The sequence below is a fragment of the Antechinus flavipes genome, chromosome 3 (assembly GCF_016432865.1).
Source record: "Antechinus flavipes isolate AdamAnt ecotype Samford, QLD, Australia chromosome 3, AdamAnt_v2, whole genome shotgun sequence".
NCBI classification, from domain to species: Eukaryota; Metazoa; Chordata; class Mammalia; order Dasyuromorphia; family Dasyuridae; genus Antechinus; species Antechinus flavipes.
In genome coordinates, this window is record NC_067400.1 from 582,828,059 (window position 1) to 582,899,302 (window position 71,244).

Below are 71,244 nucleotides of genomic sequence, written 5' to 3' on the forward strand. Positions count from 1 at the left end.
CCCAGCCTGCTGGGCAAGGGTATTTATAGCTAACATAAAGAAAACCTGAAATACCCATCTGTTTGCTTAGCAGCACCGTTACAGTGTGAGCACTCCCAGAGCTGCCACAGACAGACCCTCTCTTCCGCCTCTCCTCCCAGTTTAGTTTTGCATCATCTTGACTTCCAAAATAAACCTTTCCTGACTGAACCGGCTCATTTTTATCACTTCTGAGATCATCTCTCCTGCACAACCTTCCCTCTTCCCCCTAAAATTCACCCCAAACCCGAGGTACCAAAACCCACAGCCTGGCAAACTTTCTCTCCATTTAAAGGCAGCCGTTCCACGTCCCCGTGTTCTCCAAAACTGGCTTGACTAAGCTCCTCGCTGGTTGTCACCCGCATGGTTCTCTGAGACAAGACTCTTCTGCCGAGAGCCCTGAACCTGCCCAGGATGAGATCCATTTATTTGGGTTAAAAGCACGAAGAATCAACCAACCAATCAACCAAGTGCCTCTTATGTGCCAGGCGGGGGCCTAGGTCCCGGGAGAAGAGATACCTGCTCGGGTGCATTTACTGCCCGCCGCCTCCGGCATAATCCATGCTTAGAGCTAAAAGCAAAGTTAGCACAGAAATTTTAGAACTGTGCAACAGAGGTCAGAGGTAATCTGGTTCGTACCTGAAAAAAAAAATTTCTGCAGTCCCCCAAAGAGTCGTTCTCTCCTTGCTTGGAGGCCTCCAAAGAGTGGGTGCCCGCTGCCTCCTCCAGCTTCCACTTTGGGTGGTTTGTAACCTCAGCCCTTCAAGGCCAAGCAGATTAAGCCCCTGCCAACCCAAAAGACAGTCATTCCAATACTTGAAGACCCCGAGTCTTTTCTTCTCCCCAGTTCATTCACTCAGTGCCATAAAGTCACAATCTCAAGGCACTTCATCCTGGCTGCTTTTGCTCTCCATGTACCCAGTTTGTTGATGCTCTCCCTAAATCATGGTTGCCATGATATTCTAGATGTCTTCACCCCCTTATTACAGTCTCCTGCTATATCCCAACGCAACCAGCTTGTTCAACCTCCTTGTTTTAAAAAAGAGTAAATTAAAATTCAAAATTCTTCATGCTTCAGACTCTATTCACTATAACCAACCCAGCTTGCCTGGTCTGGTTGATTCCTCCTTAAATATCACTTAATTCAATAATTCAAGACACTTATTAAGTATCTAATGTGTGCACCATATATGACACTTATTAAGTACCTAATGTATGCTCCAAAAATGACACTTATTAAGTACCTAATGTGGGGTACACATTAGGTGTTTAATAAGTGTCTTAAACTGTGTACTATGTGCTGCATTCTGGGAGCTGGTGTTACAAAGATGAAAATATATCGTTTTCCCCAGGACTCCTAGTCATGTGACATGGGGGCAAGTCACTTTGTCACTGTGGGTAGTTTCCTCATAGGAGGTTGGACTCCAAGTCTTTTCCGGAGCTAACCTGGCAGTCTTCCTGCGGGACTGTCCTACAGACCATCTACACACATGATCTTCCTAGAATTCAGACATGAGCACGACGCTTCCCTATTCAGAAACTTCCAGCGGCTCCCACATCCTTCATGGTAATTGCTCAGACTGGCAGTCAAGGCCTCCACATTTAGCCCTCACCTACCCTTCCGATCTGATCTCCCGCTGCCCCCAACACGAATTCCTTCCAACCAAGTTAGTCTGCTCACGGTTCCCATCTTATAGCCAGAAGGGATTCAGATGTTTCCTCCCTGGGTGGGTTGGGTTACAATGGGAAGTGTTAGGAGGTCCTGGAGGCCCAGTCTGTGCAGATCTCCAAGCAAAGACTGAACGACTGTTTGTTCAATTTACTCATTTTCTTCCATATAAAATGAGAGATTCACCTGAATCATCTCTCTAAGGTTCCTTCCAATTGCATAATTGGAGCTATCCCTTTTCTGCTCTAAATACAACTCTGAAATTCTATACTTTAAAGGTCTTTCCCAGCTCTGACATCCTGGGTTCTAAGGGCCCTCCCAGCTCTGACATCCTGGGTTCTAAGGTTCCTTCCAGCTCTGATATTCCCTGTTCTAAGGACTCTCCCAGCTCCGACATCCTGGGTTCTAAGGGCCCTCCCAGCTCTGACATCCTGGGTTCTAAGGGCCCTCCCAGCTCTGAAATCTTGTATCCTAAGATCCTTCCCAGTTCTGACATTCTCTGTTTCTAAAGTCCTTTCTAGTTCAGCATTTTATGTTCTAAGGTCCTTTAAATTTCTGGCATTTATCATTCTATGTTCTTAGGTTCCTTCCAGCTCTCGAATTCTGGATTCAAAGGCCCTTTCCAGCTCTGACCTTCTATGTTTTAAGATTCCTCCTAGCTCTAACATTCTGTGTTCTAGGACCCCTTCTGGTTCTGCTTCCTATATTCTAAGGTCCTTCCCATTGCTGACATTCTTCATTCTAAGAGCCCTTTTCGTTCCAACATTCTGAACCCTAAAATGCTTTCCAGACTTAAAGTTCTATGATTTTGTGATGTCCATAAATGCATTTTCTAATTAATATTTTTCACTGAATCAGACTGAATGATCCTTGCTCACAATAGATGCGCCCCCCCTGATTTTCAGCTTTTTAGGGCTATTTCTCAGAAGTGATAACAAAGGTGTTACCATTGTAGGCTGCTGACTGCTGCGGAAACCTAGCCCTAAGCAGACCCTCCTTGGGGTAGGCTAACAGTGACACACCATCATCCCCCACACAGCCAGTCTTCCTCCACACCCTCTGAGCTAATTTCTGCTCTGGCGGCAGGAAGGGGCCTACCCAGCCTGGGTGCTAATCAGCCATACCAGAGACTGTCCAGAGGAGCCGAAGGGCAAATCCAGGGATAACACGGGACAAGTGCATATGTTGCTGGGAAATACCATTGTAATTGCCTTGGCCTTGACACCAAGCCTCATGGGTAAACTTGGGGCAGTTCAACAAGTCTCTGAAAGAGTATTAACTACAAGCTGAGCTCTAGTTGAGGGGGAAACAGACATACTCCCTGCCTTCCAAACACATATAGTCTAGTTGGGGAATAGGAAAGACACATATTAAATACCTAAGTGGAAATATTAATAGCTCACATTTATCTATAAATACATTTAAATAAAATAAATATATATATAAATAAGTTTTAAGATTTGCAAAGTGATTTTCATGAATTATCTAATTGAAGATCAAATGAGATAATATGTAAAAGGCTTCAAAATTATAAAGTGCTATATATAAATGCTAAATTTATTGTTATTATTAAACCTAACCCCCTGTGAGGGAGATGCAATTATCCCTATTTTATAGATGAGAAAACAAGTTGAATGCAGATAAATGACGTGACCTGTCTGAGGACACTTAACTGTAATAAAGTGTCTGAGACTAGATTTAAGTCTAAGTTCTGATTCCAAGTTGAGTTCTCTAACCACTAACTACCTTTTCTCCCCAAAGTAAGTACAAGGATAATAACAATCCATTGGAATACGTTGACTTCTTCAGTTAAATTCAGAAGGGACCTTGCAAACTGTCATGTCCAACTCATTTGTTTTAGAGATAGGAAAACAGACTGAGAGAGTGAATGTGATTTGCTCAAGGCCACAAACAGCTAGAAACTAGGAAGATTTGAATTAAAATCTTTCTGGCTTTCCATAAAGCTTTGTCCATGATACTACCTCTCAATAGCTTCTTGATTGAGGTAGTGATAATTATCCCATCTTTATATGTATATATATATATATATATATATATATATATATACACATATGTGGAAAATGAGGTTTACACAGAAGTAACTCAAAAAAGAAGGGAACAAGCATTTATTAAGCACCTAATGTGTGCCAAACACTTTACTTCATTTAATCCTCCCAATAGCACTGTGAGGTATATGCTTGTATTTTACTGTGATTTATTATTTTATTATTATCCCCATTTTTTTTTTTTTACAATTGAGAAACTAAAGCAGACAGCGGTTGGATTTGAATAGATGTCTTCCTGACTCAGGCCCAGCATTCATTCCATTGCACCTTCTGGGATCTCAGCTGAAAAAAAATGTTTCCCATTCCTTGACCTAAGCTGTTGACTATCTCCAACTCTTAGTCTTTGAAGAGCTCTTCAAGTTCATCCAGACTAATGGTTCCCATTTTGGGGTTCTTAGATCCTTTGAGGATTCAAAATGATGGTCCATGAGGGTAGCACTAAAAAGTCTTTAATGGGGCCTTAAGCAGTAAATAAAAGTGTAGTACATTAAATTACCCTGGGAGTTCATAATGTCTTTTGTTGTTGAAAGAGGTTTGAGAAAAACCAGTTGCAAACCACTGATCCACCCTTTCATATTCCATATTAAGAAACGGAAACCCAGAGACTTCAAGGGGATTGCCCAACACCACACAGCAAATTTACAGCAGAACAAGGATTAGAACAGGGTCTCCTGGACTTTTTTTCAGTGCTCTGAAAGCATGGGAAGTATGTGATTAGGTCACCAGAGGAATGATTCGGAGAAAGGAGAGATATAGGCCAGAACAATCAGGGAAGATCTTATTGGAAGGCCAAAGAACAATTGTCATCCCATTATGGTATTTATTAACTTCTTGAACCCAACTCTGCACTGGAAGCAGCACCGTGGGTCCTTCTCAAAAAGCTTCTCTTCTTCCCATCCTTATGGGATCCTTACTCACTACTTTATGAAGGAATAAGATTTCCATTTGACAGAAAGAGAAATAAGAAGCACTCAGAAGAAGGGAGTCTGGCCAAGGTCACATAATGAGGTGGAACCTCATTCCCCCCACCACCATCATGACTCCCATTTCTCTCATAAGCCAGATCTCCCCGGGGAATCCTTATGCCTCCTGTGCTATGCAATCCTGGGCTCTGCAGAGGCCTTTCCTAGAGCCAAGAGACTCCTTAGAATACAAAAGGTCAGAGCCAGAAGGGGCCTCAGAGCTGAGAATACTTAGAACAAACAATATCAGACCTAAAAGGGGCCATTTAGAAACCTTAGAGCTTATCAATCGTTAATCGATACACATTTATTAAGCATCCCTGCCAAGTCAGGCACTGCTAACCAGCCCCTGATTTACAGAAGAGGAAACCAAGGGGGAGAACTCTGATCTCCTGACTCCCCCCTGAGGTCCCTTTGAGCCTGTCCCCGGGGTCCCTCAGCTGTTGAATCACAGGATCAAAGAAGGAGAGCTGGAAATCTTTGAAACCATTCCTAACTTGTGGTCCGTGAACTTCTTGGGGAATACATTGGAGGGGGTCCCATGAGTTTGATTTTTTAAAAATATTTGGATAACTGTGTTTTCAGGATTAATGATTTCCTTTGTAATCTCTGGATTTTATCATACGGATTTAAAAACCTTTTTCTGAGAAAGGATCCATAAGCTTCAGCTGGGAATTCCAAAGGGGTCCACGACACCCACAAAAAAAGCGTTAGAAATCGTGATATGGTCCAACTCCCTCATTTCACAAAGTGCCTCGGAGAGGCAAATTCTCTGCCCGGGGTCCCAGAGGGAAGAAGGGACTAGGATGGGATTTGAACCGGGGCTCTTTGAGTTGAAACTATCTATCCCCCTTTCCATTACCGCGTGAGAAAACGGGGAAAGTAGGGCTGCAAACTCTAGAAAAAAGCTGAGAGCTGAGACCCGCGGTGCCCCGTTGGAGGCAAGCGCCCCGTGTCCGGAACACCCAGGAGCGAAGGCAGCCCGCCCCCGGCTCTCCCTGGCGGGGCAGGGACCCGCTCCCGGCTCTCAGGGCCGCGAGCCGTGGGCCGGAGGAGCTAGGTCACAGCCCCCTGGGGCCTCGGGCTGGATCCTCGCTGTCCCGGGCCGGCCCGAGGAGAGGAAGGGGAAGCAGCCGCGAAGGGCGCCGCGGACCGTCCGGGTCTAGCTCCGGCTCCGAGGCCCGGGCCGTGCTGACCCCCGGGCCCAGAGGGAGGCCGGGCGCAGAGGGAGCAGGGAGCGTGCCCAGCCCCGGGTCGGGCCGGCCCGCCCCCCGGGGGGGGGGGGTGTCCCGGGCCGCTGGGCCCGCCCAGGTAACCCCATCCTCGGCCCGCCCCCGGCCCGCCCCCCCGCCCGCCTCCCCGCTCCCTCCTGCGCCGCATCTCGGGACTCTGGGGCTGCGCTGACAGTCGGCTCGGCGCGGAGCCGGGCAGCGGGCGCAGCAGCCGCCGGGCAGCCTGCAGCGCAGCGCAGCGGAGCAGAGACCGGGGAGCTCCCTGCCGGCCCCCGCCCGCCTGCTCCCCGGCCCCGGCCCGGCCGGCCCGGCCCCGCCCCGCCCGCCGCGCCGCCCCTTGCCCTGCCCTGCCCTGCCCTCCCTTCCCCGCCCGGCGCGGGCCCCGGCCCGGCCCCGGCTCTGGCTCCCGGACTCGGACTCGGAGCCCGCGGGCTGCCCACCTGCAGCCCCGACGGGAGGGTCCCAGCGCGGCAGCTGCCCGGGCCGGGGGCCGGCGGCACGATGAGTCCGCGCTCCTGCCTGCGCTCCCTGCGCCTCCTGGTCTTCGCCGTCTTCTCGGCCGCCGCCAGCAACTGGCTGTAAGTGGGGCTGGGGGAGAGGAGAGCCGCGGAGCAGGCTCGGGAGGGCAGAGCTGGGCAGGGCAGGGGCGGGCGAGGCAGGGGCCGGCGGGCGCGGGGTGGTGCCAGGAGGCTAAGGGTCCGGGGGGCCAGGGACCCGGGCTGCCCGCACTGCGCCGAGCAGGTGTTCTTCGGACTCCCTCCCGTCTGCTTCCCCCAACCCCCGCCTCGGAATAAGAACCCCAGCCATCACCCCAGCCCCTCGGGGCCGCCGTCGGCCTGGGCAGCCCCGAGCCAGTGAGGAGCCGGAGCCGGGGGAGCGCGAGGAGCGGGAATAGGAGATGGCAGCTGAGGCTGCGAGAAGGGGTTCCTGTCCCGGGCAGATGGGCGCAACTCCCCGGGCTGCCCCCGCCTCCTCCTGCCTCCCTCGCCCCGGGTCCCCTGTCCTTCCCCTCTCTCCGGCTGGGGCTCGGCCAGCTCGGCTCTGACAGGTCTGTTGTGAAAGTCAATTACTGAGAAAGGCTCGGGGATTTAATAGCAGGTTAATCCCGGGAAGAGTCCCCGGGAGCAGCCTCCGCTCGGGTAGAGGTGCCGCCGCCGCCGGCAGCCCGCGGGAGAGCTGGCGTGTAGGGACCTGTTTGTGCCCGGAGGGGCCGGAGGCGGGGGGCGCGGTGAGAGGGGCCGGGCCGGGGCCGGTGTGGTTTCCTAATGGCGGGTGCGATGTTGCTGACCCGGGTTAGGTCCTGAATCCCTTTCCCCAAAGAACACTGCCTGGGCTGAATGGGAGAAGGACCTCTCCACCCAATACCGTACCCCCACCCCCACCCCCGTCCGGGCTCCCAAGCTTCTAGCCGGGGCCCCCGCGGGAACTTAGCTCTCCCTACCCTTGCTCACTGTGTGGGGGTACTGTGATCTCCGGAGGGCCACCAAAGCCCGGGATGCGAGGGGGGTATTGGAGCTGGTCTGGGGGAGAGAGGCCAGTGCGAGGAAAGGAGGGGGGGAGTCCTTCCTCCTTTGCCTCCACCCTGGCATCTGCCCCCCCTCCCGTTTCCCCCCGATACAGCAGCACCTGCGAGCATAATCCAGTCCTGTTTTATTTCGCTGCCCAGGGAGTCTAGACCCCAATATTGATCCGAGGACTAAAGGGGGGATATAACCAACAGTGTAGCCTGGGGTTTCCATGGAGACCGAGGAGAGAGGAAAAAAATTTTCTCTCTGCATGAAGACTGGAGAACAAACGTCTCCCATGAGTTTGCCTTAAGTGTCCACTGGCTGTTGCTATGAGGTCATTGTGGCCTGCCGGGCCTGCTGGGAAGGAGCTGTGTTCAGTTGGGGTCAGAGGCACCGGGGAGTTTGGGGACTGAGGTGATGTGGAACTTTCCCAGCTGCTCAGGAGAACCACTTGGGGCAGAGCCTGGGGGAGGCTGCAAGTGGCTGGTAGACAGTTTTGTTTTTCTTGGATTCCTAATTTGATTAACACTTCAGGAGCTGCCCTGTGGTGCTTACACAAACCCAGGCCAGCGCCATACATCCCCCTCCCCAGCTGGGTGGGAACTGGATAGCAGACCTCTGAAACTGGAGGAGGAGACCCCAGGCTTGAGCCTCGGGCGAGGACTGGGAGGGACAACGGCTTCAGAGCCAGTCACCTTGTAAGCAAAGTTTGGCCTTCACATGGAGAGAGGTAGGGTCCTGTCCCAGGGGTCAGTGGCCTAAACCCAGTGAATCAGGGCTGTTTGTTTGTCTTGGGCATCTCGTCAAGGAGCCAAGTGCTACATGCAGCCTAGCCAGCTGGGCTGGGGGCTCTCCTATCACCGGGATAGTGGAGAATGCATGGAAGCAAATATTAGCTGCCATTTCTACCCGACTTTGGAGTTCCGGAGGCACTTTCCCCACCACAATCAGATGAAATGATCTCCAAGGTCCTTTCCAGTTTTCAAACCTGTAATCCCTCTGTCCTTGGTGGCAAGATACTTATAAATCTTCCTGTTTTACAGAAGGGAAAACTGAGGCTTAGAGGAAGGAAAGTGATTTTGTCCCAGGTGACATAGTCAAGTGACAGAGGCAGGAAGCACCCCTAAGTTTACCTGATGGCCAGCCAGAGTTCTTCCCACCGCCCCAATCTGTCTGGGAAGCGTGATCCTTTAGGGATACTGAGAGGACTACATAAACCCACATTTGCCCCACTCCCAAGAAGGAGAAGCCCCTTTCTGTTTCCCAGCCAGGGCACAACTGCTTAGTAGGTTCTGCAGACCGTGGGGAACCTCCGTGGTCCATTTTTTATATTCTGGGAGCAGGGAAAGAAAGGCCCTAGAGGCAGAAGTCAGCCAAGCTGTTCTCCGAGGCAACAGATCCTGGGGATAGCCTCTCCAGCACCTCTTTAACCAAAGGCCGAAGGAAAGTTTCTGAGGCTACCCTGCCCTGAGCATTGGCATCCCGGCTCCTGGCCCGGTTCCAAGATGAGGTCAATCAGCAGGCATTCCACATGTTTCAGAGAATCCAGGGGGACTGGACTCTCCAAGTTGGAAAGGACCTCAAAGAGCATCTACTCCAGTTCCAAGCAGATAAATGGTCATTAAGCTGAATGACTGATCATCTCCTGATGTGTCCAGAACTAGGTGAAAGGCACCCAGCACAAGGCCCCCACAGGGGGAAATAGAAAGGAAAAAGTCGCCATAATAATTCCCATTTTTATAACCACCCAAGTTTACAAAACACTTCTATAAACAGAATGTCCCAAAAATCTTAATGCAGTTTAAGGTCTTAGAGCTTTTGACTGCACTGAGACGTTGGGGACACCCTGGATATTTCACTTCCAAAAGGTTGTTGAAGTTAGTCCTCTTTTTAGTGACCATTAAAGCCATTTGCCCAGCATGGTAGAGTAAAAAAAAGCACAAAGGTGGGATACAGGAGAGCCTGGATTCAAATCCCCCTCTCTGATCCTGACTGCCTGACCTTTATCAAGTCATTTTACCTCCTCTGGCCTTAATCAAAAAGCATTTGTTTAAGAACTTGCTACGTGTCAGGTGCTGGGGATACAAAAAGAAAGCAACCCCCACTCCTCAAGAGCTGTAGTTAATGTTTAAATCAAGGGGCTTGTGCTGGCTGGGCTCTGAGGTCCTTTCCATCTAGACTTCTGATTCCCAAATATAATCCTGGGATCCGTGATCCCAAGTCTATGAAGGGCTCCTAACTCCTAGCCCCCTAATTTATCCGCTCCATTATCTTGCCCCTGGTCTCCTGCATTAGCCAGCCCCTCTGCTGGAGAAGTTTGCCATCACAAGAAGTATGTTTTTTAGGGGCAGCTAGTGACCCAGTGGAGAGAGCGCTGGCTCCGGAGTGATCCGAGTTCAAAACCAGACTCAGACATTGTTTGACCCTGAACAAGTTGTTTAACCTCAATTGTTTAAAGAAAAAATTTAAAAAGAAAAAGAAGTTTTTCACCTAGTTGTCCAGCTAGACTGAGCTATGAAATAACTAGTGAATAATTAAGGTGATACCGTGCATTGGAAAGTATATTGGATTTGTCATCAAGGACCTGAGTTCAAACTGAGGTTCTGTTATTTAATGGTTGTGTCATTCAGCATTTATTCAGCACCTACTAGATGCCCCGCATTGTGTTAAGTGCTGGGGATACAAAGAAAGGCAAAGTCAGCTCCTGCCCTCAAGGAGCTCACAGAACTCTGGGGCAGACAACATGAAAACAAGTATGTATAAACAAGATAAATTGGAGATAAGCTCAAAGGAGACACTAGCATTAAGGGCATTTCTTTGGTTGAGAGTTGAAAGAATCTGGGAGGCAGGATTGTATTAGGAGAGAATTCTGGGTATGGGGGACAGCCAGTGAGAATCCCCTCGAGAAGACAGGGCTCATCCCGATGTGTGCAGACTGTGGATAAACAGGCAGGGGGTGGCTACACTTTCTACTCATGGTGACCTGCTTTGGCTAGCCAGTGGCGAGGGGACCGCGCCGACTGCTGAGGGAACGACGTTTTCCTGGATCGGTCACTCGCTAACTATTGGACAGCTGACAAATAATTTACTATGGCTAATGACCATGCGCCTGGGTGCTCTGAGGGTCGGTTAATGAACTTTGAAAAAATTAAAACACTCTAGAACTGGGGAAGAAGGGAAATGAGAGGAAAGTAATTATTGTTTGCCTGAGGAATAGAGTAGAAAGGAGGAAGGCACAGGGGAGTGAGGAAGACGCGAGTTCAAATTTAGCCTGATACTTACTGGAAAAATGACCCTGGGCAAGTTTGCCTCCGTTTCCTCAGTTATAAAATGGGCATAATCAGAGCATCCCTACCTATCTTCCAAGCTTGTTGTGAGAATCGAATGCACTATTTGCACAGCTCTAAACAGAGTGCCAGCCACGCGGTAGATTCCCTTCCCTTCCCTTCCCACTAATAGATCCTCAGGATGGGCTAAGTTAAAGCACTCCTCCTGGCCTTGAAGGGCACCTACTCAAAGCACTGGAGCAGTTTTCAAATCGACACTTTATCCTTCCTAAAGAGGTAGCAGAAAGAGCTCTAGAATTGGATTCCTAGAAGCTTAGAGTCCAAAGGATCTTGATGTAGAGCTGGAAGAGTACTAGTCCAACCCCCTCCTTTTACAGATGAGGCTTATGAAGGTACTCCAAATCCCCTGACCACCCAGTTTTTTTTTTTCCCACCATTGTCTTGAGTCTCAAGCCTGCCACCCCGTTAGGGTTAAGGTTAGCTGTGTGGCTTTGGACAAATGAATTCACATCTCTGAGTTTCACTTTTAGGCTTAAAATGAGCTGGAAAAGGAAACGGTAAACCATTCCAGCATCTCTGCCAAGAAAGCCTCAAAGGGCGGGAGGACAAAGAGTCAGACACCACTGAACAACAGTAAAATGTGGTGGGGGAGCGGGGCAATGGCAGCAGCCTCCTCACACTGTTGTCGCGAAGCTCACTGCACCTAGAGCCAGAGGTACCAGGAATGGATGTGGCTTCTCGCCGTCCCAGCAGGTCGATGCTGGCTCTCCGAAAGAGACTGAGCAGCTCCACCCAGCAGCGATTCCCTTAGAATCGTTTCTTTTTTGTCTTTGTGCCCCATAGTGGGGCTTTTGAGTGAAGCAATGAATGGAGAACCTGTGCTCGTGGATTAGTAAGCATGAGCTAGACTGGGGGGTCAAAAGCCCTGGGTTCCCCCATATTGCATCGGCTACTTGGAGTCTGAATAATCCTGGGCAAGTCATTGAAGGTAGCAGAGGCAGATCTGGGCTTGATGACAAGAAAGCCTAGGAGTGGAAGGACCACCTGGGGGGAGGGGATTATCTCCCTGGAGATAATCAAGCAGAAGGGGAAAGATCACTTGTTGGAGATCTTGTGGTGGGGATGGTTTGGGTCTGGATTGGACCCAAGGGATGGTTGGTTCCAAGTCCGAGGTTCTGGGGGACAGCAGGCTTCGTCTAGGTACAGTCTTATATGCAGGCTGGAAAGAGACCTGGACCAGAGGGAAGGAGGCAGGGAAGGGAATGGGGGTCTCCTGGCTTCCTCCCTGCACCGGTTTTGTAAACTGTGATCTGGGCAGGATGATGGAATGGACACTAAGGATTTGGGAAGAAACTGACTCACTTGTGTCTGTGTTCCTAGAATCCATATAATTACGATAATTTCATTTTTATAGCACTTTGCAAAGTACTTTTCCCACATCTGCTTCTCAAGATGGCTTTCTATGATAGGTCCCTATTTATCCCTATTTTCCTGGTAAGGGAATGGAGGCTCAGTTGCCAAAAGTCGCATCGTTAATAAAAGGCGAGTCTTCCTGCTCATCAGACCCAGCGTGGCGTACGCCACGACACACGGCCTCCTGCCCAAAAAGCTATGGCTAGAGGGGGCTTTAGGGGCGTCCGGTCCCCCCCATCCCCATGAGATGGGAAGCACCCTGGCTCCCGGAGCCGGGCAGGACTGGAGAGAAGGCCATGGGGGGAACCGATGGCACAGCTGGGACTCCAGGTCTGCTGGGAGCTCCTTCCTCACACACCTCACAGACAGACACGCCACCTTCCTCCACTTGGAGAGAACGGGGAGACACCTCCCGGGCCCCCAAAGACACCCCTGGGTGATGGCCCAGCACTGCCAGGAGGGCCGTGTGTGCCCGGGCCTGTCTCAGGGCCCACGGTGTTCGATGCCCAGCCCTCTGGGAAGGGGCGGCTACCCCGTTCTGACTGATTCCCCAGGTGTGTGTGTGTCCCGAGACCAAGTTCAAGTATGTCTGCTCCCTGGGGCATGTCAGGAGGGCCCAAGCCCCAGCTGGGTGTGATTCCCCAAACATGGGTGTGGAGCTGCGGGGCGGGTCTGGCGGGCGAGCGTCGTCTGGGCGCGGGTGTGCGCCCCTCTCACGGGGGTGTGCCCCCCGCGCCCGCCCCTGGAAGGGATTCCCCCCCACACCTCTGCAGGTTCTCTGCGCCAGACTGCGTGCTCACTCGATCCCAGAACTCAATGAGAACCCGAGAAACTGGCTAGTCAATGCCCCTTATGTTGTAGATGTGGAAAATGGGACCAGGATTTGAACCTACATCCTCTGTCTTCAGATCCACCATGTTTTCTATTGTGCTACAAAGCCTTGAATTAAAGCTTCATGCACACACTATTTCATTTTAATCTCTCTGAGCAGAATAGTATTCAGTAAAAAGTGGATGAAGAAGTGAATGAATGAATGAAATTTGGTTCTAGAAACAGGGGGCTTCAAGTCTGTGTTGTTGCATTTCATAAATCATAACCTTTAGAGCTAGAACGGGAGGTCATCCCCAACACTTTCCTTCTACAGACAGAGAAAACAATGCCCAAAGGGATGAAGGGATTGAACCTTGCTATTCCAAACCCCTTAGCTTGGCACCCATTCACAATCTGGCACCTGCTGCTTTTCAGAACTTATTTTCCATTGCTCGCCTTCATGCACTCCAGGGTCTAGTCAAGCTGGGCTGCTCATTGTTCCCTGAACTCAAGATTCCATTTACCATCTCCATGCTCTTGCCTTGGCTGCGCTCCCATGCTTGGAACGTACTTCCTCAGCACCTCCTTTTCTCAGAAACCCTGGTTCTTTTAGTCCATTCATGGTTATTAGTCCTCTCTCCTTCCTCTACCTAATACTCACTTAAGGGAGTACTTACCTGTGCACTCTCTCTCTCTCTCTCCTTCCTCTCTCTCTCTCTCTCTGTCTCTGTCTCTGTCTCTCTCTTTCTCCTTCCTCTCTCTCTCTGTCTCTGTCTCTCTCTCTCTCTCTCTCTCTCTCTCTCTGTCTCTCTCTCTGTTTCTCTATCTCTCTCTCTTTGTGTCTCTGTCTCTGTCTGTCTCTGTCTCTGTCTGTCTGTCTGTCTCTCTGTGTGTGTCTCTCTCTGTGTGTGTCTCTCTCTGTGTGTGTTTCTCTCTCTCTCTGTCTCTCTCTGTCTCTGTCTCTGTCTCTGTCTCTCTCTGTGTGTGTCTCTCTCTCTCTCTGTCTCTGTCTCTGTCTCTCTCTCTCTGTCTCTGTCTCTGTCTCTCTGTCTCTGTCTCTGTCTCTGTCTCTCTCTGTCTCTCTCTCTCTGTCTCTCTCTCACACACACACACAGTCACAGAGAATATAAACTCTAGGGAGGAAGGAGCTCTGCTGCAGGCCGTGTGCGCCCACTGGCACTGACTCTCCCACAGCACAGAGCATGCAGTGTGGGCTGGGTTGCACCGAGCCGCTGTCAGGCTGCTGCAAGCTCGGCCCCTCTGAGCTCTGTCCATCACCTCCTATCTGCTTGAGGGCCTGTGTCCGGTCCTCGTCCCTTCTCAGAGGCTCGGGCTCCGCTCCTGCAGCCTGGGGGCCAGGTCAGGGTCATCACGGGTGCTGACGTGGGTCTAGAAGGCTCCCCCACGTGTGGATGGTGAAGCTTCAGGGCCCAGACGGTACCTTCCCTCTCCTCCCATTGGAGACCTGGGGTCAGAGCATCCCAGAGGTTGGCCCAGGCCCCCCGGGGCCCGGCCGCCATGAGCTCCTTTCTGATTTTTCTCTGGAGCTCCTGGATTAGCGCTGAGTGGCTCAGCCAGCGTCTGACAAGAAGGGGCTCCCCAAACCTGTCCGAGCTCGCCCAATTCCTGGCCCTCGGCTCTATTTGGAAAGCAGCGCACTCACACCAAAGCCTCCTCCCAGACTCCCGGCTCTTCCCAGACAAGGCCCTGAAGCGACCACAGAGCCATTTGTGCTCGGGGGAGAGTGTGGGGGATGTGAGAAGCGGCCAGTGCCCCCCACCCCTCCCTACGGTTAGCTTTAAAAGGAGCAGCAGTGGCAGGTACTGTGGATTAGGACAGGAAAGAGTGCCTGGGAGTCTGAGCATAGCTGCCGACCTCTGACAAATCAGCCCCTTATTCAGACCTTGCTCCCCACCTTTGTCATAGCAGTGAGACTCCTACTAGCTCTGACCTCCTGGGTTCTAAGGGCCCTCCCAGCTCTGACCTCCTGGGTTCTAAGGGCCCTCCCAGCTCTGACCTCCTGGGTTCTAAGGGCCCTCCCAGCTCAGACATTCTGAGCTCTCACATCCTAAGGTCCTTTCCACATCTGCATCTTATGACCCTCCATTTCAGATTCTGAAACCAAAAGATTGTTTGTGAAATCCACTCCCTCAACAAACCCCAACGCTTTCAACCCAGCTGGGAAGTGACCCTGCGACCCAGCTGGGTCAGTCTCCAGATTTCCCCATGGGGACTGCCAGGTTTTATCTCCCCGTCCCAAAGCTCCTCCTCTGTGACTTTGCCAACAGCACCAGGAGCCGCCCCCCATCAGCCGCCTTCCCTGAACCTCTCCCCTCCCCACCTTCCTTCCAGGCACACTTTACACCAAAAAAAGAATTTCCGAGCCAGCAGAGAGCTCCAGGTCTGGGAGAACCGTGCTGAGCAGGGGCCAGGAGAAAGGGGAAAGGAGGGAGGTCGGCCTGTGCCCAGAAGGGAAAGGACGGGTTCTGAGAAAAGCGTTACATCAGCAGAGAGCGCAGTGCCGGGAAAGGGAGGGGAGGTCTGATTCCTGGGGGTCTCCCGGGGCTGGGGCTGCTGCTGCTCTGAGGTGATCCCTTAGGTGGTCCAGGGATGCCAGGAAGAGCCCTGTACTTGGGGTCGGAGAGAGCAGGGTGTGAATCCTGGCTCTGGCCCTTTCTGAGCCTTAGAACCTTAGAAGGGCCACTAGGCGGCGCCATTGTGGATAGAGTACAGGCCCGAAGTCCAAAAGACTCAACTTCCTGCGTTCAAATCCAGCCCCAGACACTTAGCAGATGTGTGACTCTGGACAAGTCGCTTTATCTTATTTGTCTCAGTTTCCTCATCTGTAAAATGAGCTGGAGAAGGAAATGGCAAACTAGGCTAGTACCTTTGCCAAGGAAAACCCCAATGGGCTCATGAAGTGTCAAACACCACTGAACAACTGAAAAATGGGGCTGGGGAAGGAATTCCCTTGATTTGTTTTGCTCCTTTCTGATCTCCTTTAAAGCTTTACCTGGAGAAGATCTGAGTTCAAATCTGGCCTCAGACACTCCCTACCTGGGTGACTCTGGGCAAGTCACTTAATTCCAATTGCCTCAGCAAAAAAAAAAACCTTACCCAGAGCAGTAGAGACATGTTATTCCTAGCACAGACATATTGCCTCAAATGTACTTAGCAAATTGCCTAGCACATAACAGGCACTTAATAATGTTTGTTTCCCCTATTACCTTCTCAAGCATCCCCTGCTTCCCTATAACAATATAGTTCCCATTTCTAAAGCACTTTAAGATTCAGGAAACACTTTACAACTGCATGATGCATGTAGTATAAATACATGTTACAGTATATCATGTGACCTAAAACACAAAATTTAATTTTTCTTAAATAGATTAAAAACAAAAAGGAGATACTTTTCAGATCAACAGTTAGGGGAAAATTCTAAACTAAGCAAGAGACAGAAATGAACATTCAAAATAAAACAGACAATTTCAACCATATAAAATGTCAATGTTTTTGCAAAAACAAAATCAATACATCTAGAGTAAGAAAAATTATCAAGAAGATGAAAATCATTGTATCATATAACTCAGAGAATTGCCTTCATCGTATGTATATAAATCAAGAGCCATCCCCAGTGGATATGTGACAAAAGACAAATTTTTCCAAGGAAGTGTCAAAAATCAACAATCATACAGAAAAATTTTCTAAATCACAATTAAAAAAAGAAATGCTCTGAGGTTCCACTTTCCCCCATCGATTGGCATAAAAATAAAGACTGAAACAGTCAACATGGGAGGGGCTGACAAGGATCCTAATGTAGGGTTCATTAAGTTCTGAGTTGTTCCAATCATTCTATAAAACATTTTAGAATTCTAAGGGCAATAGAAAGGCCACTGAATTGTTCATTATCCTTTGACTTAGTGTTCCTACTACAGAACATATACCCCCCAAGAGGTCAATTATTACATTCATTTATCATCATTCCCCCCTCCTTTTTTAACCAAATAGGAAACTGAGACTCAGAACAAGTGAAACAGCTTGCCCATTGTTGGGCACTTAGGAAGTCTAGTATCTGAGTCAGGACTCAGACTTGAGGTGTCATTTTTTATACTATATTTCTGCCTCTCTGTGATTTGAGGGTGTGAGGATGCTGAAATATCAGGAACTAGGATTCTGGATGGGAAGAGACTGAATTATCAGGAGCTAGGATTCTGGGATGCAGTCATTTGTTCTGGGAACAGAGAAGGTATTACTAAGGGAAGGAAGGCAACAGGATGGATTGTGTGGCAGGACTGGGGGATGGGGAATTGGGGGAGAAAACCTTTGCAAAGCTCTATCTGGGAGACATTTTCTTTTGGCCAAGTGGAGACAGCTCATCCTTTGAAATCAGCTGCCCTGGAGCCCTCTGAATACCAATCTGATTGTTCACTTTTCCTACAGCTGAACTAAAAGATCGAGTCCTTGGTCCCCGATGCTTAGGAATTTGTTGGGAAATCCTGGCGGGGGGGTCGGGAGGGGTAGGAATCCAGCCAGGACTAGATAGGAATCTCCTTTAAAGTGGGGTCGGTTGTTGGGTAAACTATGCACCCAGTCCCCTGCTCCTGAGATAACCATCACAAAAACACCTGGTCCCCACTTCTTCCCTCCAGGCCTGGGCCCCAGTGGTGCAGGTAGCCCAACAGCATGGGCCGAGCAGCACCAGCTAGCTCTGCACCCAAGGAAGGGATGCTGCTGGTGCTGGGGATCCCCCGTCAGCCTCGGGTACCGCTGCTGCCAGCTCCCCTGGGAGCAAAAATCCAGAGAAATGCCCTTTCGCTAATATTTGGGGGGAGGAGAGGGGCAGAAAGAGCCCCGGAACTTAGTTGGGAAGCTAGGGCCCACCGGAAATAGCTAGCATTTAAATGCCTTAAGATTTGCAAAACCCTTTGCATGTTATCTTGTTTGATCAGCGGGAAAGTGGAGTGGTTGTTGGGGCAACATACCTCCCCATTCCCGGGACACCTCCTGGCTCCAAATGCCTGACTTCCTCTCTCTGAGGGTCAAGCTCCCTGCTCTTCATGTTAGACCCTGCCCACCTCATCCCAGGAGGCAGGGGCGGTCCTGTTTAACAGATGAGAAAACTGAGGCTATCGAAGTTTAAGTGAGCTATGTGATGAAGGGTCTCAGGCAGAATCTGGATACAGGTCCAGTGCCCCGCCCACTGGATCACCTACTTACTGCAACAGAAAGTAGGGAAGCTAAAACCTCCGAGAGAGGGCTGGGGAGTCGGGCCATCAGAATAGGAAATCCGAAGGCTGGAAGTTGTGCGAGTTTAGGCCATCGAAGCAAAAAGACAAAGATTTCCAGAAATAAGACAGGAGAAGGAGCTGAGAACTCGGACTCCAGAACAGGAAGCTGGAGGCAGGAGCCATGAGGCAGAAAAAGGTGGAATGGACTCAGAGATAAGACAGGAAGGAGCCGGGCCATGGGGGCAGCAAGAAGCCGTTGGTTTTCAGAGACACAGTCAGAAGACTCGGTTTCCTATCTCTGATCTGACCCTTACTGCAGTGTCACCCTTCCTTGAACGCCATTTTCTCCCTCTGTGAAATGGGAATTATAACATTTATTCGCCCGCCCCTTCCGGAGGTGTTGTGCTCAAATACAGGAAGAGATGATAGGAAGTGGAGGATAAGACCCTCAGAGAGAGGGAGCTAGACTTAGTCAGGAAAACCTGCCTCAGATACCCCTAAGCATTTTTTTTTTACCTCATCGGGTCTGCTTCTTCATCTACAAAATGAGATGGTTGAACTATCCGATCACGGAGGTCCCTTCTAGCCCTGAATCTCTGATCCTGGGGAGAACTGGGTCTTCGGAGATGAGAAGGGGGAGGAGATGGGGTCCTCAGCCTTCCGGACGGGGGCCGTGTGGCCAGCCACTCAGAGAAAGGAAGCTGGCACCTTGGGACAACCAGGACGGGGCCGGACTCTCAAATAGGAAGCGGGGTGGAGGCAGAGCTTTCCGAGCCAGGATGTGGAGGGAAGTGGGTTTCCCAGAGATGGGGATGGTATGTTACCCCAACAACCACTCAACTTTCCCATGAATCAGGCCCTGGAGACTCGAATGCCCTCCTGGTGACTAAGGCGGCCACAGCTAGGTCAGCACTTGGCTCCGTCCAGCCAAATTAGCCCAACTGGGCATTCCATCCCTTTCCCACCCACCCCATTCGTAGGCCTGGCAATCAGCAAGGAAGTCCCCGGGGGATAGGGTGAGAACGAAGCAATTCCTACCTTCAGACACAGTGCCAAACCCTTCTGTTTCTCCTGGCCCAAAGCGGTGCCCAGCCCTGTCGACTTTCCTGTAAAGTCCTAGCTCTCACTGCAGACTCCCGAGACCAGGGGCTGCCCTGCTGGTTCTCACCTGGAACAAAAAAATCCATAAATGGCTCGAGTTCCTCCAAGGCCCTGAACACTCTCAGCTCTTCTCTAAGAAACACTTAAGAACCTTTGGCACAAAAAGATGGGTTTTTATGAAACAGCATGTAAGGAGACAAGACCTGAACTGGGAGGCAAGAGGCTTGGGGTCAGGTGACAGCTCTGACAAGACTAAAGGCCAAATTTGGATGGCCATGAGCACGGAAATAGTCACCAAAACTGGGCCTGGTGATAACCCTACAAAGGAACAATCCCAGATGGAGGAGGAGAGCCAAGAGAGAGCCTTGTTATTAAATACAAAAGGAAGAGATTATGCAGCAAGATGGCAGCTGGAGTGGGGGAGGAAGGGCAGGATCGTCAAACAGGGTCAGATGCTTCAGAGAGATTAAAGAGGATGACAACTGACCAAAAACCGTAAGATTTAGCAGGGAAGACTTTATGGATGGCTTTAGAAGGATCGGTTTCAACAGATCAACAGGGGGGTCCATAATGGCAAAGGGACTGAGAGTTAGGCAGAAGGTAAGATAGAAAGGAAAGGCGTACAGAGGACATTTTCTTGGGAGTTTGTCTGTGAAAAGGAAAGGTTCAAATAGATAGCTTGAAAGAATGCTAAAGGCAAGGGATGAGGAAACATGGACAGTGGGGAAGAAGAGAATGAATAAAGAGGGATTGAATATGAAAAGAAGAAAGGGGATGATCCAGAGGGGAAGAGAGAGAAAAAAAAAGATGGACTGCCAGTCTGAGATATATTGAAAAGCAGTGGACATCCAGAAGGAAAGTAAGAATCCCCTTCTACTCTGCCCTGGACTAACCCTGTCTAGACTATTTTGTTTAGTTATAAACTTATTTCAGGCAAGACCAAGAAAGATTGGGTGGTATCCAAGAGAATGACCCAAAAGAGAACATGAAGAATATATCATATGCGGATCAGTTGAAAGAACTGGAGATTTTTAACTTGAAGGAGATTTCGAGGAACATGACTGCTATCTTCCAGTAATAGAGGGACTGTCATGTGGAATAATAATAGCTGCCATATATATAGCACTTTACATGTACTACCTCATTTGGTCCTCACAACAACCCTGTGAGGTAAGGACTATTATTAACCCTATTTTAGAGATGAGGAAACTGAGGCTGAGAGGCTATAAATGGCAAAGCTGGCTCCAATTTGCTTTATTAGGCTCAGAGATTTTGGAGTTGAAATGGATCTTTAAGGCCAGCTAATATAACTCCCCTCTTTGCTGATGAAGAAACTGAGACCACCCACCACTTTTCTCCTTGGAGGGGAGTTGTGGGAAAATAAATTCTAATTTGAAATGAGAAAATTTATGTTAGGACCATCCCCCAAATGAAAGGGATAGTCCTAACTGTTAAATTTGTTTTTCATTTCAATTTCATTTCAATTCCCCCAAATGAAAGGGTCTGCCTTCAGGGGTGATGGGCTCTCTCTCACTCAAGGTCTTCCAAGCAAGTCTTTGTGTTGGACCACTTGTCCAGAATTTTGAGGAGATTTGATATGACATTGATCTTCCAAAAAACCCTGAGAGGTAAATGCTATTATGATCCCCACTTTACAGATGGGGAAACTGAGGCAGCATGCACTGACTTGCCACAGTCACAGGGCTAAACCGTGTCTGAGGCTGGAATTGAACTCAGGAAAATAAGTCTTCCTGCTTCTAGTCCCAGCACTCTATCCACTGTGCTACCTATCTGCCATCACTTTGCATGGTAATATATCATATCATGTCATAGTATAGTGTGTTATGATGTCAGATGTAAGGCTCATTTGATTCTCACGGCCCTGAAAGGTAAATGCTATTTATGATCCTGATTTTACAGATGAGGAAACTGAGGCAGACCCGGTTAAGTGTAATTATAAAACTATAGAGTAAAGGATTTTATGTACATTTCCTCATTTGATCTTCATAGCAACCCAGTGGGTCAGTGCTGTTGGCCCTATTTTACAGTTGAGATATCTGAGAGATAATCCCCTGGCCAGGAAGAAAACCCAAATTTTCCCATCCATAACTGAATGACCATCAGTCCTGCCCCCGCCCAGACACCTAGTCCCAGGCGCTCATCCAGCTAGCTTCCCTCACCTGAGCCTGTTAATCGCTGAGGAGGAGACAGAACACGGGATGGGGAGCCGACAGACTCAGTGCCCTGAGGTCACCGTGACCCTGGCTACGCCCTTCCATCTTCTCTCAGGTGTGGAGAACAAGGAGTGCCCACCTTTCCCCTTTAACCTTTCTAGAGAGGGGCCTGAGAGCCCCCCAGAGGGGAGGGGGACCGACAAGTCCCATATTTTAGACGCAGAATGAGACTTCCCAGTTTGGGACAGGACAGTGTGGGACTTAGTTTGACCTGACTGTGTATTTGCTGCAGAATGCTTTTTTTTTTTGATGTTTTTTCTTTTTAAAAAATGGGAAGGTAAAGACAAAAAATGCTTGTTAATGGAAAAATAAGTTACATTTTTTTAAGTGCTGGGTTTTCAGTCAGGGAATCTGAAGGTCACTAACAGTGATTGAGCAAGTCCTGAGGTCCCAGTTCATCAAGCTGGGATGGAGACCCCACACAGCCCATCTTCTCATTTTCCAGCAGAGGAGAGAGGGTTTATACCAGCATCAAGCGCTTTCTCTTCTCTGTCTGTTTTCTCATCTCTGCAGTGCCTGATCCTGGAAGTTTAGCATTCAGTGTGGCCTTGAGAAAAGCACTTGGGAAGCCCGAAGCTGATGCACAGACATAAGCGTCAGTATTTTGGTTACCCTCAAGGGCCTGGCTCCAACAGGAGTGGGCAGGCCCCTGGGCGAAAACATGGCTCCCTTGTTCTGGCCCTCCTCCACCCCCAGGGTGGGTGATAATGGTGAGGGTCATAAAGTCTCTAAATGTGACCGCGGAGGAAGGAGTGGACAGCCAGGCTCCACGGGCCTGGCTGGCGTCCCAGCCCCCACCTGGACAAGGGGAGGGTCACGGTGGGACCCAAGCACAGACCACTCCGGCTCGCCCCCCCCCAAGTCCTACAGCTATTTGCTATCCCCCTTCGCGGGCCTGACTTTCTCCAGAGAATGAGCCGGTGGGGAGGAGCTGGGGAGAGGTCCGTTTTTACTCTAGGAATTTGTACATTTAGGGGGGAAAAAAGGAAGAAAGAAACCTGGAAGAGCTTGGGGCCGGCCCAGCTAATTTTAGTTTTAATGAAAACAGCAGGTGGTCAAAGGGATCGGATCTTCCTGGCAGAGCTGAGGCTTTCAAGCCTTCCAGGCCGGTGGCCAAGGGGAGCTGAGCACGGGACGGAGGTGAAGGGTTTTCTTGGAGGGTCCTGCCACCTCCACTTCAGGGTGACCTTTTTAGAAATGGAGGAGCTGGCCCCCCAACTGCAAGGAGGCAGGCAGGCAAAATCTTCAGGGCCAGGAAGGGAGACTTAGCAGTGCCAAGGGGATGGCTCGGATCCTTAGGCGGCTCAGGAGCAGGTGGTAAATCAATAACCTGGTATTTAGGGCCAGGAAGGAGCCTAAATGTGGGTGTTAAAGATGGAACCAGAGAAGTGGCCTGAAGAAAAGCAGCAGCTGGGTGCTTCTACAGGACCTGGAATGGACATGGGGAGCTGAGGGGCCCAGGGACCCACTTACCAGCCCCTTCTCCAAATGTCTCCAGGAATGGCCAGTGCTGTTTGTATTTGAGTTCAGTCTTTTCCTCTCAGAGGAGTGAATGATCCTCCTGTCTCTGGGGGAAAAGTCAAGCCATTATATAAGTCAGAGGGGCTCCCTTCTGTCACTGGGGGGCTCATGGGGCACAAGGCACCAAGGAAGAACTTTAAAAATATTTGCTGCCTTGATTTGTTAAATAGCTTCGGTCAGGTCCTGCTCCCATGGGTATCCCTAAGTGTCAATCAGCTAATGGCAGAGGTTTCCTAAGATACAGAACTTCAGAGCCAAGAGAAGCCTCACAACATAAACTAGCACTCACTGTACTCCTTGAGTTTAGAATATGGAAAGTCAAAGTTGAAAAGTACTTTTAAACACCGTATGTCACAGCTAGTTTGCTTTGGACATCAAATGTCACAGCGGGGAGAGTGCTTAGAACATCAAATGTCAGTGCATGGAGATAGCTTAGAACATTGAATGTCAGAGGGGGAGATTGCTTAGAACATTGAATGTCAGAGCCAGAAGATTGCTTAGAACATTGAATGTTAGAGGTGGGGAAATTGCTTAGAACATTAAGTATGGGGGGATATTGCTTAGAACATTGAATGTCAGATGGGGGAAATTGCTTAGAACATTGAGTATGGGGGATATTGTTTAGAACATTGAATGTCAGGGGGGAGATTGCTTAGAATGAATGTCAGAGGCGGGGAAATTGCTTAGAACGTTGAGTATGGGGGATATTGTTTAGAACATTGAATGTCAGGGGGGAGATTGCTTAGAATGTTGAATGTCAGAGGCGGGGAGATTGCTTAGAATGTTGAGTATGGGGGATATTGTTTAGAACATTGAATGTCAGGGGGGAGATTGCTTAGAATGTTGAATGTCAGAGGCGGGGAAATTGCTTAGAACATTGAGTATGGGGGATATTGTTTAGAACATTGAATGTCAGATGGGGGAAATTGCTTAGAACATTGAGTATGGGGGATATTGTTTAGAACATTGAATGTCAGGGGGGAGATTGCTTAGAATGAATGTCAGAGGCAGGGAAATTGCTTAGAACATTGAGTATGGGGGATATTGTTTAGAACATTGAATGTCAGGGGGGAGATTGCTTAGAATGTTGAATGTCAGAGGCGGGGAGATTGCTTAGAATGTTGAGTATGGGGGGATATTGTTTAGAACATTGAATGTCAGATGGGGGAAATTGCTTAGAACATTGAGTATGGGGGGATATTGTTTAGAACATTGAATGTCAGGGGGGAGATTGCTTAGAATGAATGTCAGAGGCAGGGAAATTGCTTAGAACATTGAGTATGGGGGATATTGTTTAGAACATTGAATGTCGGGAGGGTTATTACTTAGAACGTTGAGTGTCAGAGCCAGAAGACTGCTCATTAACAGAATGTTACAAACAGAATGTCAAAGCTAGAAGGGATCTTAGAAACCATCTTGTCTTGTCACATTTTCAGGTGGGAAAACTGAGAAACAGAGAGAAGTGAGCTGTCTGTGCTCAATTAGCAATGGCCATGAGGGAAGTCTCCTCCTCAGGGGCACTCGGCCATATGGCCGGGGTCAGTGGGAAGAGCAGTCCACACTGGGGTCAGGCGGGGGAAGGGAAATATAGCTCTGCATCCTCTCAGCTCCTCAACTTGGAAATGAGAAGGGACCTTTCACTGGGTGGGAGCGGGTGATGGGCCCCCATCCAAAATGACTTGGCAGCTGGTCTAACACTCTGCAAGGGGTAGCAGGAGGAGAGGGAGCCTCGGGGGCCCTTCCTGGGTGAAGCTAAGGAGTCCCCTGCCAGCATGCTCCCGTGACGCATGAGCTGGGCTGAGCCGCTCCCTCTCGGGAGCCTCAGTTTCCTCACCAAAGCCACCTGTGGGTAGGAAAGCTGAGAAGCCGACGCATCTTCCCAGGCCAGATTCTAGGACAGAAAAGGGATATCTTCCAGAGAGCCAAGCGCAAGGTCTGAGCGGGCTCATCCTCATCCACCCGATTCCGGAGGAAGGTTCTCCTCCTTTCCTGGCTGTGAGCAGGGCTGAGGGGGCTCCGGGGGAGGTTCCAAGCAGCATCTCCGTCTCCCCTGACTGGGATGCAGCAGGGCGAGCCAGCCCAGGAGTTAACGCTCGAGAAGCTGCACTTCTCCAACTACCTCTGCGGGTGCTTCCCAGGGCACAGTTCCTAGGGGTCTCTGATCGGCGAAGGGGAGCTCTCGTGCTCAGGGACCACCAGATAGTGTCGTGAGGGTCTGATGGAGTAGGATGCAGGAGGGGGATGCGCAGAGACAAATTCTAACTTAAAGGGGAGGGAAAAGATCTTGCTATAAGAGTTGGATCTGTCCAAAAGTAGGAAGGGCTGACTTTCCCATCCCCACAGGGCACGTGTCGCAGGGAGGGCTGTTGCTCCTCTCAGTTCTGAGATTTCCTGTAAGATTCATCGATTTACTTCAGCAACTTGGGAACCGAGAATCATCTTTTATTCCCTTACTTTGTACCTTCCAGCACTTAGCCTAGAACACTGGGTGCTTAACAAATGCTTGTTGGCCGACTAGCTCGCTTCAGAAAGTTAAAAATAGTAAGGATATTGACAGTAAGAATGAGGAGGATTCTGAGAGCAGAAAGTTTGCGAACGGGTCCATCTGGGCCCCAAACTCGTTACTCAAGGAAATGAGGGGAATATGGACCAAAAGGATGCCTCTGGTGACTTTGCACGGTTCTAGCCACTCCCAACCCTCCAGTCTGCTCACAGAGGGAGGACCCTCAGAGCTGGGCAGGCCGACCTAGAAGATGAGATTTCCGGAAGAAAGAGTTGGGACAGAGAGAGCTGGGACCTTCTGGGCCGTGGGAAGTAGTGCGGGATTTTGGAGACCAGAGCCTGGATTCAAAACCCACCTGTTTCTATTTAGAGAGCTTTACAAATATGATCTCATGGGCACAGCGGATAGAGCACCGGCCTTGGAGTCAGGAGGACCAGCCTCGGACACACTTCCTGGCTGTGTGACCCTGGCCACAATTAACCCCAATTGCTTCAGCAAAAAAAAAAGTATTCAAAACAATTTTTGATCCATATCATCCATAGTCTCTGAGAACTGCCCAAGAGACACGGAGAAGGTGAATGATCACCCAATGTCAAGCAATTAGCACGTATTAAAGACAAGACTAGAACACAGATCTTCCGACCGCACTGGGCCATGAGCTCTCTCCTCCTGACTTCTGGACCCGAGGTCTGTGTGCATGGGCCCCTCCCTGCCCACCCTGGCCCCTAGATGAGGGGAGGAATTAAGCGTTATCCCCAGGCCCTCCAGCAGGGGAGGCACTTCAGGATCATTTTTGAATGGAGGCTGAGCCTTGAACATCAGGAAGCCTCCTTGCCAGCACAGAGAACGGGTGGGGGATGCTGGACATAAGGCCTGGCCCTTATCCCACCCGTTTGAAGAAGGCACTCCTCTTTTAGCCTCATTTTCCTTGGCTGTTAAATGTCTAAGGCTCTTCCTTCCAGCCTGGACTTTCCCTGTTCTATGGTCCCTTCAGATCTGTTTAACTCTCTGAATCTCTATTTTTCTCATCTTGGGGCTCCCTCAGCCCAATAGGCCAGGAAGTGTTCTCTCCAGGGGGTCCCGGAGGGTACGTGGAGGGAACGGAAGAGGCAGCCTCTCTGCCCATCCAGGAGGGTTTAGTCTAGAAAACATGACTCCCTAGCCCGGTTTCCCTGGTCCTGCCCCCTCATACAAACAGTCAAACCCTTAGGTTGTCTCTGGCAAAACAGAACCCAGGAGAGCAGGGTTCGAGACCTGATGTAACCACCAACTAGAGCTAGTACAATCTATTGGGCAAGTTATTACCCCCCTCCCCTTGGTCCTCAATTTCCTGGACTGTAAAATGAGGTTAGGCCATATCATATATTCCCTTCTAGGGAAGGAGGAAAGGAAGAAAGGAAGGGAAGGAGGGAGGGAGGGAGAGAGGGAGGAAGGAAGGAAGGTAAGAAAGAAGAAAAGAAGGAAGAGAAGGAGGGAAGGAAGGGAGGAAGCCCTTATTAAGTGCCTACTATGTGCTAGATCCTGGGCTAAGTGCACAACAAAAGTTATTTCATTTGATAAAAGCCAAAAGTACCCAAGGGAAGATATATATTTTGAACCATTGTATTCTGTGTATAGAATCACACATTTGGAGCTGGAGAGGATCTAAATGGCTCTCTTGCCCAACTTCCTGAGGCCTAAGAGGTCACACAGATACTCAATGGAAGAATCAGAATTTGAACTCAGATCCTCCGACTACAAATTCAGAGGGGTCTCCCCCACACCAGTCTGCCTCCCTGTGTATGTAGTATCTGCCTAAGAGAGTGGAAGCTCCTTGAAGGCAGTTTTTTTCCTCATCTCAACTGCATCCCCAGTTTCTAGCAAAGCACATAATTAATCAATCAGGTAATTCCCTGATTGATTAATCGTCGCCTGTTAACTGACTGAAGGCGGCACAGTCCTGAGAGAACTTTTCCACCAGAGGCCCGAATTTTGGGCAGGGACCTCGGGGGATCTAGCCCTAGTCCCTCGTTTTTCAAAGCAGAAAACTGAGGCGCAGCAGGTTCCCCCTGTGCCCAAGGACACCCAGCCAGGGGGAGTCCGAGAGAAGGCAAGCGGCCCCGGTCATGAGGAGGGGAGAGGAAATGAGGGACGGTCCCTAACCATGGCTGACCCCGGGGGGCCCGGCCAGCTGCACGGTCGCCTCTGCCGGCAGACTCAGAGCACAGGGGCCCGAAGAACCAGGCTCGGGACCCCACCAGCGGGGCCCACCGGCGGCCTGGGGATCCTGGAGAAACCGCAAGGCCCCGTCCCAAGCTTGGTTGTTGGTGCCCCCTGCAGGCCCTCGGTGCTACAGACAGCAGGAAGGGGCCGGGGTCAGCAGCTGAGGGGGAGGGGAGGGAGGGCCAGGGGGAGGAGGCCGCAGGGTCGCCCTCTTCTTATAAGACTCCCCACAGCCTTTCCCCTAGGGAGCATCCTCTCGTGTAGCAAAGTGAGAGAGGGGGAAGAGCAAGAAAAGAAAGGAAGGATGGATGGGTGGGGGGGAGGGAGGATGGGAGGATGGATGGATGGAGAATAGGAGGGAGATAGAAGAGAAGAGGAACAAACGGCTTCTTTGTCCAAGTCCCCGGCGCTCTCCCTTCCTCACCTTCAGCCCTGACCGTCATTCTGTGGTCTCCTAATCCGAGCTGTCCAAACCGGAAGGAGCCCTTGGAGGGCGTTTCCTAACATCCAAGGTCTTCAGACAGAAGCTGGGCTCCAGGGCTTGGGTGATACTTCTCTGGGCTCAGAGGCCTTTAACCCCGAGATTCTGCGGCACCGGGGCTGGGGGCTCCGGCTTCTCCTTCCTGCCGGGGCCGGGGGCTCCGGGGCTTCTCCTTGCTGCCGGGGCCGGGGGCTCCGGGCCGCACACTGAGGGAACGGCAGCGCTGCAGACACTGGGGCTCCTGGAGACCCGCGAGCGCCTGGGGGGAGCGGCACGAGGAGCCCCAGCTCAGGGGGTTCCCCCGGGGCCCAGCCTCTCTGCTCGGATGACGGGCAGGGGGACTTGTGAGAAGGCCCTGAGAGCAGGGCTACAGAGAGACAGCCGCGTGGTGGCCCCCTGGTAATCACTGGGAGGGAAGGACTGGAACCAGACAATTGCATTCTAGGGCGGCTCCGGCGTGGGGTGGAGACCCGGTGCCAGAAGGGGCTCTCTAGATCATCCAGACCCCCCGTTTTGCAGAAGAAGAAATGGCTTCAGAGAGAGGCTTGCCAGAGGGCACAGAGGAAGTTAGTGGGGACCAGAATTTGCACCCAGGCCTTCTTCATTCCCAGGACAGGGCTCCTTACCCAGTAGCCCGCTTCCTTCCTTTCATAACTCCTTCAGCACCTCCCAGCATTCTTTGACCTCCCCCAGCATTTAGCATACAGTAGGCACATAATAAATGTTTACTGGATTAAATTGAGTTGTTGGGGGGGCTGAAGGGCCCCCACAAAAAGCCCCGGAGAGATGTGGGCTTTTTTATTGCAGCCTCTAGGGAGGCTCGGATCTCAGCATGGTGGGAGCCTCGGTAACCCGCGAGGGGGCCCAGTGAGCGTGTGGGTGGGATTGGGGACCCCGCCGCCAGGGGCCTGCTGGCCCGAGCCCCGTGCTGCCGCTGCTGGCTCTGGCTCACTCTGAGGGACCTCGCAGGGCTTGGCCAGGCTGGGCGCTGGGCAGGAAGACAGGGCACATTCACCCTCCCCACCCCCACGCTCCCTGTGAGTCCGGCAGGGAGGGGAGGGGCGACTGGCTGCCACGCCGGGACAGAGCTTGGCACCCGGGCAGTCCCAAGGCCAGACAGCTGCTGAGAGGCTGACTCGGAGCTTCCGGCCGGGCTGGCCCCCAGGAAGGGCCCCTGGACACCGTGCTGGACACTGCGCTGGGAGCCGCACAGGTGCTCATGCTCCGGGCTTGCAGCATCCCAGCGGGCAGAACAGGGGTCGGGGTGTAGGTCTCGGGGATTTCAGCTTCTTAGTGGGATGGGCCGCCTCCCAGGGCCGCGGCTTCAGAGCTGGGGGGAAGTTGGGGGATCCCTGAGCCAAAGCCCAGGGAAGTAATAATGAGGTGGGGGGACACGGTAGGTACAGCCCCAGCCGGGAGCTCAGTCCAGCCTCAGACACTAGGTCATTTAACCTCAGTCTGCGAGGTTTTCTCACCTGGAAAATGGGGACAAGAGTAATCCTATCTACCCAGGTTGTTGTAAGGAGTGGATGAGATAATTGTAAAGCTCTGAGCCCATGGCCTGGCACACAGTAGGTGCTCTGCAGATGACAGGCAGCTAGGTGAGGCTAGAGGGAGACTCGGCTTCCTGAGTTCAGATCCAGCCTCTGACACGTACTAGCTGTGTGACCCTGACCAAGTCACTTTATCCTGCCTGCCTCAGTTTCCTCATTTGTAAAATGAGCTGGAGAAGGAAATGGCAACCATTCCAGTGTCTCTGCCCAGAAAACCCCAAATGGGGCACAGAAAACTGGTCACGCCTGGAACAACTGAAAAACAAAATCATCACTACTAATGATAACAGGTAGATACCACTTTAAGCTTTGCAAAACGATTTACAAATATAGCATTTAATCCTCACAAGAAACCTGGGAGATAGAAAACCCCATTTTACACATGAGGAAACTGAGGCTGGCAGGGGTCAAATTACTTCCCAGAGTCATAGAGCTAAGAAGGTATTTGGAGCAGAATTTGAACTCAGGTCTTCCTGACTAACAATTCAACGTCTCTCTCTGCTGCCTCTCGGGCATTGATCAGATGCCTTCTGAGACCCATTCTCAGATTCTAGTACGATATAATTAAGGCAGAAAAACTTTCCTGCCCGTGTAAACCGTCAAAGACGGGTGGCCTTACAGGCAGTGAGGTCCCCCTCACTGGTCACCTTCAAGGGGAGCCTGCATCCCGGGGGAGAGCCCGGCTTGGGGAGGGGAGCCAGCCCCGAGATCACTCCAGCTCTGGGCTCCCGGGACTCGGCAGAGGGCTCCTGCGCCAGCTGCAGCCTCAGCCGCCCCCTCCTGTCCTCCCCAGGTACCTGGCCAAGCTGTCCTCGGTGGGCAGCATTTCTGACGAGGAGACCTGTGAGAAGCTGAAGGGGCTGATCCAGAGGCAGGTGCAGATGTGCAAGAGGAACCTGGAGGTGATGGACTCGGTGCGGCGCGGGGCGCAGCTCGCCATCGAGGAGTGTCAGTATCAGTTCCGGAACCGGCGCTGGAACTGCTCCACTCTGGACAGCCTGCCCGTCTTCGGCAAGGTGGTGACGCAAGGTGAGGGGCGGGGAGGGCCGGGCCGGGGCGCCGCTCTTGCCTTGCTGTTCTCGGGAACTCGCTCCTTATGATCCCTTATGATCATAAGCGCAACTTCTGGGCCTAGAGTTAGAAGGGACCTTTATGGGCATCCAGTACAAACCCCTTGTTATATAGAGGAGGAATACAGAGGCCTTCTCCGATATCACACAACTAATAACTGTCTGAGGTGGGATTTGAACTCAAAACTTCCAAATTCTAAGTCTCCATCCCCTACATCCAAGTGTTGTGAAAAAGATATTGGCTAAGTCTTTTCAGTAAATCTGGGATGTGAGCCATCCGAAAGTTCTTCCCAAAAGATGTGTAGCACAGCCCCTGGCACACAGTAAGTGCTTAATAAAAGGTTTTAAATAACTGACAAATACAAAACACAACCCTGCATTTAATGCCCATCTTGTATGATTCTTGTTCATTAGGAAGGAAGGTAAGAAGGAAGGAAGGAAGGAAGGAAGGAAGGAAGGAAGGAAGGAAGGAAGGAAGGAAGGAAGGAAGGAAAGAAGGAAAGAAGGAAGGAAGGAAAAAAGGAAAGAAGGAAGGAAGGAAGGAAGGGAAGAAGGAAGGAAGGAAGGAAGGAAGGAAGGAAGGAAGGAAGGAAGGAAGGAAAGAAGGGAAGAAGGAAGGAAGGAAAAAAGGGAAGAAGGAAGGAAGGAAGGAAGGAAGGAAGGAAGGAAGGAAGGAAGGAAAGAGGGAGGGAAGGGAGAGGGAGGAAGGAAAGAAGGAGGGAGGGAAGGGAGAGGGAGGAAGGAAGAAGGAAGGAAGGAAGGAAGGAAGGAAATGAAGAGGGAGGGAAGAAGGAAAGAAGGGAGGGAAGGATGGAGGGATAGAAGAAGGAAAGAAGGAAAGAAGGGAGGGAAGAATGGAGGGAGGGAGGGAGGGAGGAAGGGAGAGGGAGGAAGGAAGGAAGGAAGGAAGGAAGGAAGGAAGGAAGGAAATGAAGAGGGAGGGAAGAAGGAAAGAAGGGAGGGAAGGATGGAGGGATAGAAGAAGGAAAGAAGGAAAGGAGGGAGGGAAGAATGGAGGGAGGGAGGGAGGGAGGAAGGGAGAAAGGAAGAAAAGGAGGGAGGAAAGGATGGAGGAAGGGAGGAAGGGAGAATATTTCAAAGTGAGGTACCTACAATGTTGCTGAAGTGAGAATTCCCAGTGTAGAAATTCCTTCTGCTGACAGATCAACAAGCAGACCTTCATTCTTCCTACCTTTCCAGTCTTCTCTCTGTTTTCTTTCTTCCATGTGCCCATGATCCACTGGTGTTCTTGCTCCTGACATACAACATTCTGCCCACCTGCCCCCCCTCCCCACAGGCTGTCCCCCAGACTTGGAATGCCCCCTGACTTCCCTGACTTCCTTCAAGTCTCAGCTCGAGTCTCACTTTCTGGAAAAGACCTTTCCAAATCCCCTCCCTCCTCTTAGTCCCTTTCATTTACCCTCTGCAGATCTTACATGGACACAGTCATTTGCCTGTTGTTTTCCCTTAATTAAATTGTGAGTTCCTTAAAGCTAGAAACTGTTTTTGCCCTTTTTAATAATAGTAATTGGCACAGCGAGCATTTAAATGTTTTTTGAATGAGTGATGGAATTAAGCCCCTCCTAATGTGCCAGACCCTGACAATCTGTTTATAATTGAATCTTCGACAGTAATTTGCCAGTGGTCACAAACATATTCAGTGTCAAAGGTAGTTGGGCTCGGGCCTTCCTTGTCCGTACAGCCAACATTCTGCCCCTTGGCCTTCAACAAATTGGTGACACGCTTACGGAAATGAACCAAGAACTACCAACAGAAAGAAACTCACAAGAGCAAAGAACAGGAAAATCTGGTTAAAATTTTATTTTTTTATTCAAGGGGAGAGCTCAAGATAGAATTAAAATATGCTACTAAAAAAAAAGACCAGGAGGGAATCATGAAGAAAATAGTCAATGAGCAGAAAATGGAAAATCTCCAATAAACTCAGGATAAACAAGAGGCAACTTCAGCAGGAAACAGGATGGCTCACAGAAGAGCACAACTAAGAGGAGAGGGTGGAAATTACTGAAGTATCCAAAGAATTAAGGGATGGGCCTAAAGGGCAGATCATGACATTGGCAACCTCAGAATTATTGACAGCCCAGAAGATTCAGAAAAACAAAATAAATAACAGATCCGAGATGTAGTAGGTTACACTTGTGTCACTATTCTCAATACCTCAGATTGCGAATTTGTAAAATGAGGTTGTTGGAAAAAATGGTCTCCAAAGTTCCTCTCGGCTAGGACATTCTCTGTTCTAAGAGTCCTCCTAGCTCTGACATCCTGTGTTCTAAATTCCTCTATGGACTTTGTTCTACGTTTCCAACTGTCCTTGATATTCTACATTCTATGGCTCCTAGAAACTCTGATGTTATTTTTTTCAGTTTTTACATTCTGTGTTATGAAAACGTCTCTCCCAGATCTAAATCCTATCCAATTATGCTGAAAACTTTCTTTCTTACAATCCTGCATGGATTTTTCATTCCCTTAAAGAGATTGTCAGAAGACTGAGTAAACAAGTTTTCCTTGCTACAAAAACTTATAATCCAGATGGCAACAATAACAATAACAATACCTCCCTTTACGTATATACACATGTTGACATAAATGTATATTGCTTGTGTATATCTACAATATACCTAGTTATTTACCTCTTGCCTCTCCTATTACAATTTACATTCCTTGAGAACAAGGATTATTTTGTCTTTTTCTGTATATCTCTAATATACACAAAGTAAAAATTTAAATGATTATTGATTGATCAAGGAGATTATCACCCCTATTTTTCAGATAGGCAAAACTGAGTCCCACAGAGCTCAAATGACTTTCCCAAGTTCACACAACCAGGAAAGAGTGAAGCTGAAACTCAAATCCACTCCATCCAAAGCCTGTGCTCTTTCCTTTATAAATCAAGACTCAAAAAATATTTGTTGAAGGCAAATAGAAAGCACAATGGATAGAACACCAGACTCAGAGTCAAGAGGACCTTCAAAGTTCAAATCTGACTTCTCATACTTCCTAGTTGTGTGACCCTGGCCAAGTCATATCACCCTGTTTGTCTCAGTTTCCTCATTTGTAAAAGGGGAAGGAAATGGCGAATCATTCCAGTATCTTTGCCAAAAAAATTCCAAGTGGGGTCAGGAAGAGTCAGACGTGACTGAAATGCTGAACAACAACAAAATGCTGAATCCCTCGACGGCACCAAAATTCACTAGTTTAAAACCTTAATTTAACCTCAATTCTCCGTTGTCTCTCACTTCTGCTCAGTTGCCAAGTCCTTTCACTCCTATCTCCTGTAAGATCTCTTTCATCTGTCCCCTCATCTCTTTGTCTTTATGCACCCAACTGGAAGGGATACAAAGACAGAAAAACAGAAGGCCTGCCCTCAAAGAGCTCACAATCAAATCTAAGAGTACAGGATCCTATGTAGTATATGGTAGATGATGTAGTAAAGAGGTAAGGGGCTATTGGCGTGGGAACACGGCAGCTTATGTACTGACCAAATTGCATGGGGCATAATTAAGGTATTGATAGATCGAGGAGTATGATGAGTGCCATAAAGAACTAAGAGAAATGAGATAAATATGCTACCACCAAGGAAGGAGGCAATGGGAACCTTAAGTCATGATCCTGCTGAAAATTAGCGAGAATCAGGGAAAGCTTCCTAGAGAAGGAAGCCTTTGAGCAGGGAGATCTGCTAGATAAAAGGAGGGCAAAAAGATGGAGGAGCCCCATTAACACATACTCTGAAGTTGATGGAGCAAATACAAGCTTATTGATGCTCATTTTCCATGACAACCATCTCTCTCAGCCTGCCTCGCCTACAGATTAGTTCCGTAATCTTGAAGAAATCCTCTCTTTTCTTTGGACCTCAGTTTCCTGCTGTGTAAAATGAGAGAATTGGATGGGGATCATTGATTTCAAATAGGAAGGGAAGATGGAGGTCAGCTCATTGAAGCTCCTCGCCCAGTAAGTCAGCGCCAGAGATGGGATTTGAACACAGGTTCCTTGAATTCTAGCCCAGAACTTTTTCCATTGCACCACAAGGTTCCCACCCCAGAGATGGAATAACACAGGCCCTTGTTTTTTTCCAAGTCAGGCTCGGTGCTCATCCACCCCATTCCTCTACTCCCCTCCCTTCAAAGTGACCTTCAGGGTTTCAATGATTCAGAAGAACATGCCGGGTCATGAAATCTCTGTTTCCCACTAGAGCATCTGGCCCATAATTGAAGCATTCTCTCTGTCCTTCCTCATCTTCAGCACTCCACTCTGGGCCACCCCCACTCCCAACCAGGCTAAATTGGTCCCTCTCTCTCTTTGGATTTTATACCCTACAAATATCTCCAGATTACCTCAAGGTCCCCAAAACCCTTCCCACATCCACACCCACACCAAGCTGTATCCTGGCCAAGTCTCCTCGGATCCCTCTCCTGAAAGCTGGTCCCATCTCCCACCAACGTGTGTGTGTGTGTGTGTGTGTGTGTGTGTGTGTGTGTGTGTGTGTGTGTAGTGAGAGAGAGAGAGAGAGACAGAGACAGAGACAGAGACAGAGACAGAGACAGACAGACAGATAGATAGAGACAGAGAGGGAGAGGGAGACAGACAGACAGAGACAGAAAGAGAGAGAGACAGAGACAGAGATAGAGACAGAGAGACAGACAGACAGAGACAGACAGACAGACAGATAGAGATAGAGAGAGAGGGAGACAGACAGATAGAGACAAAAAGAGAGAGAGACAGATAGACAGAGACAGAGAGAGAGAGAGAGACAGAGAGAGGGGGAGGGGACAGACAGACAGAGACAGAGACAAAGACAGAGAGACAGACAGACAGAGAGAGAGAGAGAGAAAGAGAGAGGGAGGGAGTAGAAGACAGAGACAGAGAGAGAGGGAAAGAGAGAGAGAGAAAGAGAGACAGAGACAGAGAGAGACAGAAATAGAGAAATAAAGAGACAGAAAGAGAGACAGAGAGAAACAGAGAGAGAGAGAGACAGAGACTCAGAAGGGGGGAGGGAGAGAGAGAGAGAGAGAAACAGAAATCCTCATTTCTTCCAAATTTTCTTATACATTCTGAATATTTTTTTAGTGCCTGCATTAAATGCATATTATCAAATACCCAATTTTCAGGTTCATGGGGGAGGAAAGGAGGAAAGAAGGAGGGGAAGATAGATACTCTGTCCTCTCAATGACTCTGGTGGAAATTATCCATCACTGGCTCACCAAGGTCGCCTCCCCCTGCATAATTCCTGAACAACTGGAATTCCACTGGCTGAACTCCACTTTCCCTCCCCACCCAGACCATCAGAACTAGAAGTTGCCTTAAAAAACGAGAATATCAGAGTTCAAAGGATCCTTAGGGCAAGAAAATGCGAGATCGTGGAAGGGACCTTAGGCCACAGAAAGTCAGAGCTAGAAAGTACCCTGGACAACAAAATTTCAGAAACAGAAGGAACCTTGGCGCCCAGAATGCTAGAGCTTGAACCTATATTAAAACATGAACTGTCAGAGCTGGGAGGAAGCTCACAATCTTCCCAAATCCTGGGCTCTTAATTTCCTCATAGTGACCCTTCTGTCATCATGTCTGCCTCAGACACTTACTAGCTGTGTAACCTTAAGCAAGTCACCATCTTTGTCTGCCTCAGTGTCCTCATCTGTAAAATGGGGATAATAATAGTACCCACCTCCCAGGGTTATTGTGAGGATCAAATAAGACATCTATAAAGTGCTTAGCACAAGGCCTAGCATATACAAAGTGCTATACAAATGCTTAGTATCGTTATTAGTATTATCAACATTATTAAATCATCTCATAAGGTAGTGATGAGAAAAACACTTTGTAAATTAATGATTCTACATAGGGGAAAAGAGAAGTATGTGGACCAGGATAAGCAAAAGGTGAGAAAAGGTAAGAGAGGATCCAAGACTGGGAATTATCCTTTATGACTGGACTCGAGGGAGGGAGGCCGTGGATTAGAATTAAACTGTGGAATTAATTTGGATATCAAGCTAAGGAGTTGAGCGTGTATCAGCCTGTTGGGGAGGTCTGACTTGATGTCTGTAACACTGGCTTCTCTCAAATTCCATCTGGTGAAATTTCGGTCCAGAATAGGGGGAAATCGGGGGGAAAAAGCTTTTCGGAACCCACAGGGAACAACTGGGACAGGCAGTGTGCAAACAGCGCTGACTCTCAAGTCAGAGGGCGTGAGTTCAAATCTACCTTTAACACTATTTGTGTGACTCTCATCTGCAAAATGGGGAGTGATTTCTAAAGTCTCTTCCAGGTCCCCCGACCTCAGGCAGAGGGGCTGCCTGTGCTAAGTACATTTTCCTGCTGAGCTTGAATTTCCACATTTCCTCTGAGGCAGAGTTTTCTCAGCCGCAGAGATAAATTTCCTTTCCTCCCTGGAGCCCATCACACTCTGGGTAGCAGAGTACGTCCGGCTCCACCGGCCTCCTTACCTTTGGCCCACACCTTTCTTTCTCCTCGCGCCATCCCTTAGAATCTCGGGGGCCCTTCCAAGTTCTCCTCCCCTCCCCCAGGAGGCCTTTCTCAGCATCCGCCCCCCCAGCATTACCTCCCATGCACTTTACGTGGATTTTGTCCGTACCCCATGTTGTCTCCCAGTCAGACTGGGGGCTCCTTCAGGGCAGGACCTAATTTTGCCTTGCTTTTTGGGAAGCAGTCACAGCTAAGTGACTTGCTAGGATATCACCCAGCCGGTGTCTGAGGCTACAACTGAACCCGGGTCCTGACTCCAGGGCTGGGGGGCACCACCTGCCCGCCCCTTTTGCCAGCACTCCGAATGCTTGTTGGCTGATAGAATGGAAGCAGAAGGCCAGGAGGGGTCCCCGAAGGCCCACCCACAGGACAGTGTAGGTCACTGGGGAAAGGCCTGGATTCACAGCCAGGGGCTCAGTCTATGAACTTGGTCCCCGGCCTTTCTACTCAGCATCTCTCTGGCCTCCATCACTTCCCTTTGTAGGAAACAGTTTCTTCACACATAACATGTGATAATTCCCCAAGCTGATCTCTCATGATTTCTTACCCTGCCGATAAGGCCCTGGACAGGCTGGCTAGGCCCTCCCTGAGCAGCAACGGTGACTTGTCACTGTGTCCCCGAAGCCTGGGTTCTGCCCTGGGGGGAGGAGCACAAGCGGTCATGAAGCACCTACTGTGCGCCAGAAAGCTTTTGTTACCAATAGCCTCACAACCCCAAAATGTTGTCTGTATTTTATAGGTGAGGAAATTGAGTGAAACAGTCTTAAGTGACTTGCCCAGAGCCACACAGCCAGCTAGCGTCTGAGTTCACATTTGAGCTCCGATCTCCCTGACTCTGGACCTCAGGCTCTACTGGGCATACCCCCTAGCTGCCTATTTTGTGTAGTGATCCAGAGTCACTGCCTTAGAGTCATGGGGGGACCTAGAGGTCACCTGCGTCCAGCCCTGAGGCTAATGTTAGACCTTGGAGAAGACCTAAGGACACAGAAATGTTAGCAACAGAAAGAATCTCAGACTATGAAATAGTAGAATAAGGAGGGACTTGGGGACAGCATTTTGAAGGTGGAAAATCTACAAGGGAGCTAGGGCTGTTAGATCAAGAAAATGGACTAAGAGCCCTTACAGTACAGGATGTTAGAGCTGGAAGGCTCCTTAGAACCCAGGAGGTCAGAGCTGGGAGGGCTCTTAGAACATGGGATGTCAGAACTGGGAGGGCCCTTAGAACATGGGATATGAGATCTGGGAGGGCCCTTAGAACCCGGGATGTCAGAGCTGGGAGGATCCTTAGAACCCAGGAGGTCAGAGCTGGAAGGGCCCTTAGAACCCAGGAAGTCAGAGCTGGGAGGGTCCTTAGAACCCGGATGTCAGAGCTGGGAGGGCCCTTAGGACACAGAATTATCAAAGATCAGAAATAATCTAGTCCAATCCCCTCATTTCACCAACAAAGAAACTAAAACACAGGGTCAGGGATTTGTCCAAGATCTCCCACATGACTCAATAACTAGCAGAACTTCTGATCCCACACCCACGTCCCCTCCATTCTGCTGCTTCTCCGGGTCTTCCCATGCAGAAATAAACCAAAGGAAGTGGGTTTGAAGCAGAGTGTGAGAGACAGGATAGCTACCAGGAAGTACTTCCTGACCTCAAGCCTAAGAAGCAATAAAAGCTCCTTCCCTGGCCATGTTTGTCCTCCCGCGGGGCCGGGTCCTGCTCCCAGGGAATAGGACCAGCTCTGGCGGCTGCTCCTTAGCTCCAAGATTGCTTTCTCCATTTGTATTTCTTCATTTACAGCAAGGAGGCTGTGGGGCCATAGTCTCAGCGGGCTGGCCGGCAGAGGGGGCCCCGACCCTCCGACACTGCCCCCGGGCAGCAGCCTGGGAGGGGATCACCCCAGGCCACCATAAAACAGAACACCAGCAGCTCCACCAGGATGAAGGGGGGCAGGGAGATGGAAGAAAGAGGGGGGAACTGCACAAAGGAAAGGGGAGGGTCCCGGACAGAAGGAGAGTGTGGGCAGTGAGGGGAGGGAGACCCAGATTTGAGAGGTACCCGGAGAGACGGGTTTGGAACCAGGAAGCCCTTGGCCGGCTCAGGCCCTGGCTTGGCTCCTTGCTGCTTTGGGACTTGGGAGTCACTAACGTCTCCTCAGAGAAGTGACCGGGACGAATGACGTGTAAGCCTCGTCCCCGACCACCCCCTGGGCTCTCAGCATCACAGAACCCAGGCCGGGCCTAGGCCAGGTGGAGACCCTCCGCCCTCCCCTAGCACCTCCCTTTGCCTCCAGATCAACCCCATCTCCCAGCTTCACTTTTCTTTCCCCATCTCTGGGGCACAAGATTTGTGCTGGTTCAGGCCTGGAAATGCCAGAAATACCAGAAACTGAAGTCGTCTCTTTTACGGCAGCCACAGCACAAACCAACCAACACGATCCTGCTATTAGCCTCGATTAACTTGGAGAGGATTCAGTCCCACAATGGCTGAAGCCCACAGGCTCCCAGCCCCCAAAGCGGCTCCCCATGCCAGTCCAGAGCTGGAGCTCCCCACCCTGTGCCGGGCCCTGACCCCCAGAGTGCCCGGGGAAGGGAAGGGAGAGCAGTTGTCCTGTGGGGAGAGGGGGGCTGAGGGAAGGATCCTGGAGCCTGAGCTTTAAGGTGGGGAGCATCGTGTCTCCAAGCAGGCTGGGGTGGGAACTGCGTCCTGTCCCCAGGGCCCTGACCCTCCCTCCCTCTGGCCAGCCGTCCAGCCTGTCCACAAAGGAGGGTACAGAAGAGTTTACTGTTCCCTTCTGACCACGGTGACTACTCTCTGGGACAGCTGGGAAAGCAGGGCCGGGTGTCCCAGGAGATAATTGCCAACCGCCGGGCCAATGGGCTGCCCCCAGCCGCCCCCACACACACAGACACCCCCAGTGAGAGACAGAAGGACAGTCACCGCCACACAGAGCCCTACACATGGCCCAGGAAAAGGGTCACACACGCCATGCCAGAGCCGCAGTGTGCACACACACATCCGTGTAACAAGTCATTTCTATAACTTTAAAAGATTTACAATGTACTTTCCTCAAAATAACTCTGGGAGCTAGGTGGAGCCATTAGTATTGTCCTCCTTTTACAGATAAGGGAACTGAGGCACAGGGGACTTACCCGGCAGGATTAAAATTCAGTTCTCTTAATGCCTGCTTGGTATTCTTTTTTCAGTACAAATATACAGTGCACATATTCACTCAGAAAGAACCTCTCCTGTCACTGATACCCACAGTCGGAGGGTCCGTGGGGACATAGTTCCTGGGAGGACAGAAACACACCCAGCTACAGGTCCACCCAAGGTTAAGAGAAGTCACAGAACTTACAAACACACCCCCTTCGTCATACAAACAGAAACCACATAAGTTCTAGCCCTCCCTGAGCCCAGCTTGCAGCCATAGGCATTTTTTGGTTCTTCTGGCTCGAATATTCCTTGTCTTAAGATCCCTGAAGCTCACACGGTCTATAAGTCATAAGGTCACAGAAATAAAACTAGCCTGTGGTAAGTGGCATGGGAGGGATGGCTTAACCCAGCCACTGTGTCCTATTTCCCTTTTTCCTGGTCTCCTACATGGATTGAACTATGACGATTTCAAAAATCCCTTCCAACTCTGAAATTCTATGATTCTGGGTAAATCAGTTAATGATCTCTCCCTAAAAGCTACCCTTGCTTTATTGAAATTTGAAATATAGAGATCCCTTTTTCCTGGTCTCTTAAATGGATTGAATTATTTTTTTTAATAATTATAACTTTTTATTGACAGAACCCATGCCAGGGTAATTTTTTACAACATTATCCCTTGCACTCACTTCTGTTCCAACTTTTCCCCTCGCTCCCTCCACCCCCTCCCTGACATGGCAAGCAGTCCTATACAGTTAAATATGCCACAATGTATCTACAATATATGTGTGCAGAACCAAACAGTTCTCTTGTTGCACAGGGAGAATTGAATTCAGAAGGTAAAAATAATCCAGGAAGAAAAACAAAAATGCAAGCAGTTTATATTCATTTCCCAGTGTTCTTTCTTTGGGTGTAGCTGCTTCTGTCCATCCTTGATCAATTGAAACTGAGTTAGATCTTCTCTTTGTCGAAGAGATCCACTTCTATCAGAATACATCCTCAAACAGTATCATTGTTGAAGTATATAATGATCAATGGATTGAATTATAATGATTTCTAAAATCCCTTTCAACTTTGAAATTCTATGATTCTGGGTAAATCAGTTAATGATCTCTCCCTAAAAGCTACCCTTGCTTTATTGAGATTTGAAATATGGAGATGGCCCTGGGACCTCAGTACTTATGGGGGTAAACTCTGTCAGGATCACAAAGTCTGGACCAGAGATGAAATATGTACATATCATTCAAGGCCCAGCCTGCCTAAGTGTTGCAAGCAGGGGAATGGAGGTGGGAAAGAAGGGTGAATTCACAGAATCATGGAATTTCAGATTTGGAAGGACTTTAATTATCATCCAATCCAAACCACACATGCGAGGGGAAAAGTCCCTCTCCTATATACCTAACCTGGCCCTTTACAATCAATGAATAAACAATCTGAGTTTGTTTTAAGATGAAGGGAGAAAAACCAAGGAAGTCCTTAGTTACCTATATGGCATAAGATTGGGATCATTCACCTTCTTTTAAATGCTCTCCAGCTCTTCAATGTCCTTTCCTCCTAAAATGTGGTACTCATTCCTTCCCTTTGGTGCAGAGGCTGAGGCAGGGGCCAGGATTGGGGGAAGGGGGTGTCTATGAATACAGAGTCGCATATACGATCATTATAATCATTATGTCCACTAGTTTTGCTTTGTTACAAGACAAAGGTTACTTGTGGGGGGAAGATGAAGTTAGATAGGTTAGGATATAAAAACAAGTCAGTCATAAAACTTATTTTAAAATGTGGAACCCAGAACTGAATACAATCCTTCAGAGGAGATCTGACCAGACCAGGGACAGTGAGATTATTCCCTCCTTATTCCTCAAAGTTATACTGCTCAACATGGCTCAGGATCAGAGTAGCTTTCAGGGCTACCATATCGCATCATCCGTTTACATTTTATCTTAATTAGCTTTTGGCTTCTTTTGTAATCCTGTGTACTTTGTTGTATGCAGTTAAAAACAGGATCCCCAGAAAGGCTTTACCCATAGGCTTCATCAGATTGCCCAGGACACAGACAATCTTAGCTTCAGTGTTAAGGCTCTAGGTTAAGATATGGATCCTGACTCTATCATCCAACATGTTATCTCTCATGTGCAGCTTTGAGTCACTGACAAGTTTGAAAAGGCGGCATCTGTGCCTTTCTCTAGGTCACTGACAAGGTGGGCACTTCACTGCAGCTCTCTTTCCAAGTGGAGTCCAGCACATTAGTTCTTTGGGTTTGGGAGTCCAACCCATTTGGAATCTGTGTCCTTCTCTAGTCCACATTTCTCTGGCTTTTCCACAACAATAACAGCAACAACTCGAGAGGGGTTTTACCCCCTCCACCTTGCCTCTTCCCCAAGCCTTTCTGGGCACTCCATTATAGGGAAAGCGCTGACAAGTGGGAGGCAAGTGGCCAGAGGTGGGCAGCCAGGATGGCCTCCGAGATCCAGGTCTAGTTAGAGGCACTGAGGGCGGTTAACACGGGGAAAGCTTGGGCTTGGGCAAGGGCTGGATGAAGGTGGGAGAGCTGAACTAAGCAACTAATAGAAGATTCAAAGATGCCGATTTTGACTCACTAGCAGGGAAACTTTTCTCACAATGAGAGCCGCCCACAGTAGAGTAGGCTGCTTGGGGAAGGGGTCTGTTCCCTGTCACTGCAGGGCTTCAGGCCAGGGCTGAGCAAGCACTTGTCCGGTATCTTGTGGGGGTCTTGAATTGGACAAGATGGCCATTGGGATCCTTTCCAGCCCTGAAATTCTTGGATTCTGCTAAAACAGCCTCTTTGTATCTCTTTCATGGGCCCTGGGTCAAAACGGCAAATACCTTTCTCCCCCTGGACATAGAAAGTCCATAGATACCGGAGATGGGAGGAGTTGCTTGGGGGTCATTAAGCAGGCCCCAGGGGGCAGGCAGAATAGTGGGAAGGCTCTCGGGCAGGATCCTAGAGGTAGGAAGGGGGCGGGAGGCAACAGAGGAGGGAGAAGGAAAGGGAAAGGTCCAGGCCCGTTTCCCTCCTGAGCTTCCTCTGCGGGGACATCAGCATAGTGGACACAAGCCGAGGCGAGGGAGGCTTAGGAGACCTTCCCTCTTGTGCCCGACAGGGACCCGAGAAGCAGCCTTCGTCTACGCCATCTCCTCTGCGGGGGTGGCCTTTGCCGTGACTCGGGCGTGCAGCAGCGGGGAGCTGGACAAGTGCGGCTGTGACCGCACCGTGCACGGGGTCAGCCCGGAAGGTGAGTGGGGGAAAAGGCAGAGGGAAGGCTCGTTGTGTTCGGGGGGGGGGGGGGAGCGCTGTCACCCGGCCCCCCAGGAGGTGCCTCCTGCAAGGGCCTTCGTGGGAAGGGGAGCCCAGCGGAGCCCCGGCCCAGCTTCACCCAGCCCTACTCCACCCACTCCAGGCTTCCAGTGGTCAGGCTGTTCGGACAACATTGCCTACGGAGTAGCCTTCTCCCAGTCTTTTGTGGACGTCCGAGAGAGAAGCAAGGGGGCCTCGTCTAGCCGCGCTCTTATGAACTTGCACAACAACGAGGCCGGCAGAAAGGTGAGTTCTACATGTATTTTTACCACGTCTAACATATATCGGATCACATGCCATCTGGGGAGGAGTGGGGGAAAGGGGGGGAAATTGGAACAAAAGGCTTTTCAAGGGTCAGTGTTGAAAAATTATCCTTGCGTAGGTTTTGTAAATAAGAAAATCAATTTTAAAAAAGAATAAAGAGGCAAGGTGGGGAAAAAAGGTAAGTTCTCGCCCCCCCCCCAGATATCCCCTCCCCACGTCCCTTCCCCCTGGCCTCAGTCTCACTCGCTCGGTCCAGGTTGTTGGGCAGCTCGCTCACGTGCCCACCCTTCTCCCCAGGCCATCCTGAACCACATGCGGGTGGAGTGCAAGTGCCACGGCGTGTCGGGCTCCTGCGAGGTGAAGACCTGCTGGAAGGCCATGCCCCCCTTCCGCAAGGTGGGCCACGTCCTCAAGGAGAAGTTCGACGGGGCCACGGAGGTGGAGCAGCGGCGGGTGGGCTCCTCCAAGGCGCTGGTGCCCAGGAACTCCCAGTTCAAGCCCCACACGGACGAGGACCTGGTGTACCTGGAGCCGAGCCCCGACTTCTGCGAGCACGACGCCCGCAGCGGCGTGCTGGGCACCTGGGGCCGCCAGTGCAACAAGACGTCCAAGGCCATCGACGGCTGCGAACTGCTGTGCTGCGGCCGCGGCTTCCACACGGCCGAGGTGGAGGTGGTCGAGCGCTGCAGCTGCAAGTTCCACTGGTGTTGCTTTGTTAAGTGTCGCCATTGCCACCGGCTGGTGGAGACCCACACTTGCCGGTGAGGGCCCCCGGGCGCCCGGGGACGGAGGCAAAGGAACAGAGATGGCGAACGGGGGGGATTTAAAGGCCCCGACTCCTCCCCCCAAAAAAGATGCCGGTTGTATTTTTTTTAATGTCTTCATAGTATTTATTACAGAGGTCGGAGGCCCAGGCCCAGGCCTCTCACACCCGATCAGAAGGACACCAGCCCCCGCTAAGCCTCCTCAAGCTAGTGTAGATGCAGACTTTTCAGACCGGAGGGAGAAACACGTACAAAGAACCCCAGTGGCCAAGCTTCCCTGCTCCCCGATGTGTCTGTGGGAAGGGGAGCGCCTGAGTAAGGGTCCCCCGGCGCTCCAGGCCAGCAGGAGGCCCCTCTCAGAAAGAGGTTGTGCTCAGCCCCCCCGCCGGTCTCAGAGGCCTCTGGAGGGGCAAGAGGGTCCCTGGGGGGTGATAGTGGCCCAGACCCAGCAGCTCCCAGCCGAGCGGATGGAGCATCAAATCCCAGCCTTTCAGGGTTGGAGACACTGAGGGACCAATGAGTCTTGTACGGAGGAGGAGGCTGGAATCCAGAAAATCACACAAGCCGGGCCAGAATCCCGGTCTCCTCAGCCCCTGAGCAGCTCTCCCGACCTCCCGCCCCAGATGGGGAGCCCTGCAGGGCTGACATCAGGAATGAGCACCCAAGGCCGGTGCAGCCCCCGGCCCACCCTGCAGCCTCTTGTGTCCGAACCTCCCCTGTAACCTGCACATATCCCTAGCAGAGGTAAAGTGCGAGAGGGATCCCAGAAACCTGGCTCTGTAACCTTCGGGTTAAAAGTGAGGAAACCGGCTCCTGGGAAGGTCGATGTCCTAAGTGCATACAGGGAGGGATCACACCTCAAGTCTTACCCTTTCCAAGGAGCTTTTCCAAGAGATGGGAAGCACAGGGAGCAATCACTGTCTCCACCCAAGACAGGGAGTCGGAGGCCCAGGAAGGTGTCCTGATTTCTAGTTCTTCAGTCATCCACTCGTGTCTGATTCCTCATGACCCCCTTTGGGGTTTTCTTGGCAGAGATGCTGGAGTGGTTCGCCATGTCCTTCTCCAGCTCATTTTACAGATGGGGAAACTGAGGCAGGCAGCGTAAAGGGACTTGGCCAGGACCACACAGTCAGGAAGTGTCTGAGGCTGGATTTGAACTCAGGCCTTCCTAACTCCAGACTCAGCACTCTCACAGGCTTGGGCACTCTGCCCTCTGGGCCAGCTCTAGAGAGGAAGAGGATGTAGGGAGAGAGGAAGGCAGGTTCACAGCTGGTATACCCCCAAAGGGAGGGAGCCCAGACTGAAGCCCCACATTGGGGGAGAAAGGTTTGAGTGGAAGACTGAAGGTAGTTCCCAAGGGATGTTTGCAGCCCAGCCACCAGTGCCAGCTGGGAGCCCCCTCTCTCTGCCTCCCCTGTCTCTGTGGGCTGCACTTGGGCTTAGCCGGCTTCCAGACCCCCAGGGAGATGAGCCTCTCTAAGCGGTCAGCATCTGTCCCCCCACCGAGTGTCCCTTCTTCCCCCTTCCCGTCCCTTTCTGGGGTGAGGCTGGACAGCAAGGGAAGGAAGGAGTCGGCTAGGAGCATCCTTCACAGAGCCGACTCCCTTGTAGGCAAAGGAGAAAAACCCGGGGCGGGGGCTAAATCCCACCGAAGCCAGGAACAAGGAGCTCTGGGCCTAGGGCATGTGAGAGGGAACGGGGGAGGCAGAAGGAGCCACGTTTTCCAGAGAACTAGGGCCCATCTGAGACTTTCCCTCATAGGCTTCTGCTTACAAGAATTACAGGGCTCTCCAAAGAGCACTCGCTTGGGTGGGAGCACTAACAGCAGACCCCGGCCCTTCCCTGCTGAAAGGACTGAGACGAAGGTCCCCGGGGACTGCACCTCGAAGAGAATAAACAAACACGAGCCACCTTCCAAGTCTGGGTCCCTCCACTCATCTTTTCCCAGGCCCCCAGCTCAGCCCGATGCCAGAGTATAGAAACTGTCCGAGCTGAGAGGGACCCCCAAACCCAGACTGTCTGAGCAGGAACGGGGGCCCTCCACATCCTACAGAGGAGGAAACCGAGGTCCAGAGAGGTGATCAGCCGGAGATCCCAAAGCCACGAAAGCCCGTCCTCGTCCCCAGCTCTGATGCCTTCCGCCCCTAACTCGGATCAGGGGCTCTGACCTGCGTGTTCTCAGCCCGGGGCTGAAGCATGGAGGAAGAGTCTTCCCAGGGCCTCGCAGTTTCCTCCCCACTCCCCAGCTTGCTCCGGGAGGGTCAGGCACCTCAGGCCCCGGGCCAAGTTTTCTGCTCATTGTCCATCTAGGAAAGAGGCCAAAGCTGACGGAGATGCTGCAGATAGATGCTCTCGGGGCAGGGCCCCGGCTTGGATGGGGATGAAAGATGAGCCGCCTGAATGTCACTGCAACATCCCGAGCCCCCTCGGCTCTGTCTGGCTCCACTCACTTGTCTCCCTCAGCCCCGGGAAGGGGCAGGGGGCAGGGAGGGGATTACTTATTTATGGAGAAGCCGGATGCAGCCAACAGTCGGCCCCCGAAGGGAGTGTTGGGACCTCTCTTCCTTCAGAAAAATGGGTCTGTCTGACGGGCACTGCGCCCTCAACACCAGTGAACCCACCGGAGGTCGTTTGGATAGCTGTCTCCCCCCTCCACTGAGCAGCCCGGGCTCCCCTCAGAGCCGGACCTATTCTTGCTGCTTCCAGGGGGAAGAGCCGGAGGGTCCCGCCGTCTCCCGAGTACCCGGGCAGGGCACTGAAGTGCCCCGCCATGGCTGCTGCCCGTGTTCCCGGGGGCAGATCTCGAGGCAGCACCTTCCCCCGTGCACAACCCCCCCAGCACCATCCCGCCCATCGATGATTCGCTTATGAACCAGTTCGTTTCCATTTTGGGCCAATCTCCCCAGAGCTCAGAGATGAGGAAGACCTGGGCTGACCGCTGTCCTTCCTCCGTGTCCAGCCCTGCCCGCTCACGCTTCTCTCCCAAAGTATGGCCTGGATGGGGCCTTCATGCCCTGTGGACCACGGTCTCCATCACCTCCCTCCCCAGCTTCTGGTCCTCCCACAGCAAGTCGTGGTCAGACTTCTCAACACCCAATGGATGCCCGCTCCACCAATCCCTGCATCTGTGCAGACCGGGGGACGGCGTGAAAGGGCCAAGCCAGAGAGAAGGGTACGTCCATCCGCTCTGGGCTGTGCTCGAGGAACTGGCACGGTCTGAACCAAGCCCTCCTCCCAAAGGCCCGGTGGGAAGGGGAGGGAGGAAGAGAAGGCTCCATTCCCTGCAAAGGTACCATAAACTCTGAATGCTGCTACCCTCCTCCCAAGGATCCCCAACCTAGTTTTATACCAAATTGCCAGGCTAACCTGGCAATTCAGGGGGAAATAGTCGGACTCACATTGTAGTGGTGTTCACTATAAAAATGGTTATTTCTTTACCTGGGGTGTGTGGCTGTGACTTTGTTGGGGTCTGGGAATGTGGCAGGACAGAAAGCAGACATCCTACCAGGTCTAGACCCGGGCCTGGCTGCAGAAACCCAGACCTGGACTTGCTCAACCATGGCAGAGAAGTCATCCTGAGGTGTGATGTGAGGGACCCCTCCCAAACCACCTTCACCAGCTGGGAAGCCTGAAACTCCACCCTTAGAGGGCCATTCCTTGCACACAGAGCATTATCCCCTGCCTTAATGCAGACATCAGCTTCTCATTCAGTGTAGGAAGCTGGAAGCTCCCATGTTGCAGAATGAAACCCCCTGAGCCAAGGGGCGCCCCTGGAGTGAGTGCCTGGCCCAAATCAGTGCTGGGGGCTTGAGTAATGTAAAAAGCAAAGGCCTTGGAACCTCTAGACTTGGGTTTGCATCCCAGTTCTGATACACAGGAAACAAGGCAATGGAGTGGGAAAAACATAACAACTGCATGATGAGCGTGGGAAGGAATCTTTGAACACAGAGCTTGGGCCCAAGTCTGGCATACGGTGGTGGTCTAAAAAATGTTTACTGACTATTAGAGACTCTAGAGAAGTACTTCTCTGATGCAGGAATGGAAGCCCATAAGGCCCCCAGAGGGAAGATCTCTTTAAATCTCTTACAGTTCTCCTTTTAGTCTTCAGTGGGGAAGGATTTAGTTTGACCCCACACTGGACCGCTGATGAGTAGTCATCCAGCCATTGCTTGAAGACCTCTAGGGAAGGAAGTATCCCATCCACCCTGGGATTGTGCCAAGCCTTAGGAAAAGGCTCCCAAAATCACACCTCAATCTGCCTCTGCAGTTTCCCTCCCTCTCCCTACTTCCACTCATCCCAGTTCTGCCCTCGGGGGCCAAACCTAACAAGTGTGACCCCTCCTTTACGGGACAAGCCTTCCAGAACTTGGGTGCTGCTCTCATTTCTCCCCAGTATAAATAGCCCAGTTCCTTCCAAGGAACAACTATGAACTAGACTCAGCCCCTCAGCATTTGGGATCCCAAGCCAGAATTTCACTGGGCTTCTTCAAAGACCCGAACACAATAACCCAGATGGAGTCTGACCTGAGAGGAGGATGGCAGGACTTTTGTCTCCCTAGCCTTGGATACAGTCACATAGCTCATTAGAGACCAAGGCAGACACCCAGATCTTCCTGGGGGAAAAGACTATTTCCAGTTTCCATTCACTAGATGGAAACTCCATCCCACTCTCCAACTTTATAGAGTCTGCTACCTCTCCATCCTCACAGCAATTTTCATTCTTACCTTTTCTCTCCAGTGCCTATCGCTATGATCACTGAATAAATGATTTTAACTAGCATTTAGATAATGTAGTAAAATCTGCAAAAAACTTTATAAATATGTCATTTGGTCCTCACATAAATCTGGGAGATTTGCTACTATTATGAACTCCCTTTTACAGAGGAGGAAACTGAGGCAGACTTAGGTGTAAAGTGATTTGCCCCAGTTCACACAGGTGGTAAGTTTCTAAGGCTCAAATTTAAATTCACATCTTCGAGATCCAGCGCTCTATCCACTGGGCTGCCTAACTGGTGTTCAATATTCAATTCAAATGTCTGTTAATGAATAATTAGATGAAAGATGAAAAATCACATTCCTTCCAGATAAGTGTAAAACTGGGCCAACATTTTTCCCCAAAAGATGAAGGGTCTTTTATAACTGGCACATCATAAGTAGTACATATAAAAAGTGAGGATTCTACAATAAGCCGCTGTCCATTTCAATTTAGCCAACAAGCATTTATCCGACTTTTACCACCTACCAGGCACTCTGCTAAGCACCGGGGATCAAAGAAAGGCAAAGCACATCCCCTGCCCTCAAAGAGACACTTCTCATGAGGGAGACAAGATGTAAATAGATACACCCAAGACGTGTGCAGGGTAGATGAAAGGCAATGTGAGCAGAGAAAACGCTCGTTTTTAGGAGAAGCTAAGAAAGGTCTCCCGCAGAAGGTGAGATTTAAACAGAATTTTAAAAGAACTTAGGGAAACTAAGTTGTTCAGGTGAAAGGGCAGAGCATTCCAGAGTGGAGATGGAAAAGGACTTTGAAGAATTAGGAGCAGGCTAAGGTGACTGCATTATATAGTGTGTGTAGGGAGTGACATGTGAAAAGTCTAGAAGGGAGGAAATGGTGGAGTTTTAATTTACAAACAGATGATTTTCTATTTGATTCTGGAGGAAACTGGGAATCATAGGAGTTTGTTAAAAGGGTAGGAGGTGTGAGAGAGACAGAAAAAGATTGAGAAAGTAGAGAGAGAAGAAGAAAAAGAGATGAAGAGAGAGGGAGAGACAGAGAGAAAGGGAAGGAGGGAGAGAGAGACACCGAGAGACAGAGACAAAGAAACAGAAAGAGAAGGAGGGAAAGAGAAAGCGAAGGAGGGAGAGAGAGACACAGAGATAAAGAGAGACAGGAGAAAGGGAAGGAGAGACAGGAACAGAGACAGACAGAAAGGGAAGGAGGGAGAGAAAGAGACACAGAGAAAGACAGAGACAAAGAAACAGAAAGAGAAGGAGGGAGAGAGAGAGACACAGAGATAAAGAGAGACAGGAGAAAGGGAAGGAGACAGAGACAGGCAGAAAGGGAAGGAGGAGAGAAAGAGACACAGAGAAAGAGAAGGAGGGAGAGAGAGAAACACAGAGATAAAGAGAGACAGGAGAAAGGGAAGGAGAGACAGGAACAGAGACAGACAGAAAGGGAAGGAGGGAGAGAAAGAGACACAGAGAAAGAGAAGGAGGGAGAGAGAAAGACACAGAGATAAAGAGAGACAGGAGAAAGGGAAGGAGACAGAGACAGACAGAAAGGGAAGGAGGGAGAGAAAGAGACACAGAGAAAGAGAAGGAGGGAGAGAGAGAAACACAGAGATAAAGAGAGACAGGAGAAAGGGAAGGAGACAGAGACAGACAGAAAGGGAAGGAGGGAGAGAAAGAGACACAGAGAAAGAGAAGGAGGGAGAGAGAGAAACACAGAGATAAAGAGAGACAGGAGAAAGGGAAGGAGAGACAGGAACAGAGACAGACAGAAAGGGAAGGAGGGAGAGAAAGAGACACAGAAAGAGAAGGAGGGAGAGAGAGAGACACAGAGATAAAGAGAGACAGGAGAAAGGGAAGGAGAGACGGAGACAGAGACAGACAGAAAGGGAAGGAGGGAGAGAAAGAGACACAGAGAAAGACAGAGACAAAGAGAAATAGAAAGAAAAAGAGGAGGGAGAGAGAGAGACAGAGGGAAAGGGTAGAAGGGAGGGAGGAAAGGGAGAGACAGACAGACAGACAGAAAGAGAGAAATATCAGCCTGCCTTTTAGAAAAATCACTTTAGTAGCTGAATGGAATATGGACTGGAGTAGCGAGAGACTTGAGGCAAGGAAACCAGTTAGAAGGCTACTTCAGTAGGCCAAGCATGAGATGAGAGCCTGGAAAGAGGGTAGTGACTATATGAATGGAAAGAACGAGAATAAATGAGAGTTGTATGAAGATAGAAAAGATAAGCTCTGGTGATGGGCTGGATATGTGGAGTGAGGGCGAGTTAAGAATAGAGGGTGACACATAGATTTTGAGCCGAGGTGACTTAAGTGAAGGACAGTACCCTCCACAGTAATAGGGCATTTTTGAAGGAAGGCCCAGACAAAAGATCATGGCTTCCATTTGGGGAGTGTGTTTGAGATGTCTACAATCCATCCAATTCAAATCATCCAACAGGCAGCTCTCTGCAGCTCAGCAGAGAGATGAAGACTGCTGGGAATTTTCTGCAGAGAGATGATAATTGAACCTATGGCAGCTGATAGAATCATGGAGTGAGTGAAAAGAGAAGGGGGTCTAAGACAAAGCCTTAGAAAATATTTAAGGACACATTTAATGGGGATGACATGAAAGATTCAGCAAAGAAGACTGAAAAGAAGCACTCAAAATGCTTAGATAGAGAAGTGAACTCTGACCAGTCTGGAGATTAAAAGACCAAGACATGAAAAATAGTGCTTCATTTCAACGAGTTTACACAGCTAGGAAAACTACACAGAAAAACTGAGGAAAGAGAGGGCACTTGTAATTGGGGATTCCAGGAAAGCTTTATGGAGGAAGGAGCCCCTGGCTCAAGCCATAAAGAAGGAAGAGAGAAAGAAAAAGATGAACAAAGAATGCACGATCAGCTCCTTTCTCAGGGAACAGCTGGATTTCTGTGAGAAGTGCCACTGGTGCTCAGGACTGTAGTAGGGAGGAGGGGCACTCGGGGGAAAACCATATAGTTATCCACAGAAATGAACCAACAGTTTTGCCTCGATTTTATTAAAGCTTTTTATTTTCAAAACATATGCATGGATAATTTTCACTATTCACTATTCCAAAATTTTTCCCTCCCTTCCCCTTATTCCCTTCCCTAGATGGCAAACAATCCAATATGTTAAACATGTTTTGCCTTGATTTTTGAGCCCTGGAATTAAACAGATGTAGGGCCACACAGGGGCAGTTATAGGGCACTATAGTGCCCAGAACGCTGGGCCTGGATTCAGGGATACTCATCTTCCTGAGTTCAAATCTGGCCTCAGACACTTAGGGGTTGTGTGACCCTGGGCCAGTCACTTTACCCTCTTTGATTCCATTTCCCCATCTGTAAAATGAGCCAGAGAAAAAAAATGGCCAACCACTCCATATCTCTGACACAATATCTCCAAGGCGATTATGAAGAGTCAGACACAAGTGGACAACAAAAGATCCTTTAAGGATCCCACTGTTAGTATGTGTCTGAGGTAGGATTTGAACTCAGGTCTTCCTGACTCCAGCCCCAGCTGCCCCTTGTGGCCATCCCCCACCCTTATACCCACTGCCCTTTATTTTGTCCAAAGAGCTTCAGAATCCCAACGGTCCTCCAAGACACTGAGAGGCTGTGATGGCCGAAGTCGCGCAACTTCAGTCAGCACTCCAAGGTCTCCCCTTCGGCAGACCAAGAAACGAAGAACGGACAGCAGGAGACAAGCGGGCCCACGGGTGGGGAAGAGGGCGAGACGTGGCAGGGTAGAATGAGAGGGGCGGAAGAAAAGGGGGACTGAAGGGCCCTGGGCAGAGGGAAGAAGATGGGTCACAGATTTAGAACTGGAAGTGATCTTGGAGCTGGAATAGACCCTCAGATGCTCCTGCCTCGTTTTACGGATGAGGAAAGGGTTCCGCGCCAGGATTTTAGCTCAGATCCTCCTGATGCTCTCTCCATTACCTTACCTAGCTGCCTGCGGCAAATGTGAAGGGCAGAGAGAGAGAAAGTGAAATACAGTCGGAGAGCAGTTCCTAGGGGACAAGGGGGCACACCGGAGGGACTGGGTGGGAGCGCAGGATAAGAAAGCGGAGCCTGAAGCACACCGGGGAGACGGAGGCGGAGGGGTAACTGGCCTAACCGACCGGTACCGCGAGGGGGGAGGGCAAAGGGACGGGCTACAGGTGAGGGGGCCCAACCTCCAAGTAAAAGGAGAAAGTGCTAGGCTCGGGGGAGGAGGAAGGTGAGGAGGGTGGGGGGGCGGGGCTCTGAGGAGCGAGGCCCGAGAACAGAGATGACATCATAAACTGCTTGCCCTGGACCCGAGGCCTCCCGGCCAGCCCGGTAACCCCCAGCCTGCTAGGGGAGGCGGGAGAGCCTGCCGGAGCAGGCGCTGACAGGGGAGAAGGATGGAGCCCTTCACGCACTCCGGGGCCAGGGCACCGAGGTCCAAGTGGCGCGGTGCCCACCGGGGATAAGGCGGGAGGAAAAGCCCCCTCCGCCCCCACCCTGGGCCCACGGCAGCTTCTTGGGCCCCACTTCGGAGGCAATTAGCAGCCCAGCTGAGCTAATCCCCCTGCCAGCCTTTCCAACATAAACAGGGCAGCCGGCTTGGGCCCGGCCCCGAGCGCACACTCGCCTCCCTGTTTGCTGAGGGGGGCCGGCCATCGCAGGCCAAGAACAACAGCAGTAACCCCGAGCCTTCTTCAGGTTAAGAGGCGGCCCTGAGGCTCGGCTCTGCCGCTCGGGCCGGGAGAAAGGCGGCCTCTGTTCCTCGACCCAGGCCAGCTTGGGGGGAAGGAGGGAGTGCTGTACGGCAGGCGCTGGGAGAGAGACCGGACACAAGGAGCCGTGTATTCGGGAGCTGCAGGGAGCCGAGGGCAGCGAGGGGGCAGAGGGCGGAAGAAGGGGGCCCTCCTCCCCATCTTAAACAACACCTGCGAGGTCAGAATGCCCCCCATTACTTCCTCTTCCCCTGGACCATTCCCCAGCCGGGCCAAGACGCCCACCTCATCCCGGCAAAGGAATGGACCAAGTCTGGCGGTGGCCAGGGCCAGGAAACCCAGGCTCAAGCGCCGGATCCGGAGCTCATGAGGCCTAGAATTTGGGGCCTTGATTTCATTTCCCCGAACCTGTTTGTTTTTTCATTTGTAAACTCAATTTCATGAGTCTAATTAAATGCCAAGGCACTGTGCTACTTGCCTGTGATACAAAAAAAGGAGAACGTTCCCTCCCCCAAGGAGCTTATATTCTGCAGGGAATAAAACATAAAAACAAATATAAAGAAAATCAAGGTAATGGGTGGATGGTGTGGAAACTGCAGGTGATTCTGAGGAGGCAAAAAGGAAAACATTCCCTCCCTCAAGAAGCTTATATTCTGTAGGGGATAAAACATAAAAACAAATATAAAGAAAATCAAGGTGATTCTGAGATCATCTCAGGCAAGAAATGCAGTCATGCAGGAGGAAGGGATTCCAAGACCAGAGGGAGATAGCAGGACATTCCAGACACGCTCAAATAAAGGCCAGAGGGGAGGGCCTGAGTGTCTTGTACTAGGAACAGAAGCCATACCAAATGGTAATGATCACACTGGCACTTCTAGTATGGTTTGGGAAAAGCTTTTGGTTGGTTTGTTTTTTAACTGTAAAGTCCCTCAGAAAGGTGGGCTGCTGTTCACATCAGAGAATCTCAAAATCTCAGAACTGAGTAAGAGGAGACCCTCAGTGATGGTCTGGTCTGGTCCATCCCACTCCCTGAGTCCTCTCTGCAACATCCCTGACCACTGGGCATCAGGCTTCTCCATACAGTGATAGAAAAGGGGGCCCTTTTAGCTTTCAAATGATCCTGGCTGGGAGAGGGAAGATCCTTCCTCTGTAGAGTAGAAATCTATCTTCACATAATGTATCCCGGTTGGTCCTAGCTCTATCCTCCAAAGCTTGTAAATGAGTCCACTGCCTCGAGTGTCTGATGACAGAGATTGTCTGTCCCCACTCCCCTCCCCAAGTCTGCTTTTCTCCAGGCTGTACATTCCCCGCTCTTCCAGAACAAAGAAGGCAACTAGTGGGTTGCTCATATTCATTGAGCATTGAGAGTTCACCAACTCTCCCTTATTACTATCTGACCCCACTTGTTTCTGGTAAGAAAATCAGGCTCTCACCTCCAGGCCTTTGTTTACTCTGTGCCTGGAATGTCCTGCCTTCTCTCCAACACTATTGATGACCTGAGACCTCCCCAGAATCACCTGCAGTTTCCATGCCCCCCTCACCCATTACCTTGATTTTCTTTGTATTTATTTGTCTGTCCCCAGTAGAGTGCAGGTGATTCTGAGGAGGCAAAGCAGGAGGGAGGACTCTCCTAAGAAGTACAGCCACTATTTGGCTTTTAAAGTCCCATGCCCCCTTCCTACCTTTCAATTTCTGCCCCTTTCTATTATTCTCCTTCCCCTATTCTTGATCCATTGACACTAGCAGGACCCTCTGCCTCCCAGTTCTGCTCATTCTTCAACTGCTGCCTCCCATGTCTGGGACTCTCTCCTTCCTCATCTTCATCTCTTGGCTTAAGTCTCAGCTAAACTCCCATCTTCTGTAAGAAGCCTTTCTCAATTGCCCCTTAAATGGAAGTCCTTAAATGACTTTCTTCTATATATCTTATACTGTCTATATCCTGTTTGTACAATGTTTGCTCGTTCTCTCCCCCATGACACTGAAAATATCAACTTTTGCCTTTTTTTTTCAACCCTAACGTTCAGTACAAGTATTTGGCTATATAGTAGGCACTTAAATGCTAGTTGACTAACTATGGTCAAAGAAAATAGACCTGAGGTACATTCAAAGTAATCTCGGGGGGATTTAAAATTAAAGGCACGAGCATAGTTATGAGTTGAAGGTAGTAGAGCAGGAGGAAATAATTATTAGCATTAACATGGGGGAAGTGAAAGGTAAGATATTTTTTAAAAGGTTCAAGAAAGAGCAGATGAAGGATCACCCATTTGGGGTTTAGGGGGCTGCAGAAAAAGCTGTCTCCAAAGGCTACCGTGAGGAAAAAAGGTTGGATTTGCTTCTCTGTGGCCCCAGAAGGAAGAAGTAGGAACACCAGAGAGACTGCTGCCAAGAGATGCATTTCATCTCAACATCCGGAAAATTTTCTAACAATGAGAGTGCTCCAAACGGGGACTGGGCGGATGGCTCCAGAGTTGGTAGGTTCACCCTCACAACACATCTTTCAAGGAAAGGCTGGGTGGATAACTACTTATTGGGACTCTGTCAGGTAGGAGTTGGACTAGATGGCCGTCTGACATCCCTTCCAACTCTGGGATGCTAAAATATAGAATAAAGGGTGGAACAGATCTCACTTTGGCAGTGATGGGAGGATGAGAGGGAGGGGGGACGGGAGAGAGGTACGTGGATCAGTGGAAACTATGAGCATTCAGACTGAGATCACAAAATTCCAGAGCTGTGGGAGGAATTTGGTGGCCATCTAATCCAACATATACCTGAGATATCCAGTCTTCATAATGTGGGATAGGGCCATGGGGGGTGAGGAGGGGGCAGGGACTCCATCACCTCCCCAGGCCCAATTCACTTTTGGATCTCCTTAACTGTTAGGAGGGTTCTATGATGCAGACACTTCCCTCTTTGCAGCTCCCACCCATGGCTTCCACCTTCTGAGACCAAGCAGAATAAGCTTCTTCCTTAGGGGGTCCTTTGAATACTTGGAGCCAGCTATCTTACTCTTAGAGACTTTTCTTCTCCCAACTAAACAGCTCCTTTGCTCTAATAGATTCTCACATAGCACTATCTCAAGGCCCATGGCCATTCTGGATGCCCTCAACTGTAAATTTACCAATGAAAAGATGGCGTCTGGAAATAAAGGGAATACTTCCGATGGGATCCAGCCATCATAAAGGACAATGAGACTTCCTGTGTTAGTCCTGGACACTACACTTCTATTAACAGGACGTTGTTTTTAGCTAAGTCTAAGAAAGGAAGGAAGCCACTGTTCTGAAGCAGACACATCTTGTGGCCTTTGACCATCCGGCACTGCAATAGTTTGCCACTAACTGATTGCTTTGTTTCAGATTGCTTTGTTTTCCATCAAGGCTCTCTACAAGCTGGGGCTGCCTTCCCTTTCCAACCTAATTTTCCATTCTACCTTATGAGTCTATTTTTTATACCCTGAATATCCCAAGTATTATTCCACCTCTTGCTCATGCTCCTCCCCTTACCTAAATTCCCTCATTCCTTTCATCTGTTGAATTCTAGCCCATACTTTAAAGCCTCACCTCCCCTATGAAGCTTTTCCCATCTCATTTCCTGCTGTCTTTTATAGCTTTAATATATTTGTCATGCAATGTTATAGTTATCTGAGTTTGTGTATGATCACCACCTTGGATGGCCCCCTATGACAAGGGCTCCTCCCCAAAAATGATGAGATCAGCAGGGGCCTTTTGCAATCACTGAGTCCAGACCCCTCATTTTGGAGGAAAAGTGCAGCTTAGTAGGGAGAGAACTGGCCCTGGAGTCAGAGAAATGTGGGCTGTATGCCACCTTCGACACCAGCTGTGTGGCTATGTACCAGACACTCAATCTCTGAGTATCCCTTCCCTCCTTAATAAAATGGGAATAATGCGATCTGGGTTGTCATGAGACTCAAATCAGATTATGGATGCAAACCATTGGACAACTCTTTGGTTTCATATGAATTATTGTTACTATTATTTTATTTAACTCAGGATAGAAGGAGACTAAGGCAGGAGGGCCAGAGTGGGGACGATTTTGTTGTTGTATCCTTTTGGTCAAGCCCATCTCTTCATACCCCATATGGGGTTTTCTTGGATGGTTTGCCATTTCTTTCTCTGGCTTATATTGCAGATGAGAAAACTGAGGCAAATAGGATGAAGTGACTTGTCCAGAGTCATACGGCCATTAAGTGTCTGAGGCTGGATTTGAACTCATGAAAACAAGTCCTTTTGACTCCAAGCCCAGTGCTCTATTCACTGCATCAACTAGCTACCCCAGGTCCAATATCTTATCTAAATTTTATATCTCCACCGATGCCTGACTCAATCAGATGCACACTGTCAGCAGTCTCTGAATATATGCAGAATGAATTAAAGAAGGAATGGATGGGGTGAGATTGAGAAGTCTTTAAGGGAATGCTGGGCCTAACATAGCACATATCCTTCCACAATAATTGGGAATGTCGAACAATTGGGAAACAAATAATTTTAATCTGGTGGTTGGGAATTAGGGATTGGGTCAAAGATTTGTGGGTCAATTTCCCTACCAACGGCACACTCGGACTCAAGTCCGTGGGAAAGGGAAGCTCATTAGCCACTCAGTAGTTCAATTGTTTTCTGGTTCTCTTATTAGCAAGAGAGTAAATCTGGGAAGACACAAAAAAGCTCAACCTTGGAAAACCTTTTTGAGCAATTGAGATCATCACGTGTCCAGAAGCCAATCCAGTCTCAAAATTAAATCAAAAAAGCCTTTGTCCCAGACTGTCATATAGCCAAGGAGAAGTTGGGGAGAGATTCCCTTCTCTAACCCTCAATTTCCTCCGCTGTAAAATTAGTACATTTCTGCCAGAGAAGCTCTAAGGTTCCTTCTAGTCCTGCCATCCCATAACTGGGATCATATCTTATAGGCAAGATGACCACATGGAACAAATTAACAGTAATCCAGTGAGATATTATGGAAAGACCTATAGACTGGAAGCCAAAAATCATCTGTTCAAATCTCGGCTTCTCCACTTACTGGGTGACCTTGGTCTAGTCATAAACTCAAGTCTCTAGTTGGAAGTGAAGGGCTAGATTTGATCTCTAAGGTCCCTTCCTTTTGTGGCATTCTATATCCTAAGATCCCTTGCAACTTTAACACTTATTCTCTAAATTTCAGGTCAAGTCAGTAGAAAGTCAATCCTATTTTAGAATATTAAAAAAAAAGAAAAAAAGAAAAAAAAAGAAAACCCTTAGCCCAACTCCATTTCTTGTTCTCTCGTGGTACAGGATGAAGCTGGCAGTGGAAGTTCTAGCTCTAATCACTGGGCAGAGAACTGAATTTGGAGGAAACCTGAACTTGAGAATTAGCTCTGTGACCTGGAACAAGCTATCTCAACCTTCAGAGCCTCAGTTTTCTCATTTGTAAAGTGAGAAAAAACTTTCATCTTGTCTACCTCCCAGGATTGTCCTGGAGATCAAACGAGATAATACATAAGAGGCCTTTGTAACCCTTAACAAATTATGTCAGCTGTTCTCATAATTACATGTACAGGCCAGGAAATCAGTTTTGCCAGGAGTCTGTGGGATAGGAACTTTCTCCCAGAACTCTAAGGGAAAAAGCTTTTGTTCCAGAAGCAAAACAAGAATGACTACAGATGATCCTCTAACAAGTTACTTCTTGGCCCCTGGGCCTTTACCAGAAGCTTGAGCCTTTCTTTCCCATTTAAAATTCAGCCTTTCCTAATATTTTAGCTGGAAGACTGGGACACAAGGATCTAGCTTCCTCAGTATTCCAAAGAGAAACATTTTGGGAGTAGGGAGAGTGCAGAGAAAAGAGCTAAGCAGAATTAACATTGATGTTTAATTTAATTCTAAATATTTGCTATGTTTTTGCATCAACCTAGACAAAACTCTATTAGTGGAAAGCCAGAATACATCCTGGAGGCATGAGGATGCAGGATAGTAAGGGGACTGCAGACCACACCATGGAAGAGGATGTGATGATGATATTTAACTGGCAAAGGAGAGGTGATCGGATGAGGAACCGAGAATTTGTCTTTAAGTCCTTGAACAGCTACCATTTGTATAAAGGATTCAACTTGCTCTGCTTGACCTCAGTGGGCCAAGTAGGAATAATGAATAGAAATTATAAAGATGCAGATTTCATTTTGATGGGAAGAAAAAACTTCTTCGCGGAACCTAACTACCTGTCAGACATGTTTTAGAGCTGATTTTTCTTCTGGCACAGGTTGGACTAGGCCATCTCTCCAGTCACTTCCAATAATGGAATTTTGTGATTTTGAAAGAATTTCCACATCTACTAGGCAGAAAAAGACCTAAGTAGAAAATGGTTGAGCTTTGGGAGGTAGACAGAGATCCATAATCCCTTCCCTTCCTGTACTAATGCTGGTCCTTTTAACATCTCAATGCTATCTTGTTTTCATCCTTCTAAAGCCGGCCCATCTCCTCTTTCTGTTTCACAGGTCCACAAATCACAGGATCTGGGAACTGGAAGGGACCCTGGATGAGACGTGCCCACCTCTCCTTTCCTTCCCCCTTAATCACCCCTCCTTGATAACCGTGCTGCTCCGGTCCCCCGGTGTCTGCCACTGATTTTTAACACACTTCCTGCTCCAACTCCAGGGTGGTGGGAGTTTCAAAGTATAAGTAAAACCTAGGTAGCTGATACCTACAGAAGATGGGAGTTTTGGAATTAAAAAGAAAGATGCCATAAATAGAAAGCAATTCCCTCATTTCCCCACTGAAAGCCCCTCCCCAATCTATCCAATCAAGAGATCAAGGTCTCTGATGAGCTGAGAGGTGAGATCAAGACAAACCAGGTCTTCTCTGGACCTCAGTCTCCTCTTTTAAAAGGGGTCCCTTCCACTTCTGCCATCTACAGCTTCCTAGAAGGTGACCCACATAAGCCAGGAGTTGTTGGTGACTGGAAAAATGCTTACTATAGGATCTGACCCAGATGTCACCCTCTGAGGGCCCCGGGAGAAAGGTGTTTTCTCTGTCTCTGAATATCTGTCTGTCTCCGTTTTCCGTCTCCCTCCCCTTCGCACTTTCCCACACTCGGCTACAGTCTCTCCAGCTCCGTCTGAAATTCTGGATCACCAGCACCACATCTCCCCACCAGGGGGCCCTGCAAACCGTCTCCGATGTGTTCATGTAATAGGATGGATTTCGTTCCTTCCTCCATTAGCACAAGCTCCAGCTCTGCAGACTGTCCCGTGCTAACCAGGGGCGAATGCCCCAGAGGAGTCGCTCAGCATGATGGAGCTGCCCTCTTGGTTCTGGTGCCGCCCTGGGACTGCCTGCTGAGCTCATCTTCCAAATAGATGGGTCAGTCAGTGAGCGTTTATCAAACCCCTGCTTAGTGACGGGCCCTGGGCCTAGGCAGTGGTTCTCAAAGTATGGAACACTGCGGGGGTCCTCAGACTTTTTAAATAGGAGGCCAGTTCCCTGTCCCTCGGACTGTGGGAGGGCCGGACTATAGTAAAAACAAAAACTTTGTATTATGGGCCTTTAAATAAAGAAACTTCACAGCCCTGGGTGAGGGGGATAATCGTTCTCAGCTGCTGCATCTGGCCCACGGGCCATAGTTCGAGGACCCCTGGACGAATCTTGGGGATCTCTGAAACCCTTTTAGTGGGTCTACAAATTCAAAAATAGTTTTTATTTCCAATATGGTAAATGTCTATAAATATAACCCAGATAAACACAATTTGGAGAGATCCTCAATAATTTTTAATAGAATAAAGATACTGAAAACAAAAGTTTGAGAACCACTGCTCTAGAAATACAAAAAGAGGCGAGACAGCTCACAATCTAACGGGAGACACAAAATACATACATACATACTACATTCATACAGAATGAAAAAGAATGGAGTGAAGGCACTAGGATAAGGATTAATTAGGGAAGAATTTAAGTAAAAGGAAATTTAAAGGAAGCCAGGAGGCAGGGATGGGGAGGAAGAGTATTCCAGGTATGGGGGTATACTAGGGAAAATAGAGTTCAGGTATAAGATTAGAAAGGAGCAGGGATGGGGTGAGAAAAGTAGGTTATGAAGGGCTTTGAATATAAAACAGGATTTTTGTATTTGATCTTGGAGGTACTGGCCACCAGAGTTTGTGCATAGGTCAGACTGGCACTTGTGAAAACTCACTGCGAGGGGCTGAGGAGGATGGATTGGATTGGGGAAGAATGAGACAAGCAGCTCCATCAGCAGTTATCCCAACAGCCCAGGTGTGAGTTGATGAGGACCTGTGCTAAAGTGGGGGCAGGGTCAGAGGACCGGAGGGGGTATATTCCAGAGATACTGCAAAGGTGAAATGGATAAACCTTAACAACATCTTAAAAGTAGGGAGAGAGAGATTGGCTAAGATGACAGGAAAAGATGATAAATGTTGGAGGGGATGTGGGAAAATTGGGACAGTAACATTGTTGGTGGAGTTGTGAACTGATCCAACCATGTTGGAGAGGAATTGGGGAAACTGATCAACCATTATGGAGAGCAATACATGGCTAGCCCAATGTGCATACCTTTTGATCCAGCGGTGTCTCTCGCATCTGTATCCCAAAGAAATCATAAAAAAGGGAAAAGGACCTACATGTGCAAAAATGTTTGTGGCAGCTCTTTTTATAGTGGCAAGGAACTGGATGCCCATCATTGAGGAATGACTGAATAAATAATGGAATATTAAATATGATGGAATATTATTTTTCTATAAGAAATGATGAGCAGGATGATTTTAGAAAACCCCAGAGAGATTTATATGAACTGATACTGAGTGAAGTGAGCAAAACCAAGAGAACATTGTACACAGCAACAACAAAATTATATGATGATTAACTCTGATGGACTTGGCTGTTTTCAACAATGAGTATTTGCACCTTTTGGTTATTTGCTTGCTTTTTTCTCATTTTTTTCTTTTTGATATTTTTCTTGTGCAGCGTGATAAATGTGGAAATATGTATAAAAGAATTTATATGTTTGAATGTATTGGATTGCTTGCCATCTAGGGGAGGGAGTGGAGGGAAGAGAGAGAGAAAAACATGGAACACAAGGTTTTACAAAGGTGAATGTTGAAAACTATCTTTGCATGTATTTTGAAAAATAAAAGCTATTATTCAAAAAAAGAGAAAGAAAATAGGGAGAGAGTGAGAGATTGGAAGGATGATGTTGTCCTCAACAGAAATAGAAAAAGTAGGAGCAGGGAAGAATTTAGAGGGAAAGACAATCCAAATTATTTGGCTATATGGCATTTAAGATGTCTGCTGGGTATGCTTGAAAAGCAGTTGGAGATATGACTGGAGGTCAGTATAGAGTTTGGGATAGATTTGACAATCATTAGCATAGAGATAGTCATTAAATTTATCAGAACTGATGAGATCACCAAGTGAAGAAGTGTATATAGAGAGAGAAGGGCCCAGGAGAGACCCCTGAGGGAGGGTGTGATCTGGAGGAGAATGCAGCAAAGGAGACAGAGAAGGGTCAGAGAGGTAGGAGGAGAACCAAAATTGGATCTCCTTTTCAAACCATATAAGTCCTTGTCTTTTGCACAATTTACTAAGCACAAGAACAGGGACCATAAGACTTTTAAAGCAGAGTGAGACCTTGATAATAACAGACCAAAACCCTAATTATAAAGAGAAGGAATCTGAGAACTAGAGAGGGAAAATGAATTGCCCAAGCTGACAGACCCAGCAAGGAATAGAGGAGAAATTCATAATCAGTTCCTGATTCCCAATCCCAGTCCTTTCCCATTGCACTCCTTGCTAAGTCTGTCCATGGCCCTTTGGATTATCTCATTATTTAGATTCTTCTGCTATCAAAGGAGATAATATTTATAAAACTCCTGGCACATAGTTAAATGCCTAATCAAGGCTTATTCTTTCACTTTCCCTTCTGAGATCCTTGTGTCCCAGACTTGGCTATATGGGCCCCAACAGTAGACTATCCAATGGTCTTTTTGCAGTAGGATCTGCTTGGGGTCCATGAAAACGTTGGCCAGTTTATTTTATTGTGGCTAAACCAAATCTCCAAACTACTTAATTCTGAGCCCAACTCATTCAAGGCAAACAAACACACTGAAGGAATGCTAAGGCTTAATAATTACTTAATGTCTAAGATCAGCCCTTCTCTGGCATAATTTATATTATTGATAGGGAGATGACAGAACAAAAACCTTGAATATTTTGTAAAACATGCTAAGTCAAGTCACTCTGGAATAGAGTGGGGAAATATTAGACTTGATCAAAGTTGTAGAGAAGGAGAAGCAGTTTACATGCCGTCCAACCTAAGTCCCTTTTTTTTTTTTCCACAAAAGGAAGTATAAGCATGAGTTAAGTGACTCCCAAGATCACCCAAACAATGGCAGAGGAGCAGTGGGGCAGACCTCAGTTTTCCTATATAATATGGGGGCAACAACTATTCGTACTGCTTTCTCAGGAGGGTCATTTTGAAGAGCAAATGGCTACAGAGAACGCTGCAATCTGAAAGCACCAGGACCAATAACTTCCATGACTATAATTTCCTTTCCTTAAGTCAAGACATGTTGGGAATTTTTCAGAAACAAGAACAGAAGAGAGATGCACACTTGTTTTTGAAATGCAGATTTCTGACCCAACCACAAACCTTTCAGGATCTCTCATTCTCCTAATTGGTCCCTTTCCCTAGCAACACTTAACCCATCTACGGTATGCTATGTCAGCTAACTCCTAGACACCCGACTAGGAAAGGAGTGATCTACAATAGCAGCAGGTGAGTAACTGAATAAGGATCTGAAAAGTGCTCACTAAGTGTCTGGTGACGTGTTAAATGCTGCCTGGAAGTGGCTCAAGAGCAGGAACTCAGGGAACTCCTCCATACACTTCTATTGAAATTTCCTTACAACGAGTAAAAAGAGATCAGAGACTTGAGATGATGCCATGGTGAGGGCCAGGGACTGCATAAAAGTCAAGAACTGAATTTGAAAATTGGGGATCATGAAGATGGGAGTAAGCATTTATTAAGCACCTACTGTGTGCCAGATACTCTAAGTGCTTTATAAATATTATCTCATTTGATTTTCACAACCATGCACAAGCATGAAAAACATGAAAAAATGTTTAGAAGAATTGCACATGTTTAACCTATATTGAATTACTTGCTATCCAGGGGAGGGGGTGGGAAAAAGGAGGGAGAAAAATTGGGAACACAAGATTTTGCAAGGATGAATGTTGAAAACTATCTTTGCATGTATTTTGAAAATAAAAAGCTATTATTAGTTTTTTTAGTCCAACAATTCTACACAGTAGAGTTTATTATTATCCCCATTTTCCAGCAAAAGGAATTGAGGAAGACAAAAATTAATTGCATTTCCAGGATCACAAACCTAGTAAATGTCTGACCCAGCATTCCATATTCTGAATCATCTAGCTGCCACTGGTTTTCATTTTAGCCATAAGACCCTGGAAAAGTCACTTCTCTGAAATTATCCCCTTTTCTGAAAAAGCAGGGGCATTACATAGCCTTAAAATGTTATAGAAATATGAATTACTGCCATTTACCAATAACCCAAAGAACTGCACCCCCTCAAGCCCCAGCTTTGCTCACCTAGGTTCCTTTGAAAGCTTGCCAGATCCGCAGGGAGCCAGGCAGGTGTAAGTCCCAAGTTTGTTCAAATACCAGGAGGGAATGGGACCCCTAGGGCATGGAGTGCTGGATGTTACACTGCTGCATGAGATCCTGGCTGCTATAAAACAGCCAGACAATCTTGGGAGCTAGGATGGCTCGGAGGCTAAGAGGCTGGCCTTTCTTCACAGCTGTGTATTTCCAGGAGGAGATAATAAAGACCTTTCTCTCATCACTAGTGATCCTCTACCTTTGTCCCACAAGTTTAAGGCTGCTGAGGTAAGGGGTGCTGATAGGGGAGGGAAGAAGAGAAAGACACTACTCTCCCTTTCACCTGGGAAACAGAGTACAATGGGCAAGCATTTATTCCATGTTTATTATCACTCACCAAGCATAGCACTAAACTCTGAGAAAATAAGTAGAAATTTCAAATAGTATCTATTCTGAAAAAGCTCACTTTCTAATAAACACAATTCCTTTAAAAGTCATCCTAAGGGCACAGCAACAGGGCAAATGGCAAGACCCACTGGAAGGTGCCCTAAGGTGAATCATCAGAAGAGGTGACAATGTCAGGAGGTCTGGAAGCAAGTGGTAGGACAGCTAAGGCCCCAGGTCCTTGGGCCCCAGGGACAAGGCCTTTGGGAAGGCTTGGTGGTCCTTTGTCTTACCAAAAGGACTTCATTGTAATTATATGCTCAGATTCACTGAAAAGGTGAGAACAGGGATATCCATCTTGCATGGTCCACAACCATTTGGAAGAAAATGGCAATTATCAATGAAGATCATACTAATGCACTTCAGAGATGTCTCCAAGAAGCTATTGTCTCCCTTTGTGATAATAGCAATTTACAGTCACAAGGTATCTTACATTTTTACAAAGTTTTCTTCATAATAATCTTCTGTAGGATAAAATGATACAATTATTTTCCTCTAAAAGAAAAGGTAGTAAAATGAATTGCCCAAAAGTCACAGCTCTTACTACCCAAAGGAATGGGGAAATGCTAATTCTCTACATATCAGCAACATTCCTGAAAAAGTGATTAATCAGGATTTCTTGATTATTATAAATTACATTCACAGTAGTAATTCCTAGTCAAGTGTTTGGAGTTGTAACAGGCTGGACCTAACAGAAAAGGAAAGAGAAGAAAATTACTTTTTTTATTTTTTTTGGGCCGGACATTGTTTCATCCTGAAATGTTAGAGCTGAAACTGTCCATCAACTCTCTTATTTGATCAACTAAGACACTGAGGTCCAGAGGAAAGAATTAGCTTGCCCAAAGGCATGTGGCTAATTCATGACAGAGCCAGGACCTGAATTTAGGGCTTGTGTGACTCCCAGCTCTGTGTTTTCCATCACACCTTGCCTTCTGAACGAGATGATTCATCTGACTTTCCTATCTTATGCTTCAGCATCACTGCAGCCCTAAGTTCAAATGTGCCGGTATTTCCTTCAGATAGAAAGCCCCAGCTGCCTCCACTCTGCCCCTCATCTAATGATGAACCAAGCCTGAAGGAGATGGACAGAGGAAAGAGGAAACCTCCTCTTTTTTGCTGTTAAATCGCCATCTAGTGGTTTTGTCCCATAAGTACAAAACCACTACACGTTGGGCCAACTGGGGAGTGGGCAGATGCTTTATTTAGTGGTTCTCAAAGTCTGGTCCAGAGCATCCTGGGAATTTCTGAAATCCTTTCAGAGAGTCTACAAATTCATAATTAGCTTTTATTTTTAATGTGATCAATATCTATAACTATAACCCACATAACCAAACACTCTTTGGACAGATCCTCAATCATTTTTAATGGGATAAAGATATTGAGAACAAAAGTTTGAGGACCACTGCTTGAATGGAATTTGAAAGTTCTCAGACAAATACTTGATGGAAATCACCATTTCCCACAAAGCTCAACCTTACAGAATCACAGAATGCCGTAGCTAGAAGGAGACCTTATCAATCATCCGCACCTACCAGAATGCTTCCCACACACTGGGAATGTTGTTAATTGATTGCTGAGTTTAGTTCATTGCCCAAGCCAGTCTTTTCCATTTGTAAATGAGAAAATTGAGATTGAGAATGGGAGAGTAACTTGAAAAGTGCAGGTATATCTCCCTCCTACCATAAAAGGTCAATTTCAATCAATCAACATTTATTAGGCACCTACTGTTCCAGCCAAATTGTACATTTTCTCCTTCAGAGACAACAATCCCCTTCAACCCACACAGAATTCAGTTCCCTACCACTTGGTTTATGTAACTTGCCTCTCCTTGCCTGCTGACTTGCCCATTCATTTTTGAAAACCCAATTTAAATGCTACTTCTATAGCACTTTCTTTGAAATTCACTAATGAAATATTGCATAATATAGTTATTTCTAATCCTCTCGTGGTCCAGAAGGGCCAGGTATTCATCACTTTTAAGCTTTATATCCCTCTATACCTAGCACAGCATCCTGCCCATTGTAAAGGCTTAAATGTTCTCTGTCAATAAACTCTAAAAGTATTATGGAAATGCAAGTTACACTTTTATCTGAAAATCCCAGGGTAATTAGAGTAATTTAAAAAACCAATTCTGCTGAAGTGTCAAAATATTTACTGTGTGCCCCTGGGAAGTTATGTAAATTTTGGGTTTCTTCATCTATAAAAATAAAGATAATCCTGATAATGCCCAACTAAATGAATTATTGTTGTTTCACTAATATTTTAAAACTAATGCTTTGTAAATCTTACAGCTTTACAGAAATGTGAACACTTGCTATCCAGTCTGATCAGTCCTTAATCATTCTCAGCCTCAGCTTGATACTGGTTCCTATCCATCTGTGTTGGAACTGGTCTTTCAAGTGCGTGACCTACCAACTCATATACACTCTTAAAGAATACCAGACTTGTTAGCCCACCCATTTAACAGCCTAATTGCTCAAATCTACTTGACATCCAGGAAAGAAGCAAAGAACATTTATCCAGAACACAAAAAGTAAAGATCTTAGAACACAGGAAGTGAGAACATGGAATGTAAGAGGTGAAAGAAACCTATCCCTTGTTTTGAAAGATAAGGAAATTAAGGTTCAAAAACAAATGTTTGAGGCATAATCAGAACTAGAAGGCAGGTTGCCTAAACCTCTTTTTGTGGCTTTTTTTCAGGAAGCTATAATGCCTTCCCTATTGTTTCCTTCTTGCTGGAATAAAAATTTGCCTTTCTCCGGTCTGATCTGTCATAAGGGATATCAGTTTTTCAACTGGCTCCTCTCTCTGGTAACCCACAGTCATTACTTCAGTTGAAATCATGGGTCTAGCCTTACTTAGCAGGTAGCCTTCCCTGACTTCCCATCCTGTCATCTCTTCAGGACCTCAAGACCAACAATAGCAACACCCCAAAAAACATGACCTTTGAGGGACACACTAGTCTGGACATACCCAGCATTTTATCATCTACCTGGTCACCCTAGGACATATAACAGTCCACCCTACTTTCCATCTCTTATTTTTGGAACAATTGGTATTAATCAAGTACAGACTACCATTGATACTGGAGAGGTCATGAAAATCTACTGCCCACTAGAATGCTTTCATGATTCTGGTGATGTTCAAGATCAAAACTCTCTTTCTTGGACACTGCTCTATATGCTACTTCTATTTTGCAAGTTCCCTAGAAATCAGCTTCTTAAATTTTGGTCCAAAACCTCCATATGGGGTCTTGTAATAATGTAGGGGTTGTGAAATTATGAATTATTATCAGTAAATATTTGATTTATATACCTATTTTATATATCTATAAACCTGTGATCACAAAGAACCTTCTCCAGCAAAAAGGAAATATGAATGGAAAGTTTAAGAAGTCCTACCCTAGAGGGCAGGGGTAGTCTCATTTCTGTATTTGTGTTCCAACAGACAAGTAGTAGATAATTAATAAATGCTCATTGACTTCTTAATCCCATTCCATTTTGATAAATCCCTGAAATTTCAAGATTCCCTAGAATTTAGGTTCTGGCAACCTAATGGTCTTTTATAAGGAGCAGCCTAATCTGACAAGAGCTGTTCTGTTCCCAATCTGATGAATTATGAAATATATTAAGAATCATTAGTTCTTTACAGTAGTTTTTAGCTAGTTGAAATATTTAGAAATAGGGGCAGAGGGGTGCAGTGGTTAGAGCACCCATCCTAAAGTCAGGAGGACCTGAGTTCAAACCTGACTTCAGACACTTAACACTTCCTAACTGTATGACCCTGGGAAAGTCACTTAACCGCAAATGCCTCAGCAAAAATAAATATTTAAAAATAATTAATTTCTAAAAAAGCCTATAAATAAGCCCATGACATATTATTTGATGTGGCAACCAAAGCAAGGAACTCCATGTGAAACAGATCGACATGATAGATATCAATATGCCTACAAATTGAGGAAAGCTTTTCAAAAATATAGGACAATAACTTGGAAAAAATGGACACAACTAATCAGCTATTAGTAGACACATTTGAAAAATAAAAAAGCTGGATATTAAACAGAATTCAGCACAGCGTAGTATGAGGGGACAGGACTGAGTCAGTAAATAACATTTATTAAGCACACACAGGGGATATATAAAAAGGCAAAGGACATTCTATATTGTTAAGGAGTTCACAGTCTAATTAGGGAGACAAAATGCAGACAATTAGGTATAAATAAGCTATAGGCAAGAGAAATTGGAAATAACAGATGGAGCACCAGAATTAAGGGAGATCGGAAAGGACTTTTTGTAGAAGGTGGGATTTGGCTGAGACTTGAAGAAAGCCAGGAGGCAAAGACAGAAGAGGGAATTTCAGGTATGAGGGATAACCAGAGAAAATGTCTAGAGTTGTAAGATGGTTGAGGGTGGGAATAGGTATAGATAAGAGTGCTGGGACTGGAGTCAGGAAGACCGGAGTTCAAATGCAGCTTCAGACACTAACTAGCTGTGGAATCCTAGGCAAAGCACTCAGTTTCCTCATCTGTAAAATAAGCTGGAGAAGAAAATAGCAAATCTCACCCATATCTTTGCCAAGAAAACTCCAAATAGGGTTGGACACAAGTGAAACAACAAACAACAACAGATTACAAAATTATGTAGGAGTGAGAAAAGTATAAGATAATTAGAAAGGGATAAAAGGGAAATCTTATGAAGGATTCTAAAAGCCAGAGGATTTTATACATGTTGCTAGGGAAGTGATAAGGAAACACTGGAATTTATTAAGTAGACCTGTGCCTTGGTAAGATCACTTTGAAAGCTAAGTGGAGAAGGGAGTGAAATGGAGATGAGGGAGGAGAACAACCAGCAAACTATTCCAACAGCCCAGCGTGAGATGATGATGATGATGATGATGATGTTGGCCCACAT

The 71,244-nt window shown here is 48.5% G+C and overlaps 1 protein-coding gene across 1 annotated transcript; it reads left to right on the forward strand.

Annotated features, from left to right (window-relative positions):
* The first annotated feature begins 6,324 nt into the window (after positions 1 to 6,324).
* Positions 6,325 to 48,278, forward strand: WNT4 (Wnt family member 4). Its single transcript, XM_051988300.1, has 5 exons — positions 6,325 to 6,525; positions 30,582 to 30,817; positions 43,620 to 43,751; positions 43,917 to 44,059; positions 44,375 to 48,278. The coding sequence occupies exons 1-5, from the start codon at positions 6,449 to 6,451 to the stop codon at positions 44,840 to 44,842; spliced, it is 1,056 nt and encodes a 351-aa protein (XP_051844260.1). The 5' UTR covers positions 6,325 to 6,448; the 3' UTR covers positions 44,843 to 48,278.
* Positions 48,279 to 71,244: the final 22,966 nt, after the last annotated feature.

Bases quoted from the DNA above. Each gene is read 5' to 3' on its own strand.
- WNT4 (XM_051988300.1), top strand. From the start codon at position 6,449: ATGAGTCCGCGCTCCTGCCTGCGCTCCCTGCGCCTCCTGGTCTTCGCC. The intron at 6,526-30,581 runs GTAAGTGGGGCT...TGTCCTCCCCAG, and splicing joins GCCGCCGCCAGCAACTGGCT to GTACCTGGCCAAGCTGTCCT. The intron at 43,752-43,916 runs GTGAGTGGGGGA...CACCCACTCCAG, and splicing joins GCACGGGGTCAGCCCGGAAG to GCTTCCAGTGGTCAGGCTGT.